The sequence below is a fragment of the Anolis carolinensis genome, unplaced genomic scaffold (assembly GCF_035594765.1).
Source record: "Anolis carolinensis isolate JA03-04 unplaced genomic scaffold, rAnoCar3.1.pri scaffold_7, whole genome shotgun sequence".
Lineage (NCBI taxonomy): Eukaryota > Metazoa > Chordata > Lepidosauria > Squamata > Dactyloidae > Anolis > Anolis carolinensis.
The window spans coordinates 38,225,574-38,297,662 of NW_026943818.1; the positions used below are offsets into that span (position 1 = coordinate 38,225,574).

Consider the following 72,089-nt stretch of genomic DNA (forward strand, 5'->3'; position numbering starts at 1 on the left):
TACGGGACGAGCTGGTCTACGTCCTATAGCTGAGCTTCCTTAAGTGAGACAGACTTAAAGATGGCTCCTTCCCTCCCAGAGCCCGGAACAAGGGGCGGAACCAAACTTAAAGATGATTGACAGGCGGCCTGTCCTATGATTGCAAACATTTGCAGCAAGAAAATAAAGTCGGAGCTTCTGGTCCAGCTGTACCAGCACACCCCTGCCTCCCAGAATCAGGACTGTGGGCCACGTTGGGTCCCGATCCATCGGTGTTGGGTTCACCCTGGATGACGGGGAACTACGACTACAACGATAGGGTTCTATTATTATTGTTATTGATCGTGATTACAAGAACAACAATAATAGGCTGGACTGGATGGCCCATGCGGTCTCTGAGAACGAGAGGATTCTATTATTATCATTATTGATTGTGATTACAAGAACAACAATAATAGGCTGGACTGGATAATAGGCTGGATGTCCCCTGGGGGTCTCTTCCAACTCTGGGATTCTAATAGTAATAATACTGTATATACTTGAGTATAAGCCTAGTTTTTCAGCCCTTTTTTAGGACTGAAAAAAGCCCCTCTCGGCTTATACTCGAGTGAGGGTCCTGGCTGGCTTATACTTGAGTAAATATGGTACATTTATTATATTTCTCTATTTTTATTGATATTATTACATTTAATATTTTTCTCTATTATTGTTGCTACTATTACATTTATTTTACTCTATTTTTATTATTAGTAATACGTTTATTATTTCACTCTGATATTATTATTACATTTATCATTTTACTCTATTATTATTAAAAGGATACATAAGGGCATTTACATGGAAGAAGATGAGAATAAGGACTTGATCAGAGTTGGACAGTCTTATTTTAAATTAGAGTTTTATGTAAATATTCAGAAACATTTAACCTACCGATGCCTCGATTCATGTAATTTTATTGATTTCTATTTTTATTTCTGAAATTTACCACTCTCGGCTTATACTTGAGTCAAGGTTTTCCCAGTTTTCTTGTGGTAAAATTAGGCGCCTCGGCTTATATTTGAGTCGGCTTATACTCGAGTATATACGGTAATAATAACAAGAGATTGTGATATTGAATCTCGACCGCAGTTGTGAGGATCCTGCCTGGCAAGGAATGCTACCAATTCATTCAGTTCCCAGATTAGAATTAACTCACCAAAGGCAGTTCAATTGTTATATCCTCATATTGCATAAGCCATTATTATTAATATCATTATTATTATTATTATTATTATTATTATTATTTTCCTGGATGAAGTCTACTAGTACTACTATTATTATTATTGATAATATTACGTGCATTTTATTATGAGTAATATTGATGATAATATTAGGTTGGAGTGGATGTTCCTTGTGGGTCTCTTCCAACTCTGGGATTCTAATAGTAATAATACGGTAATAATAATAATAACAACAAGAGATTGTGCTATTGAATCTCGACCGCAGTCGTGAGGATCCTGCCTGATTGAAATACTCAAGGCGCAAATGCAAACAGTGCCAACAAAGAAGAAAAATAAGACAAGTGCAAAGAAGCCAGAATGGATGTCCAAAGAACTTCTAACTGAGCTAAAGCTCAAAAGTGACATGCACAAGAAGTGGAAAAGGGGAGAAATCACCAAAGAAGAATTCAAACGTATAGCCAACACCTGTAGGGAAAAGGCTCGCAAGGCTAAAGCGCAAAATGAGCTCAGGCTTGCCAGGGACATAAAAAACAACAAAAAAGGCTTTTTTGCTTACGTTGGTAGAAAAAGGAAGAAAAAGGAGGCGATAGGGCCATTGCAAGGAGAAGATGGGGTGATGGCGACAGGGGACAGGGAAAAGGCAGAACTACTTAATGCCTTCTTTGCCTCGGTCTTCTCAGAAAAAGAAAGCCATCTTCAACCTCAGCAACACGGAATGGACGAAGGATTGGGGGAAATCCAACCCCAAATAGGGAAACAAGTTGTCCAGGAACACCTGGCCTCTCTAAACGAATTCAAGTCCCCAGGGCCAGATCAGCTACACCCAAGAGTACTGAAGGAACTAGCGGAAGTTATTTCAGAACCACTGGCAATTATCTTCGAGAATTCTTGGAGAACGGGAGAAGTTCCAGCAGATTGGAGGAGGGCGAATGTGGTCCCTATTTATCTTCAAGAAGGGAAAAAAGAACGACCCAAACAATTACCGTCCGGTCAGCCTCACATCGATACCAGGCAAAATTCTGGAAAAGATCATTAAGGAAGTGGTCTGCGAACACTTAGAAACAAATGCAGTCATTGCTAATAGTCAACACGGATTTACCAAAAACAAGTCATGCCAGACTCATCTGATCTCTTTTTTCGATAGAGTTACGAGTTGGGTCGATACAGGGAATGCTGTGGATGTAGCCTACCTGGATTTCAGTAAGGCCTTCGACAAAGTCCCCCACGACCTTCTGGCAAACAAACTAGTAAAATGTGGGCTAGACAAAACTACGGTGAGGTGGATCTGTAATTGGCTAAGCGAACGAACCCAAAGGGTGCTCACCAATGCGTCGTCTTCATCATGGAAAGAAGTGACAAGTGGAGTGCCACAAGCAGGGCTCCGTCCTGGGCCCGGTTCTGTTCAACATCTTTATGAACGACTTAGACGAAGGGTCAGAAGGCACGATCATCAAGTTTGCAGACGACACCAAACTGGGAGGGAGAGCCAACACTCCAGAAGAAAGGAGCAGAATTCAAAACGATCTTGACAGACTAGAGAGATGGGCCGAAACTCACAAAATGAAGTTCAACAGGGACAAATGCAAGAGACTTCACTTCGGCAGAAAAAATGGAAATCAAAGATACAGAATGGGGGACGAGGCCTGGCTTGACAGCAGTGTGTGCGAAAAAGATCTTGGAGTCCTCGTGGGGAGGAAGATGAACATGAGCCAGGAATGTGATGCGGCAGCTAAAAAAGCCAACGGGATTCTGTCCTCATCAATAGGGGAATAGCGTCTAGATCCAGGGAAGTCCTGCTCCCCCTCTTTCTATTCTGCCTTGGTCAGACCACTTTACCTGGAATCACACTGTGTCCCATTCTGGGCACCACAGTTGAAGGGAGATGTTGACAAGCTGGAAAGCGTCCAGAGGAGGGCGACTAAAATGATGAAGGGTCTGGAGAACAAGCCCTATGAGGAGCGGCTTAAAGAACTGGGTATGTTTAGCCTGCAGAAGAGAAGGCTGAGAGGAGACATGATGAGAGCCATGGACAAATACGTGAAGGGAAGTCCTAGGGAGGAGGGAGGGAGCTTGTTTTCTGCTGCCCTGGAGACTAGGACACAAGGGAACAAGGGCTTCAAACTACAGGAAAGGAAGGAGATTCCACCTGAACATCAGGAAGAACTTCCTCACGGTGAGAAGGGCTGTTCAACAGTGGAACTCTCTCCCCGGGGCCGTGGTGGAGGCTCCTTCCTTGGAGGCTTTTAAGCAGAGGCTGGATGGCCATCTGTCGGGGGTGCTTTGAATGCGATTTCCTGCTTCTTGGCAGAATGGGGTTGGACTGGATGGCCCATGTGGTCTCTTCCAACTCTACTATTCTATGATTCTATGATTCTATGAATGCTACCAATTCATTCAGTTCCCAGATTAGAATTAACTCACCAAAGGCAGTTCGATCTTTAAATCCTTGTATCGCATAAGCCATTATTATTATTAATATCATCATCATCATCATCATCATCATCATCATCATCATCATCATCATCATCATCATCATTATTATTTTCCTGGATGAAGTCTACTAGTACTACTATTATTATTATTGATAATATTATGAGCATTTTATTATGAGTAATATTGATGATAATATTAGGTTGGAGTGGATGTTCCTTGTGGGTCTCTTCCAACTCTGGGATTCTAATAGTAATAATACGGTAATAATAATAATAACAACAAGAGATTGTGCTATTGGAATTGGACCAGACCGCTAACCAACTAAGATTCATCAAGCAATTTAATTTTGAGAACGCTAATAAACCAGGGAAATGGCTGGCGCGGAAAATTCGTAAGAAAAAACAACTCCAACAAGTCACACAAATCAAGACAGACAATGAATGTATTACCAAGGATGAGGATATTTTACATGAATTTAATAAATTTTATTCACAATTATATAAGGATGATGGAACTGATAAGACAAAAATATCACAATATTTGGGAAATCAAAAACTAGAGAAGATTAGTGATCAACAAAGAGAAATTCTCAATAAAGAAATAACAGAAAATGAAATAAAGAAAGCAATCAGCTCCTTAAAGTCTAACAAATCGCCTGGGCCGGATGGATTCTCAGCAAACTTTTATAAAATCATGCAGGACATATTAGTTATCCACCTGAAAAGGGTAATGAACGAAGCATTGCAAAACAAAGAAATCCCTGACTCGTGGAGAGATGCAGATATAATTGTAATACCAAAAGAAAACCAAGATACTTCAGATGTAAGAAACTATCGCCCCATATCTTTATTGAATACAGACTATAAAATATTCACGTGTATATTGGCCAATAGATTCAAAGAATTTTTAAACAATTGGATTAATCCAGAACAAACAGGCTTTCTTCCGGGAAGGAAAATGAAAGAGAATGTTAGATGTATATTGGATATAATAGAATATTATGATTGGAACCATCAAAAGGAAGTAGCATTGCTCTCCATTGACGCGGAAAAAGCCTTTGATAATTTGAATTGGTCTTTTTTCAAGCTATTATTTAAGGAAATTGATATTGGACATCAATTTTATAATGCAGTGGACACGGTATATGAGAAACAAAGAGCCAAAATTTTGATTAACGGTCAACACTCAAAGAGTATCAAGATCGAAAAAGGGGTAAGACAGGGGTGCCCACTATCCCCTTTGATATTTATTTTTGCCTTAGAAATTCTGTTAAAAACCTAAAAAATGATCAAGAATTGAAGGGTACAAAAATTTTGAAAAATGAATTTAAGTACAGAGCATTTGCGGACGACATTATCTGCGTTATCGAAGATCCGAGAGCACAACTACCCAGGTGGATAACTAAGATTGAAGAATATGGAGAAATAGCTGGTTTCCGCCTAAACAGGAAAAAAACCAAGATACTAACAAAGAATATGACTAAAACCAATCAAGAACTATTGGAAAACATGACAGGAATTTCGATAGCCAAAAAGATCAAATACTTAGGAATCTGGCTTACAGCTAAGAATGCGCAACTATTAGAAAATAACTATAAACTAATGTGGAGGGAAATAAAGCAAGACTTACAGAAATGGCAGAATTTAAATATCTCATTATTAGGAAGAATCGCAACAATCAAAATGAACATTTTACCGAAAATGCTCTACCTATTTCAAAATTTACCCATAATCAGATCGATGAAAACAATCGCGGAATGGAACAAGGATCTTTCTACATTTATATGGAAGGGCAAAAAACCCAGAATTAGGCATGCAACAATGACGGAGAAAAAAGACCGAGGTGGATTTGGCTTGCCGAACCTACAGCTGTACGCAGATGCTTGTGCTTTGACGTGGATCAAAGATTGGTGTAATCTTAAAAAGGAAAATATACTAAATTTAGAGTGTTTCGATTTGAGAAGGGGGTGGCATGCGTACATATGGTACGATAAGAAACGTATAGAAAAAAATTTCGGAAATCATTTTATACGCTCATCACTGATCAAAGTTTGGGAAAAATACAAAATACATATGTACGATAAAACACCACTATGGATCTCTCCATTGGAAGAGAATAATAGGAAATTACTAGGCTGGTCACAATGGCCTACATATAAAGACATTTTAATCAAGAAAAATAATGAATTCCAAATTAGACCCATAGAAGAACTAAAAAGAAGATACAAAAACCTAACGTGGTTACAGTATGCTCAAATTAAGGAAAAATTTGTGATGGATAATAAAGTGGGCTTTTGTTCCAATGAGAAATTTTGGGATAAGATCCTCCAATCAGATAAGAAAGAAATAACCAAAATATATGATAAATTACTAGAATGGACAAATGCTGCAGAAGAAGTTAAAGGATGTATGGTGAAATGGGCACAAAATATTGGACATACAATTATGATGGCGGAGTGGGAAACGTTATGGAAGAAGAAATAAAATATACCTATGCGTGGGACTTAAAGGAGAATTGGCTGAAATCCTTCCATAGGTGGTATATTACACCCCAAAAACTAGGGAAAATGTACAAGGGAACTCAAAACTCCTGCTGGAAATGTAGAGACCATATAGGATCGTATTACCATGCTTGGTGGACATGCCAAGAAGCGGGCAAATTTTGGAAAATGATACATATAGAGTCCCAGAAAATATTAGGGAAAAAATTTCCAATGAAACCAGAATATTATCTACTAAACCTGACAGATTCAGAAACACAATTTAACACAAACGACGATAAATTATTCACATATATCAATACAGCTGCAAGGATCATCTTTGCAAAACATTGGAAATCACAACTAATTCCGGGAAAGGAAGAATGGCTTGAGAAAATTGAGGACATAAGAGACATGGATGAATTAACTTTTTTTATTGAAGACGCATAGAGGACAACCAATTAAAAGGACAGACTGGGATCAATATAAAAAGTATATGGACATGCAGTAAGAAGCAGACCTTGTCACAGAAGGAACAAATTGGGACATATCAATACAATCAGAACGGGAAAACAATTATAAAAACTGACTAAAATTAGACCCCCAAAAGGGAGGATGGGAAGTACTATAAGTATGTAAATGGGTGTGTGTGGGGCTTTCAATTTATTTTTATTTTTTTCTCTTTCTTTCTTATTCTTTACTGATTTTAGTGTGATGTGTTGTAGAAACTCAATAAAAATTATTTAAAAAAAAAAAAAGAGATTGTGCTATTGAATCTCGACCGCAGTCGTGAGGATCCTGCCTGGCAAGGAATGCTACCAATTCATTCAGTTCCCAGATTAGAATTAACTCACCAAAGGCAGTTCGATCTTTAAATCCTTGTATCGCATAAGCCATTATTATTATTAATATCATCATCATCATCATCATCATCATTATTTTCCTGGATGAAGTCTACTAGTACTACTATTATTATTATTGATAATATTATGAGCATTTTATTATGAGTAATATTGATGAAAATAATAGGTTGGACTGGATGTCCCTTGTGGGTCTCTTCCAACTCTGGGATTCTAATAGTAATAATACAGTAATAATAATAATAACAACAAGAGATTGTGCTATTGAATCTCGACCGCAGTCGTGAGGATCCTGCCTGGCAAGGAATGCTACCAATTCATTCAGTTCCCAGATTAGAATTAACTCACCAAAGGCAGTTCGATCATTAAATCCTCATATCGCATAAGCCATTATTATTATTATTATTATTATTATTATTATTATTATTATTATTATTATTATTTTCCTGGATGAAGTCTACTAGTACTACTACTATTATTATTGATATTATTATGAGCATTGTATTATGAGTAATATTGATGACAATAATAGGTTGGACTGGATGTCCCTTGTGGGTCTCTTCCAACTAACTCTAGGGTGTTGTTGTTGTTGTTGTTGTTGTTGTTGTTCCCGTCCCCTCTTACAGGCCGTGAGCCCCCCGCCCAGCTCCAACGGCGAGGGTCCGGAGGGGAGGCCGGGGGTTGGGCCGGATCTTGGGGCGGACACAAGGGGTTGGTGGCGCGCCCCTCTCCACATCTGCTGCCGGGGCCCCTGAAGAACGTGGTGCCGCTCCACCTGCTGAGCACCACCACCAGACCCAGACGCAGGCCGCCGGCCAGGCCAGACCCCCACCAAGATGGCCGCCCCCACCCCTCCGGTGAGCCCAGACCCCCCCCTCCTTCCGGGGTCACCTCGGGAGGCCTGCTTCTTGGCCGCCTCGTGGAGGAGAGTGCACACTCGACTGACGGGCGCTGTGTTGTGTCTCCCGTGTGCCCTTGCAGCCACAACCTCGTGCAGACATGCTGGCAGGACAACTCCACGGTGCGCCCCTCCCTCCCTCCCCGAGGATCTCCACCCCACTTCCTGTGAGGCCTCCTTCCTGGACAGCGAGGAGGAGAACAAGCCGCCGGAGACGGAGGAGGACGAGCTGGACTCTGGGAACACGGAGAGCCTCCTCCCGCTGGACCCGGCCTCCGACATGCAGCGGGACGAGACCCTGGGCCTGGAAGAGACGGAACTCTGGGGAGACCTTCCCGGACGCCCTGGCACGTGGACGGACAGAAGGACAACGGGCGCCTCTCCCTTCGGGCCGAGGGTCTGGCTTTGGCCTCCATTGTCGCCGTCCTTCCCGTCAGAACCGGCTTCTTGGCCTCAGACTTCGGTGGAGGTGGATGCGTGTCCGTGGGGAAGGGGAGAGCGCCGCCTCTCAACTCGCCTCCCTCGGTGGGCCTGGAAGAGAGGGAACTCTGGGGAGCACACCCCTGGCGCCCTGGCACGTGGACGGACAGACAGACGGGGCAGGAAGCACAACGGGCGCCCCCTCCTCTCCGTGCCCCGCTCCGGCCCCCCCTCGCCCCCCGTCCGTCCACAGGGACCTGGCAGAGGAAGACGTCACCGTCCCCATCGGAGGTAACTTGGAATTATTACTATTGATAATAATAATAATGACAAATAGAATAGGAAGAGACCCTTCTGCCATCATGTAGGAAAAGCACTGTGAAAGCCCTCCTGACAGACGGCCACCTAGGTTCTGCTTAATGATAAATAATAATAATAATAATAGTAGTAATAAACAATAATATTATTTTAATCATATTACTATAAGTAGTATATGATATATTCTTATTAATAATAGTAATAATAACTCTAATATCCTAGGCCCTGATATTCAGAGGCGAATCTCAGAGACTTAATGTGCATGCATTCTGTGTTGTTATGTAAATAATAATAAGTAGTAATAATAAATATACTATTATTGTTATTAATCATATTAATATAATTAATATATGATATTCATAGTTGCATTAATATTAACAATTATATTAAAATTTTGTAATTATGTTATAATATTAATAGTTCCAATAATAATAATAATAAAATAACTCTAATATCCTAGGCCCTTGGGAAGAGCCCCATATTCCGTTTTCCTCGCTCAGACTCCGGCATGACGAGGGACGTCTGTGGGACGGACTCCGAGCGCAAGGGAGGGAAAGGCCTGTTGCCGGTCCGGTGGGAGAGAGAGAGAGAGAGACAGAGAGAGAGAGAGAGAGAGAGAGAGAGAGGGCTCTTCACGGCCCCCTCGGACCTCTGGTGAGTCACAGAACACACAAGGAAAGCTTGCATGCCAACTGCGACTGTACATCAAAAGCCAGATCTCACACTGAGGCCTTCTCACACTGAGGGCTGTCTCACACTGAGGCCTTCTCACACTGAGGCCTACTCAAACTGAGGGCTCTCTCACACTGAGGCCTTCTCACACTGAGGGCTGTCTTACACTGATGCCTTCTCACACTGAGGCCTACTCAAACTGAGGGCTCTCTCACACTGAGGCCTTCTCACACTGAGGGATGTCTCACACTGAGGCCTTCTCACACTGAGGCCTACTCACACTGAGGCCCTCTCATACTGAGGCCTTCTCATACTGAGGGCTTTCTTATACTGAGGCCTTCTCGCACTGAGGCCTTCTCACACCAAGGCCTACTCAAACTGAGGCCTACTTCACACTGAGGCCTACTCACACTGAGGCCTACTCAAACTGAGGGCTCTCTCACACTGAGGCCTTCTCACACTGAGGGCTGTCTCACACTGAGGCCTTCTCACACTGAGGCCCTCTCATACTGAGGCCTTCTCATACTGAGGGCTTTCTCATACTGAGGCCTTCTCACACTGAGGCCTTCTCACACTGAGGCCTACTCTCACTAAGGCCTAGTCACACTGAATGCTCTCTCACACTGAGGTCTTCTCACACTGAGGGCTCTCTCACACTGAGGGCTCTCTCACACTGAGGCCTTCTCACACTGAGGCCTTCTCACACTGAGGCCTACTACGCTCGGGACACACCTGCTTCTCTTGAACTACAGCTTTGGCTGAGCCATTTCCCCCATTTCAACCCTTTCAGTGCTTGACTCACATTGTTGTCATGAGAGATTCCTGGTTAATTCCTGGCCATGTTGGGGGGCAGGAATGGGGAGGGCCAGGTTGGGGGAGGCCTGGGGGGCGGAGGAGGCGGAAGGCGCTTGCGGAGACTCCGTGGCCGCCTCGTGGAGGAGAGCGCACGCTCCATGCCGGGAGGGCCGACTGACGGGCGCTGTGTTGTGTCTCCCGTGTGCCCTTGCAGCCACAACCTCGTGCAGACGTGCTGGCAGGACAACTCCACGGTGCGCCCCTCCCTCCCTCCCCGAGGGCCTTCACCCCACTTCCCGTGAGGCCTCCTTCCTGGACAGCGAGGAGGAGAACAAGCCGCCGGAGACGGAGGAGGACGAGCTGGACTCTGGGAACACGGAGAGCCTCCTCCCGCTGGACCCGGCCTCCGACACGCAGCGGGACGAGACCCTGGGCCTGGAAGAGACGGAACTCTGGGGAGACCCTCCCGGGCGCCCTGGCACGTGGACGGACGGGGCAAGAAGGACAACGGGCGCCTCTCCCTTCAGGCGAAGGAAGGGTCTGGCTTCGGCCCCGCCTTGGTCCTCGTCCTTCCCGTCAGAACCGGAGGTGGTGGCGTCATGACCTCGGTGGAGGTGGATGTGTGTACGTGTGGAAGGGGAGAGCGCCTTCCACCCCTTCCCTTCCCGAGCGGGCCCTCACGCTGCATCCGGCACAGACTCTTCCCTCTCTCTCTCTCTCTCTCTCTCTCTCGTCTTTGTCTCCCTCTGATCTGAGCCATCGTCTTTTCCTCCATGAGCTCAACCGTGTGAGGTTTCTTGTTTTCTCGATGGAAAAACTCAGTCCGAAATGGTCCCGATGGGGAACGAGAGAAGGAACATGGCCTCCCCAACGGTTCCTCGGTCTCCCCTTCATGGGATTTCAGTCGGAGAAGGGACAGGAAGGCCAGGCCGGGCGAGGAGGGCGTGTGGGTTTCGGGAGGAACCGGGACGGAACCCGGCAGAAGCGGTGCCCCGAGGCCTCTCTCGGAAAGTCCTTTGGCAAAGCAGGCGGAGCCCCTTCCGTCCCCTCCGGGCCTGGCAAAGGGGGTCTGGGGGAGAACTGGGGGGAGGTCCTTGGCAGCGCCCCCCGTGTTTTGGGGCCCGAACCCTCCTTCTCGCCGTGCTTTGAGCTTTCGGGCAAGGGGAGGGTCTCTGCCTTCGGGTTCGGATCCGGAGATGCATGGCGTGCCCCGCCCCCCTCTTTCCCTCCAGGAAAACCCACTTCCGGTCAGAAGATCTGGGTCTGAGTCCGGTTTCCGCCACCGCTTTCCTTGGGGTTCCGGGACTTTGGCCTTGGCGGGGTTTCCGTCTCCGGCTCTTTCCCGGCCTTGGCTCCGGTGGTTGGTTCCATCCCGACCGCCGAAGCCCCGAATCTCCCCTCGATTCCTGAGACCCTCCTTTCCCGCCTGTGATGCTCCTCCGACGGCTGATTCTCTGAGGACGGAAGGCTTGGCAAGGCTTGGTTGGGGAGGAAGCCCGGCCGGAGGGAGAGAGGGGCCCGTTCTTCGGGACCGCCCAACGTTTTCCAAATTCCTGTTAACTGGGAATAAAAGGAGAGTGACTGGAGTGGAGGGTCGATGGAGACGCTTCCTTCCTTGGACAAGAGAAGGACGGAGGGGGCGGCGGAGGGGGAGGGACAGGCACCGCTGGAGGGATTTCCGTTCATTGCGTTTTCTTGTCGTTGCTTCGATATCACGAGCCAAGCCGTGACGTGTTCAGAGAGTCTCTACTGCTCTTTATACAGACATATCTATGTATATATATATATAAAATTTAAAAATTGCTGTGTGTAAATATTGAACTATTAACTGTTTATATTAGGGAAGAAAATTCTGAATAAATTATCCAATTAATATTGTCAGATTTGAACGCCTGTCTTGTTTTGCGATGTGTTTATGACAGAACCAATTAGGAAACGGCATTTATCGCCCAGGAACAGAAATCACGCCACACCATCAAACCACTCCCGACAGATGGCCATCAGCCTCTGTTCCTAGTGTGAAAGGGTTATTTCCTGCTGGACTGGGTTTCCTGGGCCGGAGAGTGTGTGGTTCGCCCAAGACCAGCCGGTGGGTTTCCGTGGCTGGAAGCAGGCAGACGGCCCCTCCATTCCTCTCGGGGAAACTTCAGGGGCTCTTTTCTCCCTCGTTTTTAAAGCTATTGGGGGGAAAGTTGCTTCCAGGGGAGAAGACATTGATCACATTGATCCATTAATATTTCCAGATTTCAATGCAGTCTTGTTGGCTCTTCTTCAGTCTCGGGAGGGATTGAGAGGAGTTGTAGTTCACCTCCATCCAGAGCGCACGATGGACCCAAACACGGATGGATCTGGACCAAAGTTGGCGTGTAGACCCGATACGCCCACATTGGAATTCTGAAGGGTTTGGAGGGGAATTGGCCTGGACGTTTGGGAGTTGTAGGTCCTGGGATGTATAGTTCGCCTGCAATCCAGGAGCCCCCTGAACTCCACCAAAGATGGATCTGGACCAAATGTGGCACACAGACCTGAGAGGCCAAAATTTAGGGTTAGGGAACTGACCTTCCTTTCTGGGAGTTGTAGTTCACCCACAATTTAGGGAAACTGACCTCCACCGAGGATGGACCAGGACCAAACTTGACCCAAAGAACCCCCAGGACTAACTCCACCCACTGGAGGGGTTGGAGGGGACTCACTCACCCGAGTGGGAGTTGTAGTTCACCCTACAGCCAGAGAGCACACTCAGCCCCACCCATGATGCATCCAGAGCAGAATTGTCCAACATCACAAACTTTAAGCACTGGCGGAGTTTAGTAAAATGGGATGAAACGAAATAGCGAGTTTAGTAAAATGGGATGAAACGAAATAGCGAGTGTAGTAAAATGGGATGAAACGAAATAGCAAGTTTAGTAAAATGGGATGAAACGAAATAGCAAGTTTAGTAAAATGGGATGAAACGAAATAGCGGGTTTGGTAAAATGGGATAAAATGAAATAGCGAGTTTAGTAAAATGGGATGAAACGAAATAGCGAGTTTAGTAAAATGGGATGAAACGAAATAGCAAGTTTAGTAAAATGGGATGAAACGAACTAGCGAGTTTAGTAAAATGGGATGAAACGAAATAGCGAGTTTAGTAAAATGGGAGGAAACGAAATAGCGGGTTTGGTAAAATGGGATGAAACGAAATAGTGAGTTTAGTAAAATGGGATGAAACGAAATAGCGAGTTTAGTAAAATGGGGTGAAACGAAATAGCGAGTTTAGTAAAATGGGATGAAAGGAAATAGCGAGTTTAGTAAAATGGGATGAAAGGAAATAGCGAGTTTAGTAAAATGGGATGAAACGAAATAGCGAGTTTAGTAAAATGGGATGAAACGAAACAGCGAGTTTAGTAAAATGGGATGAAACGAAATAGCGAGTTTAGTAAAATGGGATGAAACGAAATAGCAAGTTTAGTAAAATGGGATGAAACGAAATAGTGAGTTTAGTAAAATGGGATGAAACGAAACAGCGAGTTTAGTAAAATGGGATGAAAGGAAATAGCGAGTTTAGTAAAATGGGATGAAAGGAAATAGCGAGTTTAGTAAAATGGGATGAAAGGAAATAGCGAGTTTAGTAAAATGGGATGAAAGGAAATAGCGAGTTTAGTAAAATGGGATGAAAGGAAATAGCGAGTTTAGTAAAATGGGATGAAAGGAAATAGCGAGTTTAGTAAAATGGGATGAAACGAAATAGCGAGTTTAGTAAAATGGGATGAAACGAAACAGCGAGTTTAGTAAAATGGGATGAAACGAAATAGCGAGTTTAGTAAAATGGGATGAAACGAAATAGCGAGTTTAGTAAAATGGGATGAAAGGAAATAGCGAGTTTAGTAAAATGGGATGAAAGGAAATAGCGAGTTTAGTAAAATGGGATGAAACGAAACAGCGAGTTTAGTAAAATGGGATGAAACGAAACAGCGAGTTTAGTAAAATGGGATGAAACGAAATAGCGAGTTTAGTAAAATGGGATGAAAGGAAATAGCGAGTTTAGTAAAATGGGATGAAACGAAATAGCGAGTTTAGTAAAATGGGATGAAACGAAATAGCGAGTTTAGTAAAATGGGATGAAACGAAATAGCGAGTTTAGTAAAATGGGATGAAACGAAATAGTGAATTTAGTAAAATGGGATGAAACGAAATAGTGAATTTAGTAAAATGGGATGAAACGAAACAGCGAGTTTAGTAAAATGGGATGAAACGAAATAGCGAGTTTAGTAAAATGGGATGAAAGGAAATAGTGAGTTTGGTAAAATGGGATGAAACGAAATAGCGAGTTTAGTAAAATGGGATGAAACGAAATAGCGAGTTTGGTAAAATGGGATGAAATGACGAGTGAGAAGCAGGGCGAGTGGAGTGACGAGCTGAAAAAACTCGGAGAATTTCGGTCTGCCCATCGGCACGAGGAACGGGCATCTCCGGCTTTTCCCGTCATGGATGCCCGTGCCCGTTCTCCCCAGAAACAAGGCCAGACCATCTGGACATCGGCTCCCCGTCGGTGGTGACAACCTGGCCCATGTCCCAGAAGCATTCTCTCCTGACGTTTCACCCACATCTATGGCAGGCATCCTCAGAGGTTGTGAGGTCTGTTGGAACCGAGGCAAGTGGGGTTTGTATCTCTGTGGGAGGTGCTGATGTGACACCTCCAAGGTCATGACTGCATGGAGCGCCATTACCTTCCTGCCGGAGCAGTACCTATTGCTCTACCCACACTCTGGGGGTTGGTGCTCATCTCCATTCCTAAGCCAAGGAGCCGGTGTTGTCTATAGACACCTCCAAGATCATGTGGCCACTGGCATGACTGCATGGAGCGCCATTACCTTCCCGCCAATAGGAGCAGTACCCATTGCTCTACTCGCATTTGCATGTTTCCGAACTGCTAGGTTGGCAGAAGCTGGGGCTAACAGCAGGAGCTCACTCGGCTCCCCAATTTCAGCAGCTCAGTGCTTTAACCCATTAAACCACCGGGGGCACCCTATACATACATACATGCCTAGAGTTCATGGCTGCTGAAAGCCAGTTGTATGTGGTTGTATTTTGTGATCTGTCGGCAGAGGGAAGCAAAGATCTGCCAATCTATTTCTTCCCAAGCTTAAAGACACAGTGCACAACACAGCATTCTTATCTCATATAGATATAGATATGTAGATATAGATATAGATAGATATATAGATAGATATCTATGTATATAATGAAAGTCAGTGTTTGTATGTTTGTATGTGGCAGCTTTCTGATTGGCCGCCACTTCCACAGGCCACTGTGACCGCCAGGAATGACGGACATGGCCCAAACTTGGCACACTTAACCCCCACGATGCACTTTATGGCCTGGTGCCGTTTGTGGGAGGATGGACCACGGATGATGGGATTTGCAGTACTTTGAAACACTTCGACTCCCACAGACCACTGCAATGCCCACCAGTGACGGAAATGGACCAAACTTGGCACATAGAACCGCCATGACCCCCTTTACGCCCTGGTGCAGATTGGGGAAAATTGGACCATGGATGATGGGATTTGCAGTACTTTGAAACACTTCGACTCCCACAGACCACTGCAATGCCCACCAGTGACGGAAATGGACCAAACTTGGCACATAGAACCGCCATGACCCCCTTTACGTCCTGGTGCAGATTGGGGAAAATTGGACCATGGATGATGGGACTTGCAGTATCTTCACTCACTTCCTGAGACCACTGCAACTCCCACCAATGTCTGATCAAGACCAAACTTGACACATACAGTCCCCATGACCTACTATACATCCTGGCGCTGTTTGGAGTGGGATGGACCATCGATGATAGGACTTGCATATGGGAGTTGTAGTTCACCCACACCCACTGAACCCAGCTGATATTAGATCTTGGAACACAGGCAAACAATGCCTTTCCAAGCTTATATATATATATATATATATATATATATATATATATATATATATATATATAGCCTGATTGCAACATAGTCCTAAGGCTGAAAACAACAAGAGAACTTCACATTACCACTGATCAAAACTTAACTAAAATAGCAACTTTTGAGTCATTTTAGGCCATTCAGAGAGAGCCAACGTGGCGTTGTGGTTTGGGAACCGGGTTCGAATCCTCTCCCTGACTGTGGAAACTCACTTTGGGCACGTCAAGCTCTCTCTCAGCTTCGGAATAAACACTGTAGGGTTAATGTAGTTCGGCCTCACGTGAATTCCCGTGGCTCAATGCGATGGAATGCTGGGAGTTGTAGTTTGGAGAGACCTCGTGAAACCACAGCTCCAAAGATCATGTTGTGTTAAAGTGCTGCCAAATCGCACTCATTGCACCCAGGGAAGGACAAAAAAAAAAAAAAACTTGTGAAACTACAACTCTAAGGATAAAGTTGCATGAAAGTCCCCTATGGGTGAGGAGGGCGGGATATAAGCATTATAATAATAATAATAATAATAATAATAATAATAATAATAATAATAATAATAATAAATGAAAGTGATGGCAAACTGCCTCCAAAGATCTTGTGAAACTACAACTCTAAGGATAAAGTTGCATGAAAGTCCCCAATGGGTGATGAGGGCGGGATATAAGCATTGTAATAATAATAATAGTAATAATAATAATAATAATAATAATAATAATAATAATAATAATAATTTGGAAACAATAGACATTGACAAAATTACAATCTGCCAGCTGCAAAAGGCCACCCTACTGGGATCTGCACGCAACATCCGAAAATACATCACACAGTCCTAGACACTTGGGAAGTGTTCGACTTGTGATTTTGTGATATGAAATCCAGCATATCTATCTTGTTGGCTGTGTCATAATAAAATAATAATAATAATAATAATAATAATAATAATAATAATAATAATAAATGAAAGTGATGGCAAACTGCCTCCAAAGACCTTGTGGAACTACAACTCTAAGGATAAAGTTGCATGAAAGTCCCCAATGGGTGAGAAGGGCGGGATATAAGCATTGTAATAATAATAATAATAGTAATAATAATAATAATAATAAATGAAAGTGATGGCAAAATGCCTCCAATTCTACGGACAACCCAAGAAGGACAAAGACCTTGTGAAACTACAACTCTAAGGATAATATTTGCATGAAAGTGGTGCCAAACCCATAGATCGATGCACCTGAAAAACCTACAACTCCACGTATCTAGAGCCGTCCAAAAAAGAGGCCGCCGAAAACAACAACTTCCTCCCGAGCCGAGGGACTCGCACCCGCAACCCAGCCTTTTTCCTGTGTCTTGTTGTCGCTGCTGCTTCTTCTTTTTCGCTGTCGTCGCTGCCAGGAAATCATGTGCCTCCGGCGCGTGTGAGGCCTTGTGTGGATGGCCAAGTGGGGAACCTTCGTCGGCGACTCCGGCCGGGTTCTGGGTTCGAGACGTTGACCATGTTTTCAAGGAAGAAGCGCGACTTGATGAAGACGCCGTCCATCTCCAAGAAGGGCCGGGCGGCCAGTCCCGTGCCACACGCGGCCACGATGGCGGTGAGTGTCTTCTGACGGCTCCGATGCCTGCATATGTGGCAGGCATCCTCAGAGGTTCGTTCAGAGGTCTGTTGGAAATGAGGCAAGTGGAGTGTGTATATATATCACAGGGTTGTTGTGAGTCCTTCGGTCTGTCCGGCCATGTGCCAGTGGGATTTGCTCCTAACATTTAGCCTGCATATTTATTTATTTATTTATTTTTCAAACTTATATGCCGCCACTCCCCTAGGGCTCGGAGTGGCTTACAAGATATGTGGCAGGTATCCTCAGAAGTTAGTTCAGAGGTCTGTTAGAAATGAGGCAAGTGGAGTGTGTATATATATCACTGTGTTGTTCTGAGTCCTTCGGTCTGTCCGGCCATGTTCCAATGGGATTCGCTCCTGACGTTTAGCCTGCATATGTGGCACGCATCCTCAGAAGTTTGTTCAGAGGTCTGTTGGAAATGAGGCAAGTGGAGTGTGTATATATATCACTGGGTTGTTGTGAGTCCTTCGGGCTGTCCGGCCATGTTACATTGGGATTTGCTCCTAACGTTTAGCCTGCATATGTGGCAGGCATCCTCAGAAGTTCGTTCAGAGGTCTGTTGGAAATGAGGCAAGTGGAGTGTGTATATATATCACAGGGTTGTCGTGAGTCCTTCTGGCTGTCCGGCCATGTTACATTGGGATTTGCTCCTAACGTTTAGCCTGCATATGTGGCAGGCATCCTCAAAGGTTTGTTCAGAGGTCTGTTAGAAATGAGGCAAGTGGAGTGTGTATATATATCACAGGGTTGTTGTGAGTCTTTCGGTCTGTCCGGCCATGTGCCAGTGGGATTTGCTCCTTACGTTTAGACTGTATATGTGGCAGGCATCCTAAGAAGTTTGTTCAGAGGTCTGTTGGAAATTTGGCAAGTGGAGTGTGTGTGTGTGTGTATATATATATGGCTTGTTGTGAGTCTTTCGGGCTGTCCAACCATGTTCCTAACATTTAGTCTGCATATGTGGCAGGCGTCCTAAGAAGTTTGTTCAGAGGTCTGTTGGAAATGAGGCAAGTGGAGTGTGTGCATGTGTGTGTGTGTGTATCTGGCTTGTTGTGAGTTTTATGGATTGTCTGGCCACGGTCCTGTGGGATTTGCTCCTAACGTTTAGCCTGCACATGTGGCAGGCATCCTCAGAGGTTCGTTCAGAGGTCTGTTGGAAATGAGGCAAGTGGAGTGTGCGTGTGTGTGTTTGTGTATCTGGCTTGTTGTGAGTTTTATGGACTGTCTGGCCATGTTCCAGTGGGATTCTCTCCAAACATCCTGCATATGTGGCACATATCCTCAGAAGTTTGTTCAGATGTCTGTTGGAAATGAGGCAAGTGGAGCGTGTATATATATCACTGGCTTGTTGTGAGTCTTTCGAGCTGTCCAACCATGTTCCTAACATTTAGCCTGCATATGTGGCAGGCGTCCTAAGAAGTTTGTTCAGAGGTCTGTTGGAAATGAGGCAAGTGGAGTGTGTGTGTGTGTGTGTGTATTCACTGGGTTGTTGTGAGTCTTTCGGGCTGTCCAGCCACGTTCCAGTGGGATTCTCTCCTAACGTTTAGCCTGTATATGTGGCACGCATCCTCAGAGGTTTGTTCAGAGGTCTGGGAGCTGTAGTCCAGCAGGGCTTTTGGCCTTTGCTATGCGACGGAACAAATGTGGTTTGGCATCACTTTAATGCAATGGCACCCTGGGAGTTGTAGTTCCTCAAGGACTTTAGTGCAGCGGAAAGACTCCAAATCCCATCTATTTCAACAGTGGGGATGCATTCAACCTGCAATGCAACGGAGATGCAATCCGAGTCTGGGCAAACTTCGCATCCCAAGCAGCGAGTGGAGCGTTGGGTGTCCCCACCCTTGCAGCGGGGCCTCGAGTGTTATCTTTTGAAAACCAGGCCGTGCTGCAAAAGAGGAAGCACCGCGGTGGCTGTTGCTTCGGGGAGGAAGGAGAAAAATACACATTGCGGTTGGCTTCTCCTTCCGGCCCGTCTTGCAGAAAGTTTGCACTCACCCCGCTCCATGATATTGAGACACTACCCGGAGTATCTACTCAAAGCCTATTTCCGAGGGTTCGGGAAGGAGTGGACGGTCAAAATGGCAGGGACGTTGGCCAAGCGGGTCAGCAGCAAGGCCAGCTACAGTCCGTACTTGACCGGACGGCGGAAGAAAGCGCCCAAAACTCAGGGGTCGGGGTTGGTGCCGTCCCGACCCAGCGTTTGGTTCAAGGTAGGGACACACGGACCTCATTTCACCAGTGGGATTCTCTCCTAACGTTTAGCCTGCATATGTGGCACGCATCCTCAGAGGTTCGTTCAGAGGTCTGTTGGAAATGAGGCAAGTGGAGTGTGTATATATCTCACTGGGTTGTTGTGAGTCCTTCGGGCTGTCAGGCCATGTTACAGTGGGATTCACTCCTAACGTTTAGCCTGCATATGTGGCACGCATCCTCAGAGGTTCGTTCAGAGGTCTGTTAGAAATGAGGCAAGTGGAGTGTGGATATATCTCACTGGGTTGTTGTGAGTCCTTCGGGCTGTCAGGCCATGTTACAGTGGAATTCTCTCCTGACGTTTAGCCTGCATATGTGGCACGCATCCACAGAGGTCTGATTCAGAGGTCTGTTAGAAATGAGGCAAGTGGAGTGTGTATATATATCACTGGGTTGTTGTGAGTCTTTCAGGAGGCAAGTGGAGTGTGTATATATATCACTGGGTTGTTGTGAGTCTTTCAGGCTGTCCAGCCATGTTCCTAACATTTAGCCTGCATATGTGGCACGCATCCTCAGAGGTTCGTTCAGAGGTCTGTTGGAAATGAGGCAAGTGGAGTGTGTATATATCTCACTGGGTTGTTGTGAGTCTTTCAGGCTGTCCAGCCATGTTCCTAACGTTTAGGCTGCATATGTGGCATGCATCCTCAGAGGTTCGTTCAGAGGTCTGTTAGAAATGAGGCAAGAGGAGTGTGTATAAATATATCACAGGGTTACTGTGAGTCCTTCGGGCTGTCAGGCCACGTTCCAGTGGGATTCTGTCATAACGTTTAGCCTGCATATGTGGCAGGTGTCCTAAGAAGTTTGTTCAAAGGTCTGGTGGAAATGGGGCAAGTGGAGTGCATATATATATATAACTGAGTTGTTGTGAGTCTTTCAGGAGGCAAGTGGAGTGTGTATATATATCACTGGGTTCTTGTGAGTCTTTCAGGCTGTCCGGCCATGTTTCTAACGTTTAGCCTGCATATGTGGCACGCATCCTCAGAAGTTCGTTCAGAGATATGTTGGAAATGGGGCAGGTGGAGTGTGTGTGTATATATATATATATCCCAGGGTTGTTGTGAGTCCTTCGGGCTGTCAGGCCATGTTACAGTGGGATTCACTCCTGACGTTTAGCCTGCATATGTGGCGCAGCCTCAGAGGTTCGTTCAGAGGTCTGTTAAAAATGAGGCAAGTGGAGTGTGTGTGTGTATGTGTATGTATGTATGTATGTATGTGTGTGTGTGTGTGTGTGTGTGTGTATATATATATATATATATATATATATATATATATATATATATCACTGGGCCTGCATATGTGGCAGGCATCCTCAGAGGTGGAATAATGTCCAGGGTGGAAGAAAGTACTCTTGTCACCTCGATCTGGGAACTAAATTTGCATCTCCACTCTCAAACGAAAGCAGTTTCAAGGCTGTGGGGTCTGGGAAGTCGTAGTCAGGGCTGGCCCTAGGTCATTTTCAAGTGTTAGCATTTTGTCCCCACAAAACCAGTATTTGGCGCCCCCGTAGCCCTCCCCAGAGCCTCAATGGCGCCCCTAGCAGGTTTTGCGCCACCCGCAGTTGCTTACTCGGCTTATAGCTTCAGCCACCCCTGGTTGTAGTTGTACATGGGCTTTTGTGTGAAGCTCAATGAGCGTCGTTGTTCGGGGACGCCGGGCCTCATCGTTTGGGCACACCAGGCCTCGTCGTTCGGGGGCGCCAGGACTAGTCAGTCGAGGATGCCAGGCTTCATCGTTCGGGGTGACCTGCTTCGTCGTTCGGGGGATGCCGGGCCTCATCGTTCTGGGGCTCTGGGTCTCGTCGATCTGGGGCGCCGGGCCTCATCGTTGGGGGACACCGGGCCTCGTCGTTTGGGGATGCCAGGCTTCGTCGTTCGGGGACGCCGGGCCTCATCATTCGGGGACACCGGGCCTCATTGTTCGGGGATGCCAGGCTTCGTCGTTCAGGGACACCGGGCCTCATCATTCGGGGACACCGGGCCTCATCGTTCGGGGATGCCAGGCTTCGTCGTTCGGGGACGCCGGGCCTCATCATTCGGGGACACCGGGCCTCATCGTTCGGGGATGCCAGGCTTCGTCGTTCGGGGACGCCGGGCCTCATCATTCGGGGACACCGGGCCTCATCGTTCGGGGATGCCAGGCTTCGTCGTTCAGGGACACCGGGCCTCATCGTTCGGGGCGGCAGGAGTAGTCGTTCGGGGAAACCAGGCATCGTCGTTCGGGGGCGCCAGGTCTTGTTCGGGGGTGCCGTGCTTCTTCGTTCGGGGGCGCCTCATCGTTTGGGGACGCCGGGCCTCGTCATTCAAGGGCGGCAGGACTAGTTGTTTGGGGAAACCAGGCATCGTCGTTTGGGGACGCCGGGCCTCGTCATTCAAGGGCGGCAGGACTAGTTGTTTGGGGAAACCAGGCATCATCGTTCGGGGACGCCGGGCCTCGTCATTCAAGGGCGGCAGGACTAGTTGTTTGGGGAAACCAGGCATCATCGTTCGGGGGAGCCAGGTCTTGTTGTTCGGGGGTGCCGTGCTTCTTCGTTTGGGGGATGCCGGGCCTCATCGTTTGGGGACACCGTGCTTCGTCGTTCGGGGATGCCGGACCTCGTCGTTTGGGGACACCGTGCTTCGTCGTTCGGGGATGCCGGACCTCGTCGTTTGGGGACGCCAGGCCTCATCATTCAAGGGCGGCAGGACTAGTTGTTCGGGGAAACCAGGCATCATCGTTCGGGGAGGCCGGGCCTCGTCATTCAAGGGCGGCAGGACTAGTTGTTTGGGGAAACCAGGCATCGTCGTTTGGGGACGCCGGGCCTCGTCATTCAAGGGCGGCAGGACTAGTTGTTTGGGGAAACCAGGCATCATCGTTCGGGGACGCCGGGCCTCGTCATTCAAGGGCGGCAGGACTAGTTGTTTGGGGAAACCAGGCATCATCGTTCGGGGACGCCGGGCCTCGTCATTCAAGGGCGGCAGGACTAGTTGTTTGGGGAAACCAGGCATCATCGTTCGGGGGAGCCAGGTCTTGTTGTTCGGGGGTGCCGTGCTTCTTCGTTTGGGGGATGCCGGGCCTCATCGTTTGGGGACACCGTGCTTCGTCGTTCGGGGATGCCGGACCTCGTCGTTTGGGGACGCCAGGCCTCATCATTCGAGGGCGGCAGGACTAGTTGTTCGGGGAAACCAGGCATCATCGTTCGGGGAGGCCGGGCCTCGTCATTCAAGGGCGGCAGGACTAGTTGTTCGGGGAAACCAGGCATCGTCGTTTGGGGACGCCGGGCATCGTCATTCAAGGGCGGCAGGACTAGTTGTTTGGGGAAACCAGGCATCGTCGTTCGGGGACGCCGGGCCTCGTCATTCAAGGGCGGCAGGACTAGTTGTTTGGGGAAACCAGGCGTCGTTCGGGGACGCCGGGCCTCATCATTCAAGGGCGGCAGGACTAGTTGTTTGGGGAAACCAGGCATCGTCGTTCGGGGAGGCCGGGCCTCATCATTCAAGGGCGGCAGGACTAGTTGTTCGGGGAAACCAGGCATCGTCATTTGGGGACGCCGGGCCTCGTCATTCAAGGGCGGCAGGACTAGTTGTTTGGGGAAACCAGGCTTCGTCGTTTGGGGACGCCGGGCCTCATCATTCGAGGGTGGCAGGACTAGTCGTTCGGGGAAACCAGGCATCGTCGTTCGGAGGCGCCGGGCCTCATCGTTTGGGGACGCCGAACCTCGTTGTTCGGGGATGCCGGACCTCGTCATTTGCTAACCTTTTTTCCTTGTAGGAGCTTCCCTCGGTGGTGTCGGGCCCGCTGGATGGCACAACGATGGCCAAGCGCCCCACCAGCCTCAGCCGCCATGCCAGCGCCGCGGGGTTCCCCCTCTCTCCGGCCAAGGGGCTCCCCAAAAGCCACAAAGCTCACAGCCCCGGAGACGGGGTCAATGCCGAGAGCAGCCTGACCGACCCGGAGGACATTGCGCAGCTCTTGGCCGACGTGGCCTGCTTTGCCGAGCGGCTGGAGAAGCTCAAGGACGTGGTGCTCCAGGAGGGTCAGTGGCTATCGCTCGCCTTTCTGCAGCTCCTTTCCATTGTTGCTTGCAGTTATCACGCTATAGTAAATGTGGGATACATATCTTCCGATTCTTCTCGTAGTTCCCCAAAGTCCAAGAGGGCCGGGGCCTTGCCGAACTACGACTCCCAACCATATTTTGCTCTTCCGTTTGGTGACAGATGGGGTGGAGTCCCGCCGGCCCGTGGCCCACGAATACCTCGGGGAAGCCCTGCGGATCCTCCGGCAGATTATCAGCAAGTACCCGCTGCTCAACACCTTGGAGACGTTGACCGCCGCCGGGACGCTCATCTCGAAAGTCAAAGGTTGGTGGGCAAGTGGTTCTTTCCATTGAAGCCAAAGAACTTAATTTCAGTCCGTCCAGGTTCCCATGAAATCATATCACGGCCTTATATTCGCTGGGAAGACCGAGTTTGCCTGCTTTTCACACCTTATGTTCTCAAAACTAATCTACCCTCCCTTGAAATCTCCTCGACCTTCTCGTCTTCCCAAGGCTTATTCTCTAAGAAATCGGTACTTTCAATTTCACCGGTTGCCTGAGAACGATATAAAGAATTCAAAGCATCAGCCGGGTCAGCCTGACCTGCCTGAAATTCTCCCCGAACACTCTCAGGCACTTGATTTCAAGTTCCTCATCCTCTGAATCCTCTGATGCTTGCCAGACTTCAACAACCTGCCGTCTATTAGGATCCAATTTTACAATTTAATTGGTCGATTAATACGTAATGTTACTTCTCTACAGTCGATTAAGCCTTAATTTTAAGTCCATTCAGCAAGGACTCGTGCAACATAAATTGGAAGATTCCTGTTTTGGATGTGTTATTTGCTCCTTTTTAGGACACTTTGGACCTGATGAGTTTCTGCATCATTACGCAACAATACCTGCCATCTATTAAGATCCTAATTTGATATTTAATTAGTTTATTAATGCATAATTTTAATTCTCTGCAGTTGATTAAAATCTCAAGCGAAGGGCTCCTGCAACATGAATGGGAAGATTCCTGCTCTGCCATCTATTAAGATTCAATTTAAATATTTGATCAGTCTATTAATACATAACTTTAATTCTCTGCAGTCAATTAAGACTTAATGTTAAGTCCATTCGGCAAGGGCTCGTGCAACATGAATTGGAAGATTCCTGCTCTGCCATCTATTAAGATTCAATTTAAACATTTAATTGGTCTATTAATATGTAATTTTACTTCTCTGCAGTCAATTAAGCCTTAATTTTAAGTCCATTCAGCAAGGGCTCGTGTAACATAAATTGGAAGATTCCTGCTCCAGATATGTTTTTCGTTCCATTTTAGGACACTTTGGACCTGATGAGTTTCTGCATCATTACGGAACAATACCTGACATCTATTAAGATCCTAATTTGATATTTAATTAGTCTATTAATGCATAATTTTAATTCTCTGCAGTCGATTAAAATCTCAAGCGAAGGGCTCGTGCAACATGAATTGGAAGATTCCTGCTCTGCCATCTATTAAGATTCAATTTAAACATTTGATCAGTCTATTAATACATAACTTTAATTCTCTGCAGTCAATTAAGACTTAATGTTAAGTCCATTCGGCAAGGGCTCGTGCAACATGAATTGGAAGATTCCTGCTCTGGATGTGTTTTTTGTTCTTTTTTATTTCTTTTTCTTCTGCATCATTACACAACAAAGCCTGCAATCTATTAAGATCCAAATTTAATATTTAATCGGTCTATTAATACATAATTTTAATTCTCTGCGAATTTAATTCTCAAGCGAAGGGCTCCTGTAACATGAATTGGAAGATTCCTGTTTTGGATGTGTTTTTTGTTTATTTTTAGAACATGTTGGACCCATTAGCTTCTGCATCATTGCACAACAATGCCTGCCGTCTATTAAGATCCAGTTTTAATATTTAATCGGTCTATTAAAAGCGGTAACAAACAAAACACCGAAGGAAACTTTTAATTAGAAATACAGGAGCCCCCAACTATGTCCAACGGTGCTGGGTTTGGGGAAAATATTCCAGCAAGCTTGATGGGTTTCCCCAACTTTTTGTTTTTCCCTCATTTTAACCGGTCCATTAAAAGCGGTAAAAATTAAATCACCGAAGGAAGCTTTTAATTAGAAATACAGGAGCCCCCAACTATGTCCAACGGTTCTAAGTTTGGGGAAAATATTCCAGCAAGCTTCATGGGTTTCCCCAACTTTTTGTTTTTCCCTCATTTTAACCGGTCTATTAAAAGTGGTAAAAATTAAATCACCGAAGGAAGCTTTTAATTAGAAATACAGGAGCCCCCAACTATGTCCCTTCTGTCCCAGGTTTCCATTACGAATCCAACAACGAAGCCGAGAAAAGGGAATTTGAGAAGGCCGTGGAAATGATTGCCGTTTCCTTCAGCAGCACGTAAGCGAGTGAACGGGTGGGACGGGGTTGCAAAAGGGGTCCCGCGAGGCCATCCAGTCCCTCCCGGCTGCTTTCTCGTTTTACACCCGGATCTTCCCTGACTTTTTCTCCGCTTTCCGGACTTTTCAGAGTCTCCGAATTCCTCATGGGCGAAGTCGACTGCAGCACCATCCTCTCCATGCCGCCCAGCGACGCCAACCAGGTAAGTGGGGCGCCCCGTTTTGCGCCCCGACTACACACACGCCGCCACCCACCCCGGGCCGAAGGAAACACGGATGCGTTTTCTCATTTCCAGTCGATGGAAAACCTGTACGGTGGGATCCCCGGGCAAGGCGCAGAAATCCTGTCCGACCGCTCCGAAGACTTCAGTTCGAGTAAGTGACGTCACAGAGGGCCACTTCACCCAGCCTATCCTTCACCTAGCAACAGCTAATACAGTAATATCACAGAGGGCCACTTCGCCTAGCAACAACCAACCCCACACCGCAACAGCCAATCCAGTAACATCACAGAGGGCCACTTCACCTAGCAACAACCCACCTTATACTTTACAACAGCCAGTCCAGTAACATCACAGAGGGCCACTTCTCCCAGCCAATTCAGTAACATCACAGATGGTCACTTCACCCAGCTAATCCAGTAACATCACAGAGGGCCACTTCACCTAGCAACAACCAACCTTATACTTTGCAACAGCCAATTCAGTAACATCACAGAGGGCCACTTCACCCAGCCAATTCAGTAACATCACAGATGGTCACTTCACCCAGCTAATCCATTAACATCACAGAGGGCCACTTCACCTGGCAACATCCTAACCTATACTTTGCAACAGCCAGTCCAATGACATCACAGAGGGCCACTTCACCCAGCCAATACAGTAACATCACAGAGGGCCACTTCACCTAGCAACAGTTAATTCAGTAACATCAGCGGGCCACTTCACCCAGCCAATCCACATAGCAACAGCTAATTCAGTAATATCACAGAGGGCTACTTCACCTAGTAACAGCCAATCCAACGATGTCAGAGGGTTACTTCACCTAGCAACAGCCAATCCTTCACCTAGCAACAGCTAATCCAATGACATCACAGAGGACAACTTCACCTAGCAATAACCAACCATACACTGCAACAGCCAATTCAGTAACATCACAGGGGGCCACTTCACCTAGCAACAACCAATCCTACACCTAGCAACAGCCAATCCATTGATATCAGAGGGTTACTTCACCTAGCAACAGCTAATCCAGTAACACAGAGGGCCACTTCACCTAGCAACAACCAACTTTATACTTAGCAACAGTCAATCGAGTGACACCCTAGAGGGCCACTTCACCTAACAGCAGCCTTTGTGTGGCAGTCAGACAAACAAACATGGATTCTTCGATTCTCATATACAGATGAATGGAATGGGAAGTTAAATGATGAGTTATTTCAGGTCTGAACTTAGGGTTTGCATGACTTACGGGGTTTCTTCCTTTGCAGTCCGGCTGTCGGCCGAAGAGGTGGACGTCCTGCTCCAAAAGTGCGAGGGTGGGGTGGCCTTTGCCCTGAAGTACGCCAAGAACATCTCCAAGTACATGAAGGATCTCATTTACTACTTGGAGAAGAGGACGGCTCTGGGTGAGGAAAGACAGTCTATGCTAGGGCTCGTGCAAATGAGGTGGAAGATTCCTACTCTGAATATTATTTGTTTAATTTTAGGGACATTTTGACCTATGACTTTCCACATCATAATGCAATCTATTAAGATCTCATTTTAATGCAAAAGGAGGCCAATTCGGCAAGGGCGGAAGATTCCTATTCTGGACATTATTATTATTATTATTATTATTATTATTATTATTATTATTATTATTTAACTTTGGGGATATTTTGATACCAACGAGTTTTCACATCATACTGCAAAAGTGCCTGCAATATGTTGTCATTTTAATGCAGAAGGAAGTCGATTCAGCAAGGGCTCATGCAACATGAAGTGGAAGATTCCTACTCTGGATACTATTACAACTTTCCCCATAGTTCCTGTAGTTGATTAATATGTCATTATTTCTCCCAACGATGGAAGCATAAATAGCACAGGAAGCTTTTAAATAAAAATACAGTAGCCCACAACAAAAAAAATAGCACAGGAAGCTTTTAAATAAAAATACAGTAGCCCACAACAAAAAAAAAATAGCACAGGAAGCTTTTAAATAAAAATACAGTAGCCCACAACAACAAAAAATAACTAGCACAGGAAGCTTTTAAATAAAAATACAGTAGCCCACAACAACAAAAAAATAATTGGCACAGGAAGCTTTTAAATAAAAATACAGTAGCCCACAACAACAACAACAAAAATAGCACAGGAAGCTTTTGAATAAAAATACAGTAGCCCACAACAACAAAAAATAAATAGCACAGGAAGCTTTTAAATAAAAACACAGTAGCCCACAACAACAACAAAAATAGCATAGGAAGCTTTTAAATAAAAATACAGTAGCCCACAACAACAAAAAATAACTAGCACAGGAAGCTTTTAAATAAAAACACAATAGCTCACAACAAAAAAATAAATAGCACAGGAAGCTTTTAAATAAAAACACAGTAGCCCACAACAACAAAAATAGCATAGGAAGCTTTTCAATAAAAATATAATAGCCCACAAAAATAGCACAGGAAGCTTTTAAATAAAAACACAGTAGCCCACAACAACAACAAAAATAGCATAGGAAGCTTTTAAATAAAAATATAATAGCCCACAAAAAATAGCACAGGAAGCTTTTAAATAAAAATACAGTAGTCCACAACAAAAAATAGCACAGGAAGCTTTTAAATAAAAATACAGTAGCCCACCAACAAAAAAAATAAATAGCACAGGAAGCTTTTAAATAAAAATACAGTAGCCCACAACTATCTTACTATAGAAGACGTTGGGACAAATTATCACTTTTTCCCGCAGAGATGGAGTTTGCCAAAGGGCTCCAGAAGATGGCAAATACCTGCAAGCAGACCATCACACAAGAGGTAAGGTGGTGAGATGAAAGCGATGCACAACAAATAATAATAATTTTCTTGCTAGGATTTCTATTGCGAGTATGAATAATAAGGGTGAGAGGGGGCATCCCTGTCTCACACCTCTCTGTATTGGAAACATTTCAGTCATATCTCCATTAATTTTAATTTTGGCTCTTTGTTCTGTGTATATGGCTTGTATTCCGTTAATGAATTTCCCCCCATATCTTAGGTTCTTTAATAGTTCAATGATGAAATTCCAGTTTAGTCGGTCAAAGGCCTTTTCAGCATCCAATAATAAAAGTGCCCCCTTTTTGAGTTTTGCATTTTGAATGTGTTCAATTATATTCAAGATTATTCTTGTGTTATCTTTAATTTGCCTTCCAGGTAGAAAGCCTGCTTGATCAGCTTTGATCCAATTACTCAGTGTTGATTTTAATCGGTTTGCCAATATTGATGAAAATATTTTATAGTCCATGTTTAGCAATGAAATTGGTCTGTAAATTTGAATCTGTTTTTCATTTTCATTTTCTTTGGGGATTAGAATAATGCTGGCCTCCTTCCATGTCTCTGGAAGATGATGACCTGATTGGTATAAAAGTGAAAAACCAAAAATATAAAATAACTAGCTGTGCCCGGCCACGCGTTGCTGTGGCTTGTCTGGTGGTGTTGGTGAGAAATTTGAGTTAGTGGTGGTATTGAATGTCTGTTGTATGGTTGTCTTTATGTTAATATGCATTTGGTTGTTTGTGTAATGTGAAAGTGGTGGGAGTAGAGGGGGTCTTTGTCGCTGTGTAGTATTGTATAGTATGCATACGTTGTCCAAGTGTTGTGAATGCTTGGATTGTGTCTTGGTGCATAGTAGAAAGGGTTGGGCTGGATGGCCCTTAGGGGTCTCTCCAAATTATTGGATGGTATAGTTCTATGATTATTATTGTTGCTGCTGTTATCATCATGATTATTATCTTTATTATCATTATTATTATTATATAGTGGGTGGGTGGCCATCTGTCAGGAGTGTTTGGATTGTGTGGTCTTGCATGGTAGAAGGAGGTTGTACTGGATGATTCTTAGGGCTGTCTGGAAACATGAGGATTCCATGATATTGTTATTAGCATTATCATTCTCAAGAGGCTGTATGGCCATCTGTTGGGAGTGTTTGGATTGTGTTCTCCACGGCAGGAAGGGGTTGGACTGGCTGGCCTTTAGGGGTCTCTGCTATCTCTGTGACTGTAGGATTCTATTATTATTTTTATGGTGGAGATTGTGGAGATAAGCACCAAAACATCATGTTAGACAACACATTTGGTAGAAAAAGTAGTTCAATATGCAGTAATGTTATGTTGTAATTACTGTATTTACGAATTTAGCATCAAAATAGCATGATATATTGAAAACATTGACTCCAAAAATGGCTTGGATAATCCAGAAACTTGGATAAGCGAGGCTTGGATAAGTGAGACTGTACTGTAAATAATTTGGATGATGGGCGGGTGCTAGGACCCAGGGGACAGCTTTTTCCCATTGCCTGCCTTCCCTCTTGCCTGTCGGCCATTCTGCTTTCTCTTTCCCTCCCGGCATGGCTCCCGATGGTGCGTTGTGGGTTCTCTCCATGTGGAGGTGCGTGACGTGATTTTGTGTTGTTTCAACCTTAAGGCGTGGATGATGGGTTGTGTTGTCAAATTTGGAGGTTGGGGGGCCTTTACTTTTGTTGCTTTACTCGGTGCCGTGATTCCATTAGCCTTTTATATATATAGAAGTTATTTGCAGATGACATTATTTTAATGTCAGAAGATCCGCAGAAAGAATTTCCCAAAATGATATGGCTCAGTCAATCAATTTGGATCAGTTGCGGGTCTTTCAATCAATCTACGCAAAACAAAAATATTAGTGACAAAGTTAAGCAATAAAGGAAAAGAACTAATAATAATAATAATAATAATAATAATAATAATAATAATAACAATAATGGCTCCTGGTCTTGCAGCCCCACATGCCGTTCCTTTCGATCTATTCCTTGGCGCTGGAACAAGACTCCGAATACGCCGCGAGCTCCCTCCACGCCGCTGTCACTCTGCGGATGGAGACGTTCTTGCAAGTAAGGAGTAAAATTCATAGTTAATGCATAAGGTTGTGGGTGAACTACAACTCCCAGAAAGGAAGGCCAGTTCCCTAACCCAAACATCAAATTTTGACATATCAAGTTTGTGTGCCAAATGTGGTCCAATTCCATCTTTGGTGGAGCTCAGAGTGCTCATTGAACTATACATCCCAGTACTACAACTCCCAAATGTCCAGGCCAATTCCCCTCAAAACCCACCTGTATTCACATTTGGGCATATTGGATATCGGTGCCAAGTTTGGTCCAGATCCATCATTGTCTGGGATCATGGACGTAGGCGAACTACAACTCCCATACATCTACACATCCCAGTCCCTACAACTCCTCTAAATCTATAGGGATACAATATATATGTATTGAAACAGGGGAACTATACATCCCAGTATCTAAATCAGGGGTCCCCAAACTTTTTAAACAGGGGGCCAGTTCACGACCCTTCGGACCATTGGAGGGCCGGACTATAGTTGGCCACCAAGCAATAATAATAATAATAACAACAACAACAACAACAACAACAACAACAACAACAACAAAAAAGAGTGTCGGAAGAGACCCTTTCGGCCATTGAGTCCAATCCCCTTCTGCCTTTGTGCACCGAAAGCACAAGCAAAGCACCCCTGACAGATGGCCACCCAGCCTCAATGTTAATAATAATAATAATAATAATAATAATAATAATAATAATAATAATAATAAGGGTTGGAAGAGACCCTTTGGGCCAGAGTCCAAACCCCTTCTGCCTTTGTGCACCAAAAGCACTAGCAAAGCACCCCTGACAGATGGCCACCCAGTCTCAATGTTAATAATAATAATAATAATAATAATAATAATAATAATAATAATAATAATGTGATTTTGTGATACGAAATCCAGCATACCTATCTTTTTTGCTGTGTCATACAATATAATAATAATAATAATAATAATAATAATAATAATAATAATAATAATAATAATAATAATGGTTGTAAGAGAAGAAGAGACCCCTTGGGTCATTTAGTCTAACCCCCTTCTGCCCTTGTGCCATGGGGGCCGGATAAATGGCTTTGATGGGCCGCATCCGGCCCCCGGGCCTTAGTTTGGGGACCCCTGATCTAAATGGTGAATCCTTCATTGCAGCCGCTGCAGACGAGGCGCCTGGAGCACGAAAAGCGTCGGAAGGAGATCAAGGAGCAATGGGGACGAGCCCAGCGGAAACTGGTGGGGCAACTGGGGAGACTGGGACCATAGACCAGGCTGGGAAACTGAAAAACTGGAGCTGGAGAAGGGAGAAAGTTGCATTTTAGAGGAAAGTCAAAGTTGGGAACTGGAGAAGGGAGAAAGTTGTCATTGAAAGGATAGTCAATGATGGAAGTGAGCTGGAGAAGGGAGAAAGTTGCATTTTAGAGATTAAGGTAAAGATGGGAGCTGGAGAAGGGAGAAAGTTGTCATTTGGAAGACAAGGCAAAGACGGAAAGGAGCTGGATAAGAGAGAAAGTTGCCCTTTAGAGGACAGGCAAAGATAGGAGCTGGAGAAGGGAGAAAGTTGCACATTAGATGATAAGGCAACAATGGAAGGAAACTGGAGAAATGAGAAAGTTGGCAATTAGAGAACAAAGGAAGAAAGCTGGAGAATAAAGGAAGAAGCTGGAGAAGGGGAAAAGTTGCTCTTTGGTTGACAGGCAAAGATGGGAGCTGGAGAAGGGGGAAAGTTGCCCTTAGGACAGGCAAAGATTGAAGGCAGCTCGAGAAGGGAGAAAGTTGTCATTTAGAGGACAGGCAAAGATGGAAGGGAGCTGGAGAAGGGAGAAAGTTGTCATCTGGAGGATAAGGCAATAATGGAAGGGACCTTTAAAGATAGTCAAAGATGGAAGGGAGCTGGAGAAGGGAGAAAGTTGCCCTTTAGAGGACAAGTAAAGATGGGAGCCGGAGAAGGGAGAAAGTTGTCATCTGGAGGATAAGGCAATAATGGAAGTGATCTTTAAAGATAGGCAAAGATGGAAGGGAGCTGGAGAAGGGAGAAAGTTGCCCTTTAGAGGACAAGTAAAGATGGGAGCCGGAGAAGGGAGAAAGTTGTCATCTGGAGGATAAGGCAATAATGGAAGGGACCTTTAAAGATAGGCAAAGATGGAAGGGAGCTGGAGAAAGGAGAAAGTTGCCCTTTAGAGGACAAGTAAAGATGGGAGCTGGAGAAGGGAGAAAGTTGCCCTTTAGAGGACAGGTAAAGATGGGAGCCGGAGAAGGGAGAAAGTTGTCATCTGGAGGATAAGGCAATAATGGAAGTGATCTTTAAAGATAGGCAAAGATGGAAGGGAGCTGGAGAAGGGAGAAAGTTGCCCTTTTGTTGACAGGTAACGATGGGAGCCGGAGAAGGGAGAAAGCTGCCATTTAGATGGACTCCCAGGCTGGTTTTCATAGGTTTTGAGGACCCGACGTGGGTTTCTTTCCCCTCCCCTCTCCCCAGCAAGAGGCCGAAAACAACCTGCGGAAGGCCAAGCAGGTCTACATGCAGCGCTCGGAGGAGAGCGAGAAGGCCAAGAACGTGGCGGCCAAAGCCGAGGAGGAGCAAATGGGGTCCGTTGTCGGAGGCGGTGGCGGCGGGGGGACCGGGGCCGTCCCCAACAAGGCCCTGGAGAAGAAGCGGCGGCTGGAGGAAGAGGCCCGGAACAAGGCCGGTTCGCGTTTTGGGGGGTGCGGGTCGGGGACAACAATACGGATTTAATTCTAAATCTTCTGGGCGCCATTTCCAGGCCGAAGAAGCCATGGCGACATACCGGACATGCATCGCGGACGCCAACACGCAGCGGCAGGAGTTGGAGGACACCAAAGTCACGTCGTTGCGGCAGATCCACGAGGTGGTCAAGCAGAGCGACCAGGTCATCAAGTCGGTACGTCCGAGTCAATCAATCAGAGAACGAATGATCAATAATGTTATGGAATCCTAAGATCTGGGATTTGATGGCTTTCGAATCAATTGAAACCGACCGAGGACAAAGGCGGGAGGAAGCACCGGGGGAAATGGGAAGGCGGAGGAGTAACGGGTGTCAATACCTGCACATTATTGTGCCAAATTGCTATGTGTGTGTGTGTAAAGAAATCCTTGCAAAGATGCTTGCAAGAGATCTCTGCAAAATAAAGGGAGCTGAGTTTTGCAGAGGCAAGCCACGCCTCAAACAATGTATCAGTTTGCTGGCAGATGGCTGGATTTGACAGTTGGGAATTTGAGATTGTAGGGAGAGCACAGAAACAGACAGGCTCTCTGGCTACGGTCAAGTAGCAGTTTAAATATGCTATGCTGGATATATTGAATGCTGATTGATTAGTTATTGATGCTATGCAACTACAAGGACATTGTACGATTGCTGAACTGTTTATTTGACTTCAACTCAACAAGTAAAGTTTCCTTTTGTTCTTTTAATTCCTCTGCCTGGTTTGAGTCTTTTGCACATGGTGTTAACTGGACGCTGCTGGTTCCGCTACTCACACTCCCTAACACACATGTCTCGCTTCTTTCTTCCATTAACACCTCTCTTTTCTTACTCCTCCAGGCCACCATTTCGTTCTACCAAACCATGCACATGCAGACGGCGCCGCTACCTGTCTACTTCCAGACGCTGTGCGAAAGCAGCAAGCTCTACGACCCGGGTCAGCAATACGCCTCCCACGTCAAGCGGCTGCAGCGGGAGGACGAGCCGGACACGCAGTACGACTTCGAGCCCTACGTCTCCCACAATTGGTACGGTTCAGTCGAATCCCATCCCAAAATAGTTCCAAAATAGCTTGAAATCAACTCCCAGGACTCTGTAGCAATGCGCTACAGAGTCTGTACAAGATACAGACATGAGCATGAAAGCAAGAATACTCTTCCAACGAACCATAGGGAACACTTGAACAAGGCAAGAGCTCTCACTCAGAAAACAAAGTTGCTTGATCTGAAATCTTTCCACATTTTCCCCTTATTTTAACTGTTCTGACAGGACATGAAAGCATTGATTTCCACAGATATATATAAAGCTTCTGCGAACAGGCCTTAAAATATGGAGGGAAAATATGTCTGGAGGGAGTATATATATCAGGAGGATTTGGAGAATAAGGAAGGATAACAGAACTGAGGAATTTATATGAGTAAATATGGTAACTTATATAAGAAGGTACGGTAACTGCCACCAATGTGAGGTAATGTCTTTTAACGTAAATGATAAATGGTAAATGGTAATGGCTTTCCCCCAGGCGCAGAGTGAGGCAAGGAGACTGATCTTTATGAACAACAACGAAGTTCAAGTTTATTTGTACATAAGCTTGTGGTTGCAATATATAGACGTTTCAGGATCTTGAGTTACAGTGCAGTCTTATTTGTATGAATACTTCTTAAACAACTTCTCTTCAAAGAGCAGTGATCTAACTATCACTTTAACAATCAAGCCGTGGATTGATATATATATATATATATTTATGAACAAATCCCTCTTGACTAAACTCCCGGTCAGCTTATATCCTCAGCCTTTCCCTGAATGACAATAAGCTGCCGTCTGCTTGTGTGAACAAGTCTCAATTTCCCAGCTTTTCTAAGCTGTCAAAGAGCAACCTTTCTTCAGCTGATTCAAACAGCCACTAACTTCTTCAAAAGTCGAACAGCAACTAACTTTTTAAAAGGGTTTTAAGCTTTAACTGCCAACTAAGAAACGCCCCCTTCTCCTCCAGAGAGAGGCTATGTTGCTATGGCAACCTGTTGTATACTGTTTCCAGCTGGCTTCTATGCGAGGCCTGCCTTCATTAATATATAACTCCTTCTTTTTTTTTTAACAAACAAATAAAATCATATTAATAATAATTTCTGTTAACTCATAACATCCTTACACCTTCCTTGCTTAGTTTCTCCATACCTCACAACCTCTGAGGATGTCTGCCATAGATGTGGGCAAAACATCAGGATAGAATACTTCTAGAACATGGCCATACAGCCCAGAAAACATACAACAACTCTCATTCATTTGACCTTGGGTTCCCACACATTTGCCAGCAATCCCAAGAGAACGTCAGGAACGGTGAACTCTTAAACTTAACCTTGTTTCTCTATCTAAGGGAGACTCCTCTGTATCACTACCAAAGCCACCTGGCAATTGTTGACTTTCTGTGCTCTGTGAAAGGTCACCCTTATCAGAAGCTTCTGGCAATTCTTCTTCACTGCTTGTCGGCGGCCTCTCTGACAATTCAGACTCAGTGTCAGCCTGTACAAACCCAAATCCCCCTTCGTCATCAGACTGAAGGACAACAACTCCCAGGACTCTGTGGAAATGAGCCGGTGGCGTCCAAGAGCGCACTCATTCTGCAGGATAGATCCACGCTTATTGCGACCATGTCGTAGAGTTTTCTTGGATAAAGAAGACCCCAAAAGATCATTATTTTGGATTGAAATCAACTCCAGCAATGAGTCAGTGGCGTCGAGAGCGCACTCATTCTGCAGGATAGATCCACGCTTACTGCAACCACGTCGTAGGGTTTTCTTGGATGAGGAACACCCCAAAAGATAATTATTTTGAATAGTTCCAAACTAGATTGAAATCAACTCCCAGGACTCCGTGGCATTGAGTTGGTGGCATCAAGAGCACACTCATTCTGCAGGATAGATCCACGATTATTGCGACCACGTCGTAGGGTTTTCTTGGATGAGGAACACCCCAAAAGATACTTATTTTGCATAGTTCCAATCTAGATTGAAATCAACTCCCAGGACTCCGTGGCAATGAGGCAATGGTGTCAATTATTATTATTATTTAATAGATAATTTAATAAATAATAAGTGCACTCATTCTGCAGGATAGATCCACGTTTATTGCGACCACGTCGTAGGGTTTTCTTGATGAGGAACACCCTAAAAGATTATTATTTTGGATAGTTCTAAACTAGATTGAAATCAACTCCCAGGACTCCGTAGCAATGAGTCGGCGGAGTCAAGAGCGCACTTATTCTGCAGGATAGATGCACGATTACTGCAACCACGTCATAGGATTTTCTTGGATGAGGAAGACCTCAAAAGATTATTATTTTGGATAGTTCCAAAACTGATTTGAAACCAACTCTCAGGACTTTGTAGCAATGAGCAATTATTATTATTATTATTATTATTATTATTATTATTATTATTATTAAATAATAGATAATTTAATAAATAATAATAAGTGCATTCATTCTGCAGGATAGAGGCACGCTTACTGCAACCACATCATAGGGTTTTCTTGGATGAGGAAGTCCCCGAAGTTTCATTTTGGATTGTTCCAAAATAGATTGAAATCAGCAGGTTATTCCTTCTCAAGCTGGGGATTTTGCACTCCTTTCGGCCTCTTTTTTTTTCCGATAGAGTTACGAGTTGGGTCGATACAGGGAATGCTGTGGATGTAGCATACCTGGATTTCAGTAAGGCCTTCGACAAAGTCCCCCACGACCTTCTGGCAAATAAACTAGTCAAATGTGGGCTAGACAAAACTACGGTGAGGTGGATCTGGAATTGGCTAAGCGAACGAACCCAAAGGGTGATTCTCACCAATGCGTCGTCTTCATCATGGAAAGAAGTGACAAGTGGAGTGCCACAAGCAGGGCTCCGTCCTGGGCCCGGTTCTGTTCAGGATCTTGATTAACGACTTAGACGAAGGGTCAGAAGGCACGATCATCAAGTTTGCAGACGACACAAAACTGGGAGGGAGAGCCAACACTCCAGAAGAAAGGAGCAGAATCCAAAACGATCTTGACAGACTAGAGAGATGATTGGCCGAAACTAACACAATGAAGTTCAACAGGGACAAATGCAAGAGACTTCACTTCGGCAGAAAAAATGGAAATCAAAGATACAGAATGGGGGACGAGGCCTGGATTGACAGCAGTGTGTGCGAAAAAGACCTTGGAGTCCTCGTGGGGAGGAAGATGAACATGAGCCAGGAATGTGATGCGGCAGCTAAAAAAGCCAACGGGATTCTGTCCTGCATCAAGAGGGGAAGAGCGTCTAGATCCAGGGAAGTCCTGCTCCCCCTCTTTCTATTCTGCCTTGGTCAGACCACACCTGGAATCACACTGCGTCCAATTCTGGGCACCACAGTTGAAGGGAGATGTTGACAAGCTGGAAAGCGTCCAGAGGAGGGCGACTAAAATGATGAAGGGTCTGGAGAACAAGCCCTATGAGGAGCGGCTGAAAGAGCTGGGCATGTTTAGCCTGCAGAAGAGAAGGCTGAGAGGAGACATGATGAGAGCCATGTACAAATATGTGAGGGGAAGTCATAGGGAGGAGGGAGGGAGCTTGTTTTCTGCTGCCCTGCAGACTAAGGACACAAGGGAACAAGGGCTTCAAAGGACAGGAAAGGAAGGAGATTCCGCCTGAACATCAGGAAGAACTTCCTCACTGTGAGAAGGGCTGTTCGACAGTGGAACTCTCTCCCCGGGGCCGTGGTGGAGGCTCCTTCCTTGGAGGCTTTTAAGCAGAGGCTGGATGGCCATCTGTCGGGGGTGCTTTGAATGCGATTTCCTGCTTCTTGGCAGAATGGGGTTGGACTGGATGGCCCATGAGGTCTCTTCCAACTCTACTATTCTATGATTCTATGATTCTCTCCAAAACTCCAACTTTCAGGACCCCATGGCATCAAAAGTGAGGGTCCAACTGCGATCGTTCTGCACTGTCAATGCTTCCAAGACAATGACGAAAGACCATGTCAAACGACAAATCCCAGGATTGTCAAGAAAGGATTAAATTGAGACACATTCACCTTCCGTCTCAATTTACCTTCTTCTCCGACGATCTGGCATCTGCACAGTCGCACAGAAATAAACACACACTTCCCAGCTGTTGGCTGAAGCCAGCGGCACTTGTCTTTATTGAAGTAATATACACTATTTACATAGCCTTGCCGGAGCGCAACATTTGAGCATCCGACTTGATTGAAGGCAGCGAGGGAAGCACCTTGGCTGTCGACAGGGAAACTACACACTGGGTTGTTGTATGTCTTTCGGGCTGTGTGGCCATGTTCCAGAAGTATTCTCTCCTGACGTTTCGCCCGCATCTATGGCAGGCATCCTCAGAGGTTGTGAGGTATGGAGAAACTAAGTAAGGAAAGGAAAGAATATATATCTGTGTAGAGTCCAGGGTGTGGCAAGAGTCCTTTGTCACTGGGAAGCCAGCATTAATGTTTTGGAACATGGCCACACAGCCCGAAAGACATACAACAACCCTGTGATCCCGGCCATGAAAGCCTTCGACAACACATTAAACTACACACTGTTTCCCTCTAGCAATAAATCTCTATGTAATTAACTCTTACACTACTGGAATGCTGGATTATTTGATGCGTTACAGTTTGCTTTAAACTGTAAGTGAAATTTCAAAACTACACAGCACAATCCTCCAACATGGATCCCATGGTACTGGTGCCAAAGGGCATCCTAAGGGGAGTGGAACGGAAAGAGGACTTCAACTCCCAGAATCCACAACCACATTGGTTTTTGAGATCTGTCTATGGCTCTTTCTCCGCAACAGGTCTCCGATCGGACGGACGCGGAAGGGCAGCTGCAGCGCCAGCGAATCCGCGCAAGGAAGTGGCACAGATGTGGGCGGCAAAGACGGGGAACGGCGAGGTGAGCCAACAACATTACACTTTGAAGCGCTCTTAAATGCAATTTCCAAGGCTAGCTTTTGGGTCCTGTCCTTGCCACCTTGGGACTTGACAATTGGGAGTTCCCATCATGGCGATTTGAGGTTGATGGGAGTTGTTGGCTGGAAGCGAGTGGCTGTTGATTCCAGCCTCTGCAAAGGCGCCCGGCATCAGCTTAGGAGGGGGAAATGTGGCTTCCCAGAGTGCTGGGAGTTATAGTTTCCTAATCACAACACTTCTGCTTGGCCTCCCCAGGCGGACGGGGCCACCAGGTGCACAAATCCTGGCCGACGGTCATTGCGGAGACCAAGGATCACCCAGAGTCCAATACCAGTAGCTCAGGTAGACACTAGACATGTCCAAAAAATCGTTTTGAATCGTATATCGGATTTATTTCGGATTGTTCTCGCTTTTTGATACGCATTCCGAGACATTGTCTCAAAGCGCAACCAGCAATGTAATTCAAACCATTGTTGGCCCATTCTCTAATTGTCTCTTAATGGTTCGTTAATTTTTTTCCTCCAAAAAAATTTGATTTCCAGTGTCCTTGCTTACAAATATAGCAAGGGAATTTCTAGTTTTCAAAGTATCTTTGTAATCCTTGCCAGGGCATTGCTTGGCGTGGTGGTCACTGGTCCATTTCTAATTGAAGGCTTGTGGGATCACATAGCCAGAGACACCACTGATTTCCAGTGTCATTCTTGCTTACAAATATAGCAAGAGAATTTCTAGTTTTCAAAGTATCTTTGCACAACTTGCAAGGGCATTGCAAATTTGATGAGGATAGCTCAGGAAATGAGGGTGGGAGAGCCCTGTAAAAGTGTCCCCCCCCCCCTCCCCGGGATTCCTTTTTTTTTGTGATTGCGCATGTGCGTCTTCCATTTTAGAAACATTTAGAATCATTACGAATTTTCGGAAATATCCGAAATTTTTGGGTGAAAAAATCGTAAATACTTTCTATATCGAAGCGCCAGCGCCCCCACTTTTGAAACGAGAATGGAAACATTTTTTTCATCGATTGGACATGCCTAGTAGACACAGTCCACTCGAATCCTGTTGTCTCCGAAATAATTTACTGCAACTTGATGCTACTTTATTGCTGTGTGATCTGAAATGTTATCCTTTTGAACCTCGTCCCCACCAAGATTATATCTGACTCAACTCTGGGGTTCCTTTCTTGGGCAGGCGAGTTTCCGGCCAAGTTCCCAGCGATGCCTTCGAACGGATCCTTCTCTCCCAGCGAAGAGTCGGACGGAAACTCCCCGTCGTTCGAGCAAAGTGAGTATGGCGGACACCATCCGTCGGGGGTATTTTTATTTTATTTATCATGTCAGAAGCTCCCTGCTTGAGGGGTGATGGCACAATCGTCAGCATAGATCATCTGTTCTTAAAAGGTAGGATAGCATGCGTAAAAATGAGCATACTACCAAAAATGATATTCTTATTCCAGAATCTCCCGATAATCAGAAATCAGAAGATACTAAAAGATTGGAACAGGGACATAATGGAATTTATCTGGCAAAAAAAGAAACCGAGAATAAAATTGAAATACATGATTGATGAAAAAAACAGGGGATTAGCCACCCCAGATTTAAAACTATATTTGGAAGCATCAGCTCTAATGTGGATAAGAGAATGGATAAAACTAGAAAATAACAAAATTCTAAATTTGGAAGGAATAGATCTAAGATTGGGATGGCATGCATACCTATGGTATGGAAAAACAAAAACAGAGAAAAATTTTAATAACCATTTCATACGTTCAGCAATTTTCAAAATTTGGGGGAAATATAAAAAGAAACTACAGTAGAGTCTCACTTATCCAACGTTCTGGATTATCCAACGCATTTTTGTAGTCAATGATTTCAAAACACCATGATATTTTGGTGCTAAATTTATAAATACAGTAATTACTACATAGCATTACTGCGTATTGAACTACTTTTTCTGTCAAATTTGTTGTATAACATGATGCTTGGATGTTTAATTTGTAAAATCATAACCTAATTTGATGTTTAATATTATTTATTTATTTACATCATTTATATTCCGCCCTTCTCACCCCGAAGGGGACTCAGGGCGGATCACATTACACATATTAGGCAAACATTCAATGCCTTTTTAACACAGGACAAAGACAAACAAACATAGCTCCAAGCGGGCCTCGAACTTATGACCTCCTGGTCAGTGACTCATTGCTCTCCTGTCTGCGCCACAGCCCCGGGCCAAATAGGCTTTTCCTTAATCCTTAATCCCTCCTTATTATCCAACATATTCACTTATCCAACATTCTGCCGGCCCATTTATGTTGGATAACTGAGACTCTACTGTATATGGAAAAACACCATTATGGGTATCCCCCCGGAAGCCTCGCAGAGAAGGCTCCTGGGGTGGTATAATTAAGTATGGCAGATAAAAGAACATTTTAAAATAGACAAACAATTAGGATTTGAGGAGCAAAATATATTTTGGGGGAAAATAATGCAAACAGACAGAAAAATAATAACAAAAATTTATAAAAAATCAATAGAATGGGAAACAGAAAAAGAGGAGGAAAAAACATATATGATTAGATGGAATGAGAATATAGGTAGGAAGATCAGGAAAGAAGAATGGGAAGAAATATGGAGGAAAAAAACTAAACTATAGTTATGCAATAGACTTAAAGGAGAACTGGATCAAAATGGCCTATAGATGGCATATGACGCCACAAAAACTAGGGAAATGTTACAAAAATGTGAAAAGTAATTGTTAGAAATGTGAGAAAAGAGAAGGCACCTACTACCATATGTGGTGGGGATGTGAGAAAGCAAAAACCTATTGGAGGAAAATTAGGGGAGACATTAAAAGTTGTTAGAGGTAAAACTACCAATGAAACCGGAATTATGGTTATTAGGGATTCGTGAAGAAAAACAAGACAAACTCTTGTTTTTATTAACGACGGCAGCAAGGATATGCTATGCGAGGGTGTGGAAAAAAACTGAAATCCCTAAAGAAGATTGGTTGAAAAAAATAAGAATATAAAAAATATGGACAGGCTTACCTTCCTATTATCAAAAAGCAAGGGAAATCCGATAAAGGAAACAGACTGGGTCAGTGTAACAAAATATTTAGAAGAAAATTTTAAAAAATAAGAAAAAAATACAGGATATAGACAGAATGAATAAACAAATAAAAAAATAGAATAACAATGAAGACAAAGAAAGACAGGTCCATTAAAAATTAATAGTGGAAATAACAGAAAGTAGAGAATGAGAGGGAACCCCCACTGGGAACAGAAGGAGGACAAGGAAAAAGAGTTTCAGAGAAAAGATGAAAAAAGAATAAAGAAGGAAAAGGAAGAAAACCTCCATGATGATGCTTGGAAGTCAAAATATTTTATCACCCTTTTGTTTTGTTTTTTGTTTTTCTTCTTCTTCTTCTTTTCCTACTGTCTTCCTTCCCTCTTTCTCTTATTCAGATCTCTCTCTTCTTATTCGTATTTTAATATAATGGAAAACTTCAATAAAGATTATCTTAGAGATGAAAAGCACGCTGTGAGGTTCTCTTCTCCCAGTTGTGCTGTGGTCCGTCTTCCAAAGAAAAGCACCAAGACACACGCGGGTAGATTCCAACAAGTTTTTATTGTACCAAATGCCAGAACCTTCCTTTGTCCCACATATATAGGGACTCCCGCATACCAGAGGGTAATTGATGTTTTATGGCCGGCCTGCTTTATGGCTAGCATCTGTTCCATGTCAGCCAAACAGAGATGTCAAGGATTGGAGATCATGACACACGCATCTGCAATTTAGATGGATTAGGGATCATCTGGTTTCCCCTGTAATAGGCAATAAGAGCACCTCAAGCTTCGGAGAGCTTCTGTTCAACCATTTCAAAGCTCTCTGCTTGAGCAGTGATGGCACGATTGTCAGCATAGATGAAACTCTCTGTCCCTTCTGGAAGTGGTTGGTCAATTGTGTAAATGTCCAACATTAATGGAGCAAGCACACTTCCCTTGCTGCAAGGCAGGGATTCTTGCCCTTCTTGCTATGGGTATCTTGACCATGCTTCCCAGTGAAGTTCCACCTTGCTCTCAACACACACCACTGAGGCAGATTTGGTATAAACAGTTTATTGATAAAAAGATAGCAAAGGTAAAAAAAATGCAGCAATAAAAATAGAATCCAAAGCCCCAGAAAACTGCAAGGAAATCCCTAAATATCAAGGCTTAAAATATGGACATGATCTTCAAGGCAAAATCCAAGATACATGGTACGAACAGGAAGAGGAAGGCAAAATACTTCCCCAAAGACACAGGCAAGACATGAATGAAACTTGAGGCTTGAAACAGGAACAAAACAGGAGCTAAAAGCAATGTTGCTTGATCTGAGATTCTACCCCCAACACTTTCTCTAGTTGCCCATTCTTGCAAGACATGAACGCATTTCTCTGACCTTGAGCACCCTGCCTCCTGGGCAGAATTCTCAGAGAAGGTTTCTCAGGAGCAATCTATTATCTCTACTTGCCGCTATCTGAAAATGAAACACCTGGCGATTGTTGACTTTCCACATCCCTTTCTCTATTTGCCCATTCTTGCAAGACATGAACGCATTTCTCCGACCTTGAGCACCCTGCCTCCTGGACAGAATTCTCAGAGAAGGTTTCTCAGGAGCAATCTATTATCTCTACTTACTGCTATCTGAAAATGAAACACCTGGCGATTGTTGACTTTCCACATCCCTTTCTGAAAGCTGTGAATATCTCATACTCATGTCAGGGTCAGGCTGATCTGTATCCTTTGCTATGTCATTCTGGTTTCCTGCCTGTGGAAAACTCGGGAGTCTCATTCTCAGACTGCAAAACCCCAAATCCTCCTTCATCATCAGGCTAAGCCACAACAGGAAGGATGCGAATATTACTCTCTCTTCCTCCTTTTCCAGGCATCCAGGAGATGAGCCCCGGGGTGATCTCCGCAGCCACCGGCCCCTTCCGCCATGTCGGCTTGTCCAAAGCGGCCCAGACGCACCGGCTGCGGAAGCTCCGCACTCCCTCCAAGTGCCGCGAGTGCAACAGCTACGTCTACTTCCAAGGCGCTGAATGCGAGGAGGTACGGGAGGACGTCCTAGTCCTTCCATCTGAACCAAATTCAACCTGGAGACGCGGATTCCAATCCAGACTGATTTCTCCCTCTCCTTTCTCTGCAGTGTTACTTGGCCTGCCACAAAAAGTGCTTGGAGACGCTGGCCATCCAGTGCGGCCACAAGAAGCTCCGGGGCAAGCTCCAGCTCTTTGGCCAGGACTTCCTGCAGGCCTCCGGATCCAGCTCCGACGGCATTCCCTTCATCGTCCAAAAGTGCATCTTGGAGATCGAAAAGCGGGCCACCAGGACCAAGGTGAGAACGAGGATTCGGCTCCGTTGCCGATGAATCACAAAATCCTCAAACCCATCTGATGCAACCACCAAAGACTCAGAGAGGAGACCTTTTACTTTTTTTCTTTCTTCTTCTTATTCACTTTAGATGGTAGCGTATGGTTTATAATATATGCGACAGAGGCTTAGATGTTGGAAGAACAATAACAAGTTTATTCAGACAAAGAGCTTAGTGGTTACAATGTTGTGTCTCACTTGGAGGTATTTTTATTAACAGTTACAATACTAGAATGAGATGAGTCAAACTCTCTGAAGTGTCACTTCTTTTACTTAAAGTAGTTAGAACTGCTTTCTCTGCTACTTGTAAACCGCAGTCATCCCTGTGATATACGATCAGATTCTCTGTTCCTTACCAGGACACAGACTACATTAAATAAGTCACCAAACTTATTTTAAACCCACTCAAAATGAACAATTGAGTCTCCTTGATCCCCTCAACCTAGGATCAATCTTCCCTGTGCCTCATCAGAGCACAGACTGACTCTTTTTTAAACTCTGCACTTCTTCAACAAAACGGTAGTTGGCTCCGCCTACTTCTCCATGGCAACCAGCCATGTGCTGAGTGCTGAGATGCGATAACTGTAATACTCACCCTTTTAAAACACAAACACACAATTAAACATAACATCTGTAAACCAAAAATTCGTACTTCATTACACCATCTAACCCTAAGCAGGAGAGTAGGATGTGACACTAGACTCCAATTGATGCAGATGAGAATAAAATTGGCCTTTTGAGCTGCCACACACTGTTGACGCTGTTGGCGAAGTCTCTGAGCAATTGTGCTGGGCGGTGCTCATCCAAATCCGTGTTTCCTCCCCTTTGTAGGGTATCTATCGCGTCAACGGGGTGAAAACCCGAGTGGAGAAGCTCTGCCAGGCCTTTGAGAACGGGAAAGAGCTGGTGGAGCTGTCCCAGGCTTCTCCGCACGACATCAGCAACGTCCTGAAGCTCTACCTGCGGCAGGTAAGAGGTCGAGTGGAAGGCAGGGAGGCATCGCCCTCTCCAATATCCAGAGAAGGCAGAAAAAGGCCTTGCGAAGCCACTACTGCCGTTCCTTCCTTGCCTTCCAGCTGCCGGAGCCCATCCTGCCCTTCCGGATGTACAACGCCCTGATGGGGTTGGCCAAGGAGAGCCTCCAAGGTGGGAAAAGCGCGGCCGAAATGGCCGACAAGGGGCCGGAGACTGACCCGGCCGTGTTGGCGCTGGTGACCAAGTTGCGGGAGCTGCTCAGCAAGGAGCTGCCTGCCGAGAACCGGGCCACCTTGCGCTTCCTCGTCCAGCACTTGCGCAGGTGAGCGATCCCAGAACCCATTCGACCTCCTCCCCTAAAGCTGCTTCTTCCAGCACGCTGACCTTTTCCACAGATATAGAACAGGGTTGAGAGGACCATAGTTTTATGAACAAGCCCCTTGATCTCCCTATGGTTGTCCTGATGCTCAAATACTCTCTGCTTCATTTGGAACAATGCTGTGCTCACAGAGCTCAAACACTGCTTCATTCGGGAAAATGCTCTTCTCGCAGAGCTCAAACACTGCTTCATTTGGGGAATGCTGCACTCGCAGCACTCAAACACTGCTTCATTTGGGAAAATGCTGTGCTCGCAGAGCTCAAACACTGCTTCATTCGGGAAAATGCTCCGCTCGCAGAGCTCAAACACTGCTTCATTCAAGAAAATACTCCACTCGCAGAGCTCAAACACTGCTTCATTCGGGAAAATGCTGCGCTCGCAGAGTTCAAACACTGCTTCATTCAGGAAAATGCTCCGCTCGCAGAGCTCAAACACTGCTTCATTCGGGAAAATGCTCCGCTCGCAGAGCTCAAACACTGCTTCATTCAAGAAAATACTCCGCTCGCAGAGCTCAAACACTGCTTCATTCGGGAAAATGCTGCGCTTGCAGAGTTCAAACACGGCTTCATTCAGGAAAATGCTCCGCTCGCAGAGCTCAAACACTGCTTCATTCGGGAAAATGCTGCGCTTGCAGAACTCAGGCAGTGCCGTATCAGAGCAGAATTCAAAACGATCTTGACAGACTAGAGAGATGGGCCGAAACTAACAAAATGAAGTTCAACAGGGACAAATGCAAGAGACTTCACTTCGGCAGAAAAAATGGAAATCAAAGATACAGAATGGGGGACGAGGCCTGGCTTGACAGCAGTGTGTGCGAAAAAGACCTTGGAGTCCTTGTGGACAACAAGTTAAACATGAGCCAACAATGTGATGCGGCAGCTAAAAAAGCCAACGGGATTCTGTCCTGCATCAAGAGGGGAATAGCGTCTAGATCCAGGGAAGTCCTGCTCCCCCTCTTTCTATTCTGCCTTGGTCAGACCACGTTACCTGGAATCACACTGCGTCCAATTCTGGGCACCACAGTTGAAGGGAGATGTTGACTCTAAGCTGGAAAGCGTCCAGAGGAGGGCGACTAAAATGATTAAGGGTCTGGAGAACAAGCCCTATGAGGAGCGGCTTAAAGAGCTGGGCATGTTTAGCCTGCAGAAGAGAAGGCTGAGAGGAGACATGAGAGCCATGTACAAATACGTGAGGGGAAGTCATAGGGAGGAGGGAGGGAGCTTGTTTTCTGCTGCCCTGGAGACTAGGACGCAAGGGAACAAGGGCTTCAAACTACAGGAAAAGAGATTCCACCTGAACATCAGGAAGAACTTCCTCACGGTGAGAAGGGCTGTTCGGCAGTGGAACTCTCTCCCCAGGGCCATGGTGGAGGCTCCTTCTTTGGAGGCTTTTAAGCAGAGGCTGGATGGCCATCTGTCGGGGCTGCTTTGAATGCGATTTCCTGCTTCTTGGCAGGGGGTTGGACTGGATGGCCTCTTCCAACTCTACTATTCTATGATTCTATGATTCCAGGCTGGTTGTCTTTGCTTCCTCCAGCACGCTGGCATTTGTCCACCCGTCTTCCCAAGAGATTTGCAGGATTTTTCAGAGGCAACGCTGATGGAATCATTCCAGGAGTTGTGTGATGTCTGTAGACAGTCCATGTCCCACAGGTGTAGAACAAGATTGGGAGGACCATAGCTTTATAAACAAGCCCCTTGGTCTCCCGACGGATGTTCCAATGCTCAAACACTCTCTGCCTCGTTCGGAAGAATGCTGCGCTCGCAGAGCTCAGGCATTCTCTGCTTCATTTGGAAGAATGCTGCGCTCACAGAGCTCAGGCACTCTGCTCCATTCGGGAAAATGCTGCACTTGCAGAGCTCAGGCATTCTCTGCTTCATTTGGAAGAATGCTGCGCTCACAGAGCTCAGGCACTCTGCTCCATTCGGGAAAATGCTGCACTTGCAGAGCTCAGGCATTCTCTGCTTCATTTGGAAGAATGCTGCGCTCACAGAGCTCAGGCACTCTGCTCCATTCGGGAAAATGCTGCACTTGCAGAGCTCAGGCATTCTCTGCTTCATTTGGAAGAATCCTGCGCTTGCAAAGCTCAGGCGGTGATGTATTTCAGCATCAATGTTGACTTTTGTGGAGAGGAGGCTGCCGAGGGAGCGGAAATGGTCAATATTTTCTAACGTTACACCATTAAGCTGTATTTCTTGCATTGTTGGTGCTTGCTGGAAGAGCGCTTTAGTTGTCTCAATGTTTAGTGAGAGGCCGAGCTTCTTGTATGCTTCTGCAAAAGTGCTTGTAGGTCTTCTTCTGAATGTGCACAGATTACGTTATCATCAGCATATTGGAATTCTATAACAGATGTAGTGACCTTGGTTTTGGCTTTGAGTCTGCTGAGGTTATATAGCTTGCCATATGTTCAGAGGGGTGTGTAGGTCCTCTTCTGAATGTGCACAAATTACATTATCATCGGCATACTGGAGTTCTATAATAGAGGTTGCTGTGACCTTGATTTGGCTTTCGGTCTGCTGAGGTTATATGGCTTGCCATCTGACGAATAGATCTCCACTTCCTCGTTCCCCAGGATCGTGGCTGCCGAGGGCGAGAACAAGATGACCCCCGGCAACCTGGGCATCGTCTTCGGCCCCACCTTGATGCGCCCCCGGCCCACCGAGGCCACCATTTCCCTCTCCTCCTTGGTGGACTATCCCCACCAGGCCCGCATCATCGAGGCCTTCATCATCTTCTACCCCGATATCTTCGAGACGCCCCAGACACTTGTCGTTGGCTTGGAAGAGGAAGAAGAGGAAGACGAGGAAGTGACCACGAACCAGGTGCTTTTATAGGCTTTGGGGTGTCAAATCCTATTATTGAGGTCTTAAAGGCTGTCCAGCCCAACCCCGTTCGACCAAGCAGGGATACACAACCAAACCCTTCCTGACAGATGAAACCTCCAGAGTAGGAGACCCCCAAAAACAGTTTTTAGGTTCTTCTGACTGTGGAAGTGGGATCTCTTTTCCTGCCGATGGCTCCATGGGGACACAGAAGGCAAGCTTTCCCTCTCCTCAATGGGATTATCTTTTCAAATATTCAGCCTTAGCCTCACACATTTTGTCTCCCTCTTCCAGGATGATGAGACCGCATATCTTGTGCCGACACCGGACCCGGATGAGGCCGCACTTCACGAAGGTGAGCTAGAACCGTGCCTTTGTCCAGATCCTCTGCCTTTCCACTCTCTGCGTTCTTACGCTGCACTCGCGGAGCTCAGGCATCTCTGCTTTATTTGGAAGAATGCTGCGCTCGCAGAGCTCAGGCATCTCTGCTTTATTTGGAAGAATGCTGCGCTCGCAGAGCTCAGGCACTACTTTATTTGGAATGCTGAGCTCGCAGAGCTCAGGCACCTCTGCTTTATTTGGAAGAATGCTGCACTCGCAGAGCTCAGGCACCTCTGCTTTATTTGGAAGAATGCTGCACTCGCAGAGCTCAGGCACCTCTGCTTTATTTGGGAATGCTGCACTCACAGAGCTCAGGCATTTCTGCTTTATTTCTCCACAACTACTTTTCCTCTTTCTCCCTTCCCAGTTAGCCCCTTATTACTAGCTCTTCCTTCCAAACTTTTATTTATTTCATGTCAAAAGCATTGCATAAATAGATAAGGCACGAGGTTGCTGAGAGCTCTCCGGAGCACTCTCAACCACCGCCTGTCTCGTCTTCCTCGCAGCATAAGGATGGAGCGAGTGTCCCCATCCTTATGCCGGGAGGACACCTCAAGGAGGGCACGAGGTTGCTGAGATCCCTCCGGAGCACTATCAGCCACCGCCTGTCTTGTCTTCCTCGCAGCATAAGGATGGAGCGAGTGTCCTCATCCTTACGCCGGGAGGACACCTCAAGGAAGGCACGAGGTTGCTGAGAGCCCTCCAGAGCCCTCTCAACCACCGCCTGTCTCGTCTTCCTCACAGCATAAGGATAGAGCGAGTGTCCCCATCCTTATGCCGGGAGGACACCTCAAGGAAGGCACGAGGTTGCTGAGAGCCCTCCAGAGCCCTCTCAACCACCGCCTGTCTCGTCTTCCTCACAGCATAAGGATAGAGCGAGTGTCCCCATCCTTATGCCAGGAGGACACCTCAAGGAAGGCACGAGGTTGCTGAGAGCCCTCCAGAACACTCTTAGCCACCGCATAACTTTTCCTCCTCCTGGCATAATAATGGTACAAGCGGCCTCACACTTATGTCGGGAGGACAGCTCAAGAAAGGCATGAGGTTGCTGAGAGCTATCCGGAGCACTCAGCCACCGAATGACTTTTCCTCCTCCCGGCATAATAATGGTACAAGCGGCCTCACCCTTATGTCGGGAGGACACCTCAAGGAAAGCACGAGGTTACTGAGAGCCCTCCAGAGCACTCTTAGCCACCGCATAACTTTTCCTCCTCCTGGCATAAGGATGGTACGGGCGGCCTCGTCCTTATGTTGGGAGGACAGCTCAAGAAAGGCACGAGGTTGCTGAGAGCTATCCGGAGCACTCAGCCACCGAATGACTTTTCCTCCTCCCGGAATAATAATGGTACAAGCGGCCTCACCCTTATGTCGGGAGGACACCTCAAGGAAGGCCCGAGGTTGCTGAGAGCCCTCCGGAGCACTCTCAGCCACCGCATGTCTCGCCCTCCTCCCAGCTCGCATCTGATCCCAAGACGACCCTTCTTTGTTTCCCTTGTGCAGAATCGAGCGCTCGCTTCATCGACTCGGATTCAGACGAGGACGATGGCGCCGAGGGAGTCTTGCCGGCCCGCGGAGCTCGGCGCAGCAAGTCCAGCGCCGACGAGGAAACGCCGTCTGCCGATGAGGAAGGCGCTCGGAGCCATTCGGAGCCCGAGGACGTCTCGGCGCCGCAGGGAAAAGATGTGGAGGACGATGCCGTCTTTGGGAGAGACGAGACACTCGGCTAGTATCCCCTTCACCGTATTCTTGCATTGGGTATTTTTAAAATAATGTTGTGCATGAAACCATCAAAATACATACATATATATATATATATATATATATATATATATATATAGGCTCAATGAAAGGAGCTAATCTTTGAGGAGCTTAGTTTGGAACGGTACTCAGCGCTGCGTTTCCGATTTGCAAAGGAGTGTGTGCGCAAAACTCATTATTTTTTAATGACGTGTATATATGTTAATCACTTTTTACGCTATCACGTTGGAGAAGACATCTGTAGTAAGAGCTGTTTGGAAATAAAAGTCAATACCTTATTATTATTATTATTAGGGTTTGAATCCTTATGCAGTCATCATCACCGTATTATTATTATTATTACTGACACAAAGATAGAGTATGACAAATGAGACATATTATTATTATCATTAGAGTTTGAATCCTCATACTATTATTATTATGATTAGGGTTTGAATCCTTACACAGTCATCATCATCATCATATTATTATTATTATTGACACAAAGACAGTTTGACACAGCAAATGAGACTATTATTATTATTATTATTATTATTATTATTATTATTATTATTAGGGTTTGAATTCTTATGCAGTCATCATCACCGTATTATTATTATTGACACAAAGACAGTTTGACACAGCAAATGAGACAATTATTATTATTATTATTATTATTATTATTATTATTATTAGGGTTTGAATTCTTATGCAGTCATCATCACCGTATTATTATTATTGACACAAAGACAGTTTGACACAGCAAATGAGACAATTATTATTATTATTATTATTAGGGTTTGAATCCTTATGCAGTCATCATCACCGTATTATTATTATTGACACAAAGACAGTTTGACACAGCAAATGAGACAATTATTATTATTATTATTATTAGGGTTTGAATCCTTATGCAGTCATCATCACCGTATTATTATTATTGACACAAAGACAGTTTGACACAGCAAATGAGACAATTATTATTATTATTATTATTATTAGGGTTTGAATCCTTATGCAGTCATCATCACCGTATTATTATTACTGACACAAAGACAGAGTATGACACTGCAAATGAGACTTATTATTATTATTATTATTATTATTATTATTAGGGTTTGAATCCTCATCATATTATTATTGTTATTATTATTATTAGGGTTTGAATGCTTATGCAGTCATCATCACCGTATTATTATTACTGACACAAAGACAGAGTATGACACTGCAAATGAGACATATTATTATTATTATTATTATTATTATTATTAGGGTTTGAATCCTCATCATATTATTATTGTTATTATTATTATTAGGGTTTGAATGCTTATGCAGTCATCATCACCGTATTATTATTACTGACACAAAGACAGAGTATGACACTGCAAATGAGACATATTATTATTATTATTATTATTATTATTATTATTAGGGTTTGAATCCTCATCATATTATTATTGTTATTATTATTATTAGGGTTTGAATCCTTATGCAGTCATCATCACCTTATTATTTATTATTATTATTATCATCATTAGGGTTTGAATCCCCATATTATTATTATCATCATCATCATCATCATCATCTAGCTGGGGACCCGGCATTGTTTCTTTTGGGGTTTTAGGTCATATCGGTTTGGTAATTTGTGACTCTCATTAGAAAGAAGCATCTTTCTTGTTTTTTCTTTATGAATGCTCCCATTAGAAAATACATAAGGACATGGGTGAACTACAGCTCCCAAATGCCAAAGACAATCACTCCGAAATCACTCTGTAGGCTAAGTTTGGTCCAGGTCCGTCATTCGTGGGGGTCACAGTGGTCTCTGGAAGTGAGTGAAGGTACTGCAAATCCCATCATCCATGGTCCATCCTCCCCCAAACCTTCCATTACATTTATTATTATTATTATTATTGACACAACGACGTTGTATGACACAGCAAACAAGATAGATATGCTGGGTTTCGTTTCACAAAACCCCAAGTCGAACACTTCCCAAGTGTCTAGGACTGTGTGATGTATTTTCGGATGATGCTGCAGATCCCAGTAGGGTGGCCTTTTGCAGTTGGCAGATCGTGATTTTGTCCATGTCTATTGTTTCCAAATGCCGGCTGAGATCTTTTGGCACGGCACCCAGTGTGCCCATCACCACCGGGACCACCTGCACTGGTTTCTGCCAGAGTCTTTGCAGTTCAATCTTGAGGTCCTGATAGCGGCTGAGTTTTTCCTGTTGTTTTTCATCAATGCGACTGTCACCTGGGATGGCAACATCAATGATCCAAACCTTGTTCTTTTCCACAACTGTGATGTCTGGTGTGTTGTGTTCCAGAACTTTGTCAGTCTGGATTCGGAAGTCCCACAGTATCTTTGCGTGCTCATTTTCCAAGACTTTTGCAGGTTTGTGATCCCACCAGTTCTTTGCTGCTGGGAGGTGGTACTTGAGGCATAAGTTCCAATGAATCATTTGGGCCACATAGTTGTGCCTCTGTTTGTAGTCTGTCTGTGCAATTTTCTTACAGCAGCTGAGGATATGATCCATGGTTTCATCGGTTTCCTTGCACAGTCTGCATTTTGGGTTATCAGCTGATTTTTCGATCTTGGCCTGAATGGCCTTTGTCCTGATGTCTTGCTCCTGGGCTGCAAGGATCAGGCCTTCTGTCTCCTTCTTCAGGGTCCCATTCGTGAGCCAGAGCCAGGTCTTCTCCTTATCAGCTTTTCCTTCAATTTTGTCAAGGAACTTTCCATGCAATGTTTTGTTGTGCCAGCTGTCAGCTCTAGTTTGTAGTGCGGTTTTCTTGTACTGGTTCTTTGTCTGCTGTGCTTTGAGGAGTTTCTGATTTTTGACTTCAATCAAAGCAGGTTCTTCACTTTGCTTTACATATTCTGCCAGGGCATGTTCTTCTTCTTTGACTGCTTGTTTGACTTGTAGGAGTCCTCTGCCCCCTGATCTTCTAGGCAGATATTATTATTATTATTATTATTATTATTATTATTATTATTATTATTATTATTATTATTATATTGGGACCCTCCCTTGCCTTCCATCATCACCATCATTGGTACCCTCCGTTGCCTTCCATTATTATTATTTATTATTATTATTATTGTGTCACCTAAATATGCAGAGACCCCCAGACAAGAGAGGACTTAGAATCACAGAGCGAGAAGGGACCCCCAGGGGCCATCTAGTCCACCCTCCCTGCCCCACAGGGACCTAAACCCAAAGCCTGAAAGATTCCTCGGGAAAATATTATTTTAAAAACCCCAAAATGGAGAGTCGGTCTTTCCTTTTGCAGCTCTTTCCATCATGAAGTCGCTCCCAATCTCCGCCGGACTCTCAAACATCGAGGAACCCGCCACACAAAGGATCCCCGGACAGAATCCAAAACATCCCAAGACTTTATTACAGAAGAAGTTGCATTTGAGAGGAGTCTTTCCAGACTACCTAGCGTCCACCAATTTAGAATTAGTCCCATTCTCACTCCGAGACCAAAGGCAATCTCTAGGTCCTCCGGCACGACTGGGTAAAAAAAGGTTCCAAAAGCTGCTCAAAATAGTCACATGTTGGCCACAATTGGCCCATCCTGGCATCACAAAGTCAGGCAAAAGAAGAAAGGGAAGCCGGAGGCAAACGGGTCCAAAATACCTGACTATTGCACCAGCCTGTAAGTGATGTACCGGCCGGCTGTCTCGCTGGGACGGATGATCTTCACCACCTGGGAAAAAAAGAGGATAAGATACACAAATATATACACACATATACATACACATATGCGCACTCACACACAAGGTTGGGTACCCGACGTTGTTTAAGCCAGTGTTTTAATTGTCCAAAACGCATAAGGTTGTGGATTAACTAAAATGGGTTTGGATCCTTGCACAGTCATCATCATCATCATCTTATTATTATTATTGACACAAAGACAGACTATGACACTGCAAACAAGACTATTATTATTATTATTATTATTATTATTATTATTATTATTATTGACACAACGATGTTGTATGACACAGCAAACAAGATAGACATGCTGGATTTCGTTTCACAAAACCACAAGTCGAACACTTCCCAAGTGTCTAGGACTGTGTGATGTATTATTATTATTATTATTATTATTATTATTATTATTATTATTATTATTTTATGACACAGCAAACAAGATAGACATGCTGGATTTCGTATCACAAAACCACAAGTCGAACACTTCCCAAGTGTCTAGGACTGTGTGATGTATTTTCGGATGATGCTTGCAGATCCCAGCAGGGTGGCCTTTTGCAGTTGGCAGATCGTAATTTTGTCAATGTCTATTGTTTCCAAATGCCGGCTGAGATCTTTTGGCACAGCACCCAGTGTGCCCATCACCACCGGGACCACCCGCACTGGTTTCTGCCAGAGTCTTTGAAGTTCAATCTTGAGGTCCTGATAGTGGCTGAGTTTTTCCTGTTGTTTTTCATCTATGCGACTGTCATATTATTATTATTATTATTATTATTATTATTATTATTATTATTATATTATTATTATTAGGGTTTGAATCCTTACACAGTCATCATCACCTTATTAGTATTATTATTGACACAAAGACAGAGTTTGACACAGCAAACAAGACAATTATTATTGTTATTATTATTAGGGTTTGAATCCTTATGCAGTCAGCATCACCTTATTATTATTACTGACACAAAGACACAAGTTTGACACAGCAAACGAGACTATTATTATTATTATTATTATTATTATTATTATTATTATTAGGGTTTGAATCCTTATGCAGTCATCATCACCGTATTATTATTATTGACACAAAGACAGAGTATGACACTCTGGATATATGACAAGGATATATTTATTATTGTTGTTGTTGTTGTTGTTATTATTATTATTAGGGTTTGAATCCTCATCATATTATTATTAAGGTCTGAATCCTTATGCAGTCATCATCACCTTATTATTATTATTATTATTATTGACACAAAGAGAATGACACAGCAAACGAGACATTTATTATTATTAGGGTTTGAATCCTTATGCAGTCATCATCACATTATTTATTATTATTATTATTATTATTATTATTATTACTGACACAAAGAGTATGACACAGCAAAGGATACATTTATTATTATTGTTGTTATTATTATGGTTTGAATCCTCATCATCATCATCATATTATTATTATTAGGGTTTGAATCCTTATGCAGTCATCATCACCTTATTATTATTATTATTATTATTATTACTGACACAGAGTATGACACAGCAAAGGATACATTATTATTATTATTATTATTATTATTATTATTATTATTAGGGTTTGAATCCTTATGCAGTCATCATCACATCATCACATTATTATTATTATTACTGACACAAAGACAGAGTATGACACAGCAAAGGATACATTTATTATTGTTGTTGTTATTATTATTGTTATTATTATGGTTTGAATCCTCATCACCATCATCATATTATTATTAGGGTTTGAATCCTTATGCAGTCATCATCACCTTATTATTATTATTACTGACACAGAGTATGACACAGCAAAGGATACATTTATTATTATTGTTATTATTATTGTTATTATTATGTTTTGAATCCTCATCATCATCATCATATTATTATTATTAGGGTTTGAATCCTTATGCAGTCAGCATCACCTTATTATTATTACTGACACAAAGACACAAGTTTGACACAGCAAACGAGACTATTATTATTATTATTATTATTATTATTATTATTATTATTATTATTAGGGTTTGAATCCTTATGCAGTCATCATCACCGTATTATTATTATTGACACAAAGACAGAGTATGACACTCTGGATATATGACAAGGATATATTTATTATTGTTGTTGTTGTTGTTGTTATTATTATTAGGGTTTGAATCCTCATCATATTATTATTAAGGTCTGAATCCTTATGCAGTCATCATCACCTTATTATTATTATTATTATTATTGACACAAAGAGAATGACACAGCAAATGAGACATTTATTATTATAAGGGTTTGAATCCTTATGCAGTCATCATCACATTATTTATTATTATTATTATTATTACTGACACAAAGAGTATGACACAGCAAAGGACACATTTATTATTATTGTTATTGTTATTATTATTATGGTTTGAATCCTCATCATCATCATATTATTATTATTAGGGTTTGAATCCTTATGCAGTCATCATCATCTTGTTGTTATTATTACTGACACAAAGACAGAGTATGACACAGCAAAGGATACATTTATTATTATTGTTGTTGTTGTTATTATTATTATTATTAGGGTTTGAATCCTCATGCAGTCATCATCACCTTATTATTATTATTACTGACACAGAGTATGACACAGCAAAGGATACATTTATTATTGTTGTTATTATTATGGTTTGAATCCTCATCATCATCATATTATTATTATTAGGGTTTGAATCCTTATGCAGTCATCATCACCTTATTATTATTATTATTATTATTATTATTATTATTACTGACACAGAGTATGACACAGCAAAGGATACATTATTATTATTATTATTATTATTATTAGGGTTTGAATCCTCATGTAGTCATCATCACATTATTATTATTATTATTATTATTATTATTATTATTATTATGACTAGCTTGGGTACCCATTGTTGCCTGAGTTATTTGAAAAAATCAATGTCTTAATTGTACCAAATGCATAAGGTTGTGGGTGAAATCCTTATGCAGTCATCATCACATTATTATTATTATTATTATTATTATTATTATTATTATTATTATTATTATGACTAGCTTGGGTACCCATTGTTGCCCGGGTTATTTGAAAAAGTCAATGTCTTAATTGTACCAAATGCATAAGGTTGTGGGTGAAATCCTTATGCAGTCATCACCTTATTATTATTATTATTATTATTATGACTAGCTTGGGTAACCATTGTTGCCCGAGTTATTTGAAAAAGTCAATGTCTTAATTGTACCAAATGCATAAGGTTGTGGGTGAAATCCTTATGCAGTCATCATCACCTTATTATTATTATTATTATTATTATTATTATTATTATTATTATTATTACTAGCTTGGGTACCCATTGTTGCCCGAGTTATTTGAAAAAGTCAATGTCTTAATTGTACCAAATGCATAAGGTTGTGGGTGAAATCCTTATGCAGTCATCATCGCCTTATTATTATTATTATTATTATTATTATTATGACTAGCTTGGGTAACCATTGTTGCCCGAGTTATTTGAAAAAGTCAATGTCTTAATTGTACCAAATGCATAAGGTTGTGGGTGAAATCCTTATGCAGTCATCACCTTATTATTATTATTATTATTATGACTAGCTTGGGTAACCATTGTTGCCCGAGTTATTTGAAAAAGTCAATGTCTTAATTGTACCAAATGCATAAGGTTGTGGGTGAAATCCTTATGCAGTCATCACCTTATTATTATTATTATTATTATGACTAGCTTGGGTAACCATTGTTGCCCGAGTTATTTGAAAAAGTCAATGTCTTAATTGTACCAAATGCATAAGGTTGTGGGTGAAATCCTTACGCAGTCATCATCACATTATTATTATTATTATTATTATTATTATTATTATTATTATTATTATTATGACTAGCTTGGGTACCCATTGTTGCCCGACTTATTTGAAAAAGTGAATGTCTTGTACCAAATGCATAAGGTTATAGGTGAACTACAACTCACATCATGCCTGGTTAAGCCCAGAAACCCATCAGTCCTTAAGGTGTGTTATGTTGGGCACGTTTGCTCTGGATGCATCATCGGTGTAGTTCATTGTGTTCTCGGACTGTAGGGTGAACTACAACTCCCCCCAAACCCCATCTTCAGCCTTTACCTGTCCTCGCTTGATCCCGAAGTAGCGTGCCACCGGATCCCCGGCTTGTATCCGAGGAAGCTGGTTCTCTCTCAGCTTGCTGGTTGCGAGGGTTAAGGCAAAGACAGGCACAAAATTAAGGTAAAGATCTAACCAACAAGGTGGCTCCTTCTGGCATCAAACCAAAGGGTTTTCTAGCTTTGCAACCGGGTCAGAGTTAATTTTGGGGAGGTAAACAAGGATACTATCGGGCCAAGAGCTCCGTCACCTCTTCTTTGGTCATGACGACATGTTCGGGGACAAGCTGTAGAGGCAAGACGAAGAAAAGGTGAGCCCATCATCCCACTATGTCTCCTGTGTCAATATGACAATATAATAATATATAAAAAATTCACATTATGCTATATAACGCAATACAATATACCGTATATACTCGAGTATAAGCCTAGTTTTTCAGCCCTTTTTTTAAGACTGAAAAAAAGAACCCTCGGCTTATACTCGGGTGAGGGTCCTGGTTGGCTTACATTGGGGTCAGCTTATACTTGAGAATATATAATAATAATAATAATAATAATAATAATTATTATTATTATTATTATTATTATTATTATTATTATTATACCCCGCCCCATCTCCCCCAAGGGACTCGGGGCGGCTTACATGGGGCCTAGCCTGATAAGACAATCAATATCAATAGCACGACTACAAAACAATTATACCAGTAAAACATCAATAGCAATAAAACAATCATTAAAATCAGCAAAAAGCATACAAAAAAAATACAATATTAAAACAAGAGACTAATTCATAAAATCCAGAACAGAATGTGCCGGTAGAAATGGACAATAAAGTGCAAAATAGCATATATGGTACATTAATTATTTTTCTCTATTATTATTGGTATTATTGCATTTATTATTTTTCCCTATTATTGTTGCTACTATTACATTTATTTTACTCTATTTGTTTATTACAGTAGAGTCTCACTTATCCAACATAAACGGGCCGGCAGAACGTTGGATAAGTGAATATGTTGGATAATAAGAAGGGATTAAGGGAAAGCCGATTAAACATCAAATTAGGTTATGATTATGCAAATTAAGCACCAAACATCATGTTATACAACAAATTTGACAGAAAAAGTACTTCAATACGGAGTAATGCTATGTAGTAATTACTGTATTTACGAATTTAGCACCAAAATATCACGATGTATTGAAAACACTGACTACAAAAATGCGTTGGATAATCCAGAATGTTGGATAAGTGAGACTCTACTGTACAGTAATTACTACATAGCATTAATGTGTAATGAACTACTTTTTCTGTCAAATTTGTTGTATAACATGATGTTTTGGTGCTTAATTTGTAAAATCATAACCTATTTTTGATGTTTAATAGGTTTTTTCTTAATCTCTCTTTATTATCCAACATATTTGCTTATCCAACGTTCTGCTGGCCCGTTTATGTTGGATAAGTGAGACTCTACTGTAATAATAAAATTACATTAATTGAGGCATCAGTAGGTTAAATGTTTTTGAATATTTACATAAATCTCTAATTTAAGATAAGATTGTCCAACTCTGATCAAATCATGATTCTCATCTTCTTCAATGTCAATGTGTTTATGTATCCTTTTAATAATAATAGAGTAAAATAATACTTGTAATAATAAATAGAGTAAAATAATAAATGTAATAATAATATCAGAGTGAAATAATAAATCTATTATTAATAAAAATAGAGTAAAATAAATGTAATAGTAGCAACAATAATAGAGTAAAATAATAAATGTAATAATAATAATAAGATCAGAGGGACATAATAAATGTATTATTATTAATAAAAATAGAGTAAAATAAATGTAATAGTAGCAACAATAATAGAGAAAAAATATATGTAATAATACCAATAATAATAGAGAAAAATAATAAATGTACCATATATTCTCAAGTATAAGCTGACCCAAATATAAGCCAACCAGGACCCTCACCCGAGTATAAGCCGATCGGGTTTTTTTTCAGTCTTAAAAAAAGGGTTGAAAAACTAGGCTTATACTCGAGTATATACAGTATTGTCTATACATATAATATTGATAATAATATTACAACATAATACAATATAATAATAATACACTATTATAATTGTATATTTGTATTACATGTAATATTACTAACATTATTGCAATATAGTGGTATAATACAATACAGTAATACATAATGTTTATATTATGTTATCCTATTAATATAATATATTGTCTATACATATAATATTGATAATAATATTATAATACAATATAATAATAATACACTATTATAATTGTATATTATATATTACATGTAATATTGCTAACAATATTACAGTATAGTGGTATAGTACAATATAGTAATATATAATGCTAATATTGTGCTATGCTAATAATATAATTTATTGTATGTAAAAAAATTTTGTAAGCCGCTGTGAGTCCCCTTCGGGGTGAGACGGGCGGGATATAAATGTAATATATAAATAATAAATAAATATTTTTCTTCAATTGTAAGACAACATCAATTGTAAGACATACCCGAATGTCAGTATTACCACCAAAGATACATAAGTATTTTATATGCATAGAATATTGATAATAATGTTATAATGTAATACAATATATTAATAATACACTATTATAATTGTATATTTATATTACATGTAATATAACAATATTGCAATATAGTGGTATAGTACAATATATATATAATGCTTGTATTGTGCTATGCTAATAATATAATATATTGTATGTACATATCATTTGTAAGCTGCCCTGAGTCCCCTTCAGAGTGAGAAGGGTGGGATATAAATGTCGCAAATAAATAAATTAATTAATTAATATGTATTTTACAATTACATATTACAAATGGCTTTTTCCCCCTTCTCACCTCATGCTCAGTGATATTGATCAAAAGTTCCTGCTGAAGGAATTGTTCAAGGATGTACTTGGGCGCCATGTCTACCAGGGACTGGGGGGAGAGGAAGAACGAAAAATTGGGTTTATTAGTAATAATAATACAATAATAATAATAATAGAATTGACAGCCTCCCTTCATTCATCTCTGGGGGGAAAGAAAAAACGAAAAATGGGATTTATTAGTAGTAATAATAGAGTAATAATAATAATAATAATAATAATTGACAGCCTCCCTTCATTCATCTCTGGGGGGAAAGGAAGAACGAAAAATGGGATTTATTAGTAATAATATTACATTAATAATAATAATAATAATAATAATAATAATAATAATATAATTGATAGACTCCATTCATCTCTGGGGGGAAGGAAGAACGAAAAATGGGTTTATTAGTAATAATTATGATAATAATAATAGAGTAATAATAATAATTATAATAATAGAATTGACAGCCTCCCTTAAATCATCTCTGGGGGGGAAATAAGAACAAAAATGGGGTTTATTAGTAATAATATTACATTAATAATAATAATAATGACAATAATAATATAATTGGCACTCCCTTCATTCATCTCTGGGGGAAAGAAGAATGAAAAATTGAATTTATTTGTAATAATAATATAGTAATAATAATAATAAGAAGAAGAATTGACAGCCTCCCTTCATTCATCTCTGGGGGAAGGAAAAACGAAAAATGGTTTATTAGTAATAATATACCAATAATAAGACCTGGCTCTTTACTAGGGCTTTTAATCTATGTTAATTTTATCAATATTTGTATGTATGTATTTTATATCCTTTACAATTTTATCTTGTAAATCGCCTAGAGCAGGGGTCCCCAAACTTTTTAAACAGGGGGCCAGTTCACAATCCTTCAGACCGTTGGAGGGCCGGACTATAGTTAGCCACCGAGCAATAATAATTAATAATTAATAATAATAGCAATAATAATAAAAAGAGGGTTGGAAGAGACCCTTTGGGCCATTGAGTCCAATCCCCTTCTGCCTTTGTGCACCGAAAACACAAGCAAAGCACCCCTGACAGATGGCCACCCAGCCTCAATGTTAATAATAATAATAATAATAATAATAATAATAATAATAATAATAATAATAAGAGTTGGAAGAGACCTCTTGGGCCAGAGTCCAACCCCCTTCTACCTCTGTGCACCAAAAGCACAAGCAAAGCACCCCTGACAGATGGCCACCCAGCCTTAATGTTAATAATAATAATAATAATAATAATAATAATAATAATAATGGTTGTAAGAGAAGAAGAGACCCCTTGGGTCATTTAGCCCAACCCCCTTATGACCTTGTGCCATGGGGGCCAGATAAATGGCTTTGATGGGCCGCATCCGGCCCCCGGGCCTTAGTTTGGGGACCCCTGGCCTAGAGCATCGTGGATGGAGGGCGATTAATAAGTAATTAAATGATGATGATGATGATGATGATGATAATAATTGACAGCCTCCATTCATCTCTGGGGGGAAGGAAGAACGAAAAATAGGGTTTATTAGTAATAATTACGATAAAAATAATAGAGTAATAATAATAATAGAATTGACAGCCTCCATTCATCTCTGGGGGGAAGGAAGAACGAAAAATGGGGTTTATTAGTAATAATAATACAGTAATAATAATAATAATAATAATAATACTAATAATAATAGAATTGGCGCCCTCCCTTCATCCTACATAGATGCCAGACCTGTTTGGCGGACGGCGTCATGCCCTGCTGGACCACAATGAGCGCCCGGGTGATGTTCTCCTCTTGCATGCGCTGGCAGTACATCTTGATGGTCTTGATCCCGACCTTCGGCTCCTCTGGATGGTTAAGAAACACATTATCAGGCCTATCATTCATCTGTCCAACCCGAACCTTGATCCGATTTGAAAGAGACGCTCACCGGGGAAAAAGACGAACATCTGGTCGGTGGGGTCGTCGTTGTGGGCCACCAGCACGGTGAGGTCGGTGCGCCGGGGCCGCCCTTCGCTGGGCTTGTCGCCAAACTGGGCCTTGAACTCCTCCAGCGTCTGGTCCAGCTCATCCTGGGTCACCAGGTAGCCACGGTCATGGCAGAGCTAGCCATTGGAAGGGAGGAAAGAGTGTGTCTGTCTTCAGAAATGTTCAAAAAAATCTACTCTCCCATTTCACCAGAAAGGACGAAACCATGTACAATATAATAATACAATATATTACAATATATTATATAATACAACTAGCTGTGCCCGGCCACGCGTTGCTGTGGCGAAGTATGGTGGCATGGGAAATAAAGTATTGAGGAATTGGTGGTAGTTAAGGTAAAGGGTAAACGTTTTCCCCTGACGTTAAGTCCAGTCATGTCTGACTCTGGGGGTTGGTGCTCATCTCCATTTCTAAGCCGAAGAGCCGGCGTTGTCCGTAGACTCCTCCAAGGTCATGTGGGATGACTGCATGGAGCGGCGTTACCTTCCCACCAGAGCAGTACCTATTGATGCACTCACATTTGCATGTTTTTGAACCTCTGGGTTGGCAGAAGCTGGGGCTAACAGTGGGGGCTCGCTCCGCTCCCCCAATTCAAACCTGCGGCCTTTCGGTCCAGAAGTTCAGCAGCTCAGCGCTTTAACACACTGCGCCATCAGGGGATATTATTTCCTAAACATTGTGAATATACAATATTTCTGATTGGTTTTTTTGTCTGTTGGAGGCAAGTATGAATGCTGCAATTAGGAAAAATGATTAGGATGTAATGGCCTTGCAGCTTTAAAGCCTGGCTTTTTCCTCCCTGAGTGATTTTTTTGTTGGGAGGTGTTAGCTGGCCCTGATTGTTTCCTGTCTGGAATTCCCTTGTTTTCAGAGTGGTGTTGTTTGCGATATTTTATGTGCTTCTACTGTCTGTGGCCCTGAGAAAACAGAGGATTTTCCAGACTTTGATGATGGGAATACTTTGTTGGGAGGTGTTAGCTGGCCCTGATTGTTTCCTGTCTGGAATTCCCCTGTTTATTTACTGTCCTGGTTTTAGAGATTATATTGTTCTGCATTATTCTATCCCATAATTATTTCATATTAAAGTAGAATCTCACTTATCCAACATTTGCTTATACAATGTTCTGGATTATCCAACGCAGTCTGCCTTTTCATAATCAATGTTTTTGTATTCATTGTGATATTTTAGTGGTAAATTTGTAAATACAGTACAGTAGAGTCTCACTTATCCAACATAAACAGGCCAGCCGAACGTTGGATAAGCAAATATGTTGGATAATAAGGAGGGATTAAGGATAAGCCTATTAAACATCAAATTAAGTTATGATTTTACAAATTAAGCACCAAAACATCATGTTAGACAACAAATTTAGCAGAAAAAGTAGTTCAGTACACAGTAATTCTATGTAGAAATTACTGTATTTATGAATTTAGCACCAAAGTATCACAATATATTGAAAGCATTAACTACAAAAATGCGTTGGATAATCCAGAACGTTGGATAAGCGAGTGTTGGATAAGTGAGACTCTACTGTAATTACTACATAGCATTACTGCGCATGGAACTACTTTTTCTGTCAAATTTGTTGTATAATATGATGTTCTGGTGCTTAATTTGTATAACGATTATCTAATTTGATGTTTAATCGGCTTTTCCTGAATCCCTTCTTATTATCCAACATATTCACTTATCCTGCCGGCCTGTTTATGTTGGATAAGTGAGAGTCTACTGCATATTGACAATCTTATATTCTCTGCTTAGAACTGGATTATATGAGGCCCCTTCTTCACAGCTATATAAAATGCACACTGAAGTGGATGATATGGTAGTGTGGAGTCAAGATAATCCAGTGCAAAGCAGATAATATAAGATTATAAATGGGTTATATAGCTGTGTGGAAGGGCCTTGAGTCTACACTGCCATATAATCCAGTGCAAATTAGATAATCTGTGGAAGAAGCCTAAGTAAGGCCTAAATCTGCCTGTCCCCTAACTGCACCCTGGCTGTCCCTTGGTTGCTAGGAGATGAAGTAGGCAGAGATTAGCCCTCTAAACTGGCAGCAATTGGATAAAAAAAATTATTGCTCTCCCTCTAATTAGGACTTTATTTTTCTTTTCTTTTTGTTGTATCAACCTTGAGGCGTGGATGATGGGTTGTGTTGTCAAATTTCGAGGTTGGGGGGCCTGTACTTTTGTTGTTTTGTGAGTCGCCATGATGCCATCACTCTTTTATATATATAGATAGATATAAGTACAATATAATAATATATAATGCTTATATAGTGCTTAGATCAGGGGTCCCCAAACTAAGGCCCGGGGGCCGAATGCGGCCCTCCAAGGTCATTTACCTGGCCCCCGCCCTCAGTTTTATAATATAATATTTTTATATCATTTTAAAGAATATAATATATTGTATATACATATAATATTGATAATAATATAATGTTATACAATATAATACTAATAATACCATATAATAATATATATTACATATAATATTACAGTATAGTGGTATAGTTCAATATAGTAATATATAATGCTAATATTGTGCTATGCTAATAATATAATGTATTGTATGTACATACAGCTGCTCTGAGTCCTCTTTAGGGTGAGAAGGGCAGGATATAAATGTAATAAATAAATGTAGTAAATGAATAAATAAATAATTTTAGACTTAGTCTCGCCCAAAGTCTGAAATAACTTGAAGGCACACAACAACAATAATCCTAATTAACTTGACTATCTCATTGGCCAGAAGAAGGCTCTCACTTCCCATTGAAATCCTGATGGGTTTATGTTGGTTACAATTGTTTTCATTTTTAAATATTGTATTGTACTTTCATTGTTGTTGTTGTTTTGCACTACAAATAAGACATGTGCAGTGTGCATAGGAATTTGTTCGTTTTTTTTCTCCAAATGATAATTCGGCCCCTCCACAGTCTGAAGGATTGTGGACCGGCCCTCTGCTTTAAAAGTTTGAGGACCCCTGGCTTAGATTGTGCTATACTAATAATATAATATATTGTATGTATATATAACTTGTAAGCCGCCCTGAGTCCCCTTCGGGGTGAGAATGGCAGGATATTAATGTCGCTAATAAATAAATAAATATAAATACATAAACTATGAAAATGAACAAAATCTGGCTACCGGTATTGAAGAAAACTAAAATCAGGACAATAAATAAATAGCATCGCTCAGAAAACAGGGAATTCCAGACAGGAAACAATCAGGGCCAGCTAACGCCTTCCAAGAAAGGATTCCCCCAGGCAGTAAACAGTCAGAACTTGAAGCTGCAAGGCTATTCAATGCCAATCAAGGTGGGCAACTGAAACACTCACACTCATAATATATTGTATATACAGTAGAGTCTCACTTATCCAACATAAACGGGCCGGGAGAATGTTGGATAAGCGAATATGTTGGATAATAAGGAGGGATCAAGGAAAAGCCTATTAAACATCAAATTAGGTTATGATTTTACAAATTAAGCACCAAAACATCATGTTACACAACAAATTTGGCGGAAAAAGTAGTTCAATACGCAGTAATGCTATGTGGTAATTACTGTATTTATGAATTTAGCACTAAAATATCACGATGTATTGAAAACATTGACTACAAAAATGCGTTGGATAATCCAGAACGTTGGATAAGCGGATGTTGGATAAGTGAGACTCTACTGTGCATATAATATTGATAATAATATTATAATGTAATACAATATAATAATAACTATACACTATTGTATATTTATTTTACATGTAATATTACTAATAATATTGAAGTATAGTGGTATAGAACAATATAGTAATATATAATGCTTATATTGTGCTATGCTAATAATATATTGTATATACATATAATATTGATAATATTATAATGTAAAATAATATAATAATAATTATATTAATATAATTGTAAATTTATATTACATGCAATATTACTAATAATATTGCAATATAGTGGTATAGTGCAATATAATAATATATAATGCTTATACTGTGCTATACTAATAATATAATATAATGTATATACATATCATATTGATATTAATATAATGTAATACAATACAATAATAATAATACACTATTATAATTGTATATTTATATTGCATGTAATATTACTAATAATATTGCAATATAGTCATATAGTACAATATAATAAAATATAATGCTTATATTGTGCTATACTAATAATATAATATATTTATATGCAGTAGAGTCTCACTTATCCAAGGTTAATGGGCCGGCAGAATGTTGGATAAGCAAATATGTTGGATAATGAGAGATTAAGGAAAAGCCTATTAAACATCAAATTAGGTTATGATTTTACAAATTAAGCAACAAAACATCATGGTATACAACAAATTTGACAGAAAAAGTAGTTCAATACGCAGTAATGCTATGTAGTAAATACTGTATTTATGAATTTAGCACCAAAATATCACGATGTATTGAAAACATTGACTACAAATATGCGTTGGATAATCCAGAACCTTGGATAAGTGAGTGTTGGATAAGTGAGACTCTACTCCACATATAATATTGATAATAACCATTACTAACAATATTACTAACAATATTGAAATATAGTCGTATAGTAGAATATAGTAATATATAATGCTAATATTTAGGTATGCTACTAATATATTGTATGCACATATAACTTGTAAGTTGCCCGGAGTCCCCTATAAATGTCGCTAATAAATATAAATAATAAATTAATAAATAATAAACACATATAACTTGTAAGCCGCCCTGAGTCCCCTATAAATGTTGCTAATAAATATAAATAATAAATAATAAATAAATAATAATAAATACATATAACTTGTAAGCTTGCCCTGAGTCCCCTATAAATGTCGCTAATAGATATAAATAATAAATTAATAAATAATAATACAGATAACTTGTAAGCCGCCCTGAGTCCCTTATAAGTGTCGCTAATAAATAAATAAATAAATAATGCATAATAAATACATCATAAATAAATAAATAATATAAATAATAAATTAATATAGATAATAAATAAATAAACTTGCCTCCACCAGACAAGAGTTCTTTCTCCCACCCTGGACATTCCCCATCTCCCAACAAAGGATGTTCCCCAGGCAGAAAGCAGGCAGGCTTTGAAGCTGCAAGGCTATTCAATGCTCATCAATAATAAATAAATAAACCTGCCTCCAACAGACAAGAGTTCTTTCTCCCACCTTGGACATTCCCCATCTCCCAACAAAGGGTTTCCCCAGGCAGGCTTTGAGGCTGCAAGGCTATTCAATGCTAATCAAATGAATACATTCACACCTACCTCAGACAAGGGTTCTTTCTCCCACCCTGGACCTCATTCCACAGATATATAAACCTTACTTGCATGGTTTCCAACAGTCCTCACAACCTCTGAGGAGGCCTGACACAGTTTCAGGCGAAACGTCAGGAGAGCGTGCTACCGGAATCCCAACATGCCAACTAAACCCAAGAAAGGCCTTGAAACCCCTCCCTGAAGACGGAGACAGACCTGCATGATGGTCTTGCGGATCTTCCACAGCCGGTAGGTCTCTTCCTCGTCGTCCATGGCGGCAACGAAAGCACGAAACAGCCGCCTCAGCGGACGACGTCCTCGCTAAGCGCCCGGGGAAGGAGCGCCTCACTGCGCATGCCCAGGTTGGGAGGCGCGCATGCGCACAAATAAAAAAGAAGTTACCCCCTCCCCTCTCGTTCTCTCCAGTCTTGGGCGGAGTTTGACTAGGCCGTTACTGTGCGCATGCGCCACGAGGAGAAGACGACTCAATGGCACTCTGAGAGTCGCTGTCCGGGTTGGGAGCTGCGCATGCGCACAAACAAAGATTCCGACTCCCTCTCGTTCTCTCCAGCCTTGGGCGGAGTTTGACGAGACCATTACTGTGCGCATGCGCTACGAGGAAGACGACTCCATGGCACTCTGAGAGTTGCGAGTTCGAATCCCGCATTCGGTCATTTTGGGAAAAGTCAATTATTACAAATATAATATTATATTATAATTATTATATATTATAACAATAGGTGCTAACTTGTATTATAATGACTATATTATATTACAATGATTATATTATATTATATTAAAAATAAATAAATAAATAAATAAATATTATATTATTATAATATTTAATAATAATATAAATATTAAATATCATATAATAATATTATTATTAATAATAATAATAATAATAATAATAATAGGCTCCCAAATAACCAGCACTCATACAGATAGCTGGATGCTGCAGATGTGTAATTTCTGATTGCTTGAGAGGTTCCTATTAAAAACAGGGCCAATAATAAGTAATAATATAAAAATAACTAATATATATATATATATATATATATATATATATAAAATGTTATATTCTTCCCTCAAAACCCCTCAATAACATTATATATATAAAATATATAATAGAATAACAATATATAGTATAATAATATTATATATATATATTATGATTATACATATAAAAATAATAAGATAAATATAATATGATTATATATAAAAATAATAAGACATAAATAAGTTACTTGATTATATATAAAATATATAATCATGTAAGATATTATAAAAATAACTATAATAATAGTATATTATGAATAATATATATAATAAAATAACAATATAAATATAGTATAATAATGTTTAATTATATTATGATTATACATATAAAATAAGATATAAATATAATATGATTACATATAAAAATAATAAGACATAAATATGTTACATGATTATATATAAAATATATAATCATGTAAGATATTATAAAAATAACTATAATAATATATTATGAATAATATATATAATAAAATAACAATATAAATATAGTATAATAATACTATATATATTATGATTATACATATAAAGTAATAAGATATAAATATAATATGATTACATATAAAAATAAGAAATAAATATGTTACTTGATTATCTATAAAATATACAATCATGTAAAATATTATAAAAATAACTATAATAATAATATATTATGAATAATATATATAATAGAATAACAATATAAATATAGTATAATAATACTATATATATTATTATTATACATAAAAATAATAAGACATAAATATGTTACTTAATATATAAATATATAATAATGTAATATATTATAAATATTACTATGATTATATATATAATAAAATAATAATAACAATATAATATAGTATAAATATATATTCTAATGATTATATAATAAAATAAAATATTATAATAATATACCGTATTATAAATATATTGTATTATAGTGATTATATATCATTGTATTATACTGATTATATATTATATATATAGTGCTTATATATATATATATATATATATATATATATATATCATTATATATTATATATCATATAATGATTATATATAATACAGTGATTTTATATATCATTGTATTATAGTGATTATATATATATATATATGATAGTGATTATATATATATATATATAATTTTATATATATAGTGATTATGTATCATATATTATAAATGTAATGTTATCTATCATGATTATATATATATAATAAAATAATACATAATAAAAATAATACAAATGTAATATTATGTTATAATGAT

At 42.0% G+C, this 72,089-nt stretch overlaps 4 protein-coding genes across 6 annotated transcripts in view; 3 read left to right on the top strand and 1 right to left on the bottom strand.

Annotated features, from left to right (window-relative positions):
• LOC103281858 (uncharacterized) overlaps window positions 1-7,734 on the top strand; it is a 32,242-nt gene extending 24,508 nt beyond the window's left edge. Inside the window, exon 6 of the mRNA XM_062960405.1 lies at window positions 7,598-7,734. Coding sequence (XP_062816475.1) covers window positions 7,598-7,604 — 7 coding nt within the window. The 3' untranslated portion in view covers window positions 7,605-7,734. The remainder of the gene's footprint in view (window positions 1-7,597) is intronic.
• Window positions 7,670-11,934, top strand: LOC103282517 (uncharacterized). The gene is made up of 4 exons (XM_008125223.2): window positions 7,670-7,828; window positions 7,953-8,580; window positions 9,068-9,261; window positions 10,289-11,934. The coding sequence occupies exons 1-4, from the start codon at window positions 7,808-7,810 to the stop codon at window positions 11,339-11,341; spliced, it is 1,896 nt and encodes a 631-aa protein (XP_008123430.2). The 5' UTR covers window positions 7,670-7,807; the 3' UTR covers window positions 11,342-11,934.
• A 5,403-nt stretch (window positions 11,935-17,337) lies between these two features.
• arhgap45 (Rho GTPase activating protein 45) lies at window positions 17,338-51,722 on the top strand. Of its 3 annotated transcripts, none has more exons than XM_062960348.1 (23): window positions 17,338-17,599; window positions 23,618-23,882; window positions 24,064-24,207; window positions 26,205-26,289; window positions 26,419-26,491; window positions 26,585-26,663; window positions 27,778-27,915; window positions 29,237-29,301; window positions 31,277-31,387; window positions 32,531-32,611; window positions 33,855-34,061; window positions 34,141-34,278; window positions 34,939-35,126; window positions 39,909-40,006; window positions 40,279-40,365; window positions 41,209-41,301; window positions 44,946-45,112; window positions 45,210-45,398; window positions 46,265-46,402; window positions 46,510-46,730; window positions 49,360-49,609; window positions 49,904-49,964; window positions 51,491-51,722. In XM_062960348.1, the coding sequence occupies exons 1-23, from the start codon at window positions 17,504-17,506 to the stop codon at window positions 51,715-51,717; spliced, it is 3,201 nt and encodes a 1,066-aa protein (XP_062816418.1). In that variant the 5' UTR covers window positions 17,338-17,503; the 3' UTR covers window positions 51,718-51,722. The 3 variants fall into 3 exon arrangements, with proteins under 3 accessions (XP_062816418.1, XP_062816417.1, XP_062816416.1); XM_062960346.1 differs by lacking the exon at window positions 17,338-17,599 and adding an exon at window positions 19,355-19,830; XM_062960347.1 differs by lacking the exons at window positions 17,338-17,599; window positions 40,279-40,365 and adding an exon at window positions 19,354-19,830.
• Window positions 51,723-55,105: 3,383 nt separating this feature from the next.
• Window positions 55,106-70,161, bottom strand: polr2e (RNA polymerase II, I and III subunit E). Its single transcript, XM_062960350.1, has 7 exons — window positions 70,004-70,161; window positions 64,428-64,602; window positions 64,229-64,344; window positions 62,489-62,569; window positions 59,819-59,877; window positions 59,595-59,673; window positions 55,106-55,440 (listed from the first exon to the last, which is right to left on the bottom strand). Exons 1-7 carry the CDS (start codon window positions 70,058-70,060, stop codon window positions 55,375-55,377), a joined length of 633 nt encoding a protein of 210 aa, XP_062816420.1. The 5' UTR covers window positions 70,061-70,161; the 3' UTR covers window positions 55,106-55,374.
• Between the last annotated feature and the right edge of the window lie 1,928 nt (window positions 70,162-72,089).

Excerpts from the sequence above, each read along its gene's own strand:
- LOC103282517 (XM_008125223.2), top strand. The coding sequence starts at position 7,808 with ATGGCCGCCCCCACCCCTCCG. Across the intron at positions 7,829-7,952 it reads TGGCCGCCCCCACCCCTCCG|CCACAACCTCGTGCAGACAT; the intron begins GTGAGCCCAGAC and ends GTGCCCTTGCAG. Across the intron at positions 8,581-9,067 it reads CGTCACCGTCCCCATCGGAG|GCCCTTGGGAAGAGCCCCAT; the intron begins GTAACTTGGAAT and ends CTAATATCCTAG.
- arhgap45 (XM_062960346.1), top strand. The coding sequence starts at position 19,369 with ATGCATTCAACCTGCAATGCAACGGAGATGCAATCCGAGTCTGGGCAA. Across the intron at positions 32,612-33,854 it reads GACGAGCCCAGCGGAAACTG|CAAGAGGCCGAAAACAACCT; the intron begins GTGGGGCAACTG and ends CCCTCTCCCCAG. Across the intron at positions 34,062-34,140 it reads AGGAAGAGGCCCGGAACAAG|GCCGAAGAAGCCATGGCGAC; the intron begins GCCGGTTCGCGT and ends CGCCATTTCCAG.
- polr2e (XM_062960350.1), bottom strand. The coding sequence starts at position 70,060 with ATGGACGACGAGGAAGAGACCTACCGGCTGTGGAAGATCCGCAAGACC. Across the intron at positions 64,603-70,003 it reads TCCGCAAGACCATCATGCAG|CTCTGCCATGACCGTGGCTA; the intron begins GTCTGTCTCCGT and ends TCCAATGGCTAG. Across the intron at positions 59,878-62,488 it reads TCAATATCACTGAGCATGAG|CTTGTCCCCGAACATGTCGT; the intron begins GTGAGAAGGGGG and ends TTGCCTCTACAG.